This window comes from Coregonus clupeaformis, unplaced genomic scaffold, assembly GCF_020615455.1.
Source record: "Coregonus clupeaformis isolate EN_2021a unplaced genomic scaffold, ASM2061545v1 scaf0717, whole genome shotgun sequence".
Taxonomy (NCBI): Eukaryota; Metazoa; Chordata; class Actinopteri; order Salmoniformes; family Salmonidae; genus Coregonus; species Coregonus clupeaformis.
The window spans coordinates 10,636-82,724 of NW_025534172.1; the positions used below are offsets into that span (position 1 = coordinate 10,636).

At 42.5% G+C, this 72,089-nt stretch overlaps 1 protein-coding gene across 2 annotated transcripts; it reads left to right on the forward strand.

The window, feature by feature from the left end:
* Positions 1-1,992: 1,992 nt before the first annotated feature.
* Positions 1,993-32,091, forward strand: LOC121558397 (RNA-binding protein 20-like). Of its 2 annotated transcripts, XM_045216474.1 has the most exons (22): positions 1,993-2,010; positions 10,535-10,596; positions 11,678-11,707; positions 11,901-12,143; positions 14,278-14,525; positions 14,755-14,952; positions 17,600-17,695; positions 17,901-17,947; positions 18,060-18,109; positions 18,338-18,369; positions 18,614-18,703; positions 18,941-19,060; positions 21,056-21,190; positions 21,426-21,470; positions 21,763-21,903; positions 22,076-23,062; positions 23,111-23,278; positions 23,950-24,342; positions 24,500-24,728; positions 30,869-30,997; positions 31,214-31,335; positions 31,789-32,091. In XM_045216474.1, exons 3-22 carry the CDS (start codon positions 11,698-11,700, stop codon positions 31,822-31,824), a joined length of 3,519 nt encoding a protein of 1,172 aa, XP_045072409.1. In that variant the 5' UTR covers positions 1,993-2,010; positions 10,535-10,596; positions 11,678-11,697; the 3' UTR covers positions 31,825-32,091. The 2 variants fall into 2 exon arrangements, with proteins under 2 accessions (XP_045072409.1, XP_045072410.1); XM_045216475.1 differs by lacking the exon at positions 18,614-18,703 and having other exon boundaries at positions 1,994-2,010.
* Positions 32,092-72,089: the final 39,998 nt, after the last annotated feature.

A 72,089-nucleotide genomic window follows, 5' to 3' on the forward strand; every position in this document is an offset into this window, starting at 1 on the left:
TGAACACTTGTTTATCCATTCAGACAGGTGTTTGAATAATGTGCCTCTCTGTCCAATAAATAATGATTGTCGTGAGGCTGAGGCAGGAGGCTAAGGGTCAATTTAACTCTGCGAACAGGTGCAGTGGCGAGGGTAGGGGCCTTGGGGCGAAGGGAGACAACCCCAGCATGTGTGGAAACTTATACAGCGTGTGGGTGGGGATGGAGAGGAGAGAGAGAGAGAGAGAGAGAGAGAGAGAGAGAGAGAGAGAGAGAGAGAGAGAGAGAGAGAGAGAGAGAGAGAGAGAGAGAGAGAGAGAGAGAGAGAGAGAGAGAGAATTTGCATGATGAAGAAGAAACATATACAATCTGACTCAGAGGTGAGGTGGATAAAGTAATCCTTCTACCCCCTCCCCCCGCAGTGGAGTTCACTCACCACCTTCCGGAGACATTTGAAACCCCACCTCTTTAAGGAATACCTGGGATAAGATAAAGTAATCCTTCTACTACCCCCAAAAAAAAAATTGTAAAGTGGTTATCCCACTGGCTTATTGAATGCATCAATTTGAGTCGCTCTGGACAAGAGCGTCTGCTAAATGACGTAAATGTGCCCTTGAGCAAGGCACTTAACCCTAATTGCTCCTGTAAGTCGCTCTGGATAAGGCGTCTCTAAATGACTAAAATGTAAATGTAAATGGGAGTCAATGGTAGGGGTTGTGTGTTGTCATCCCCCTTACATGTCTCTAAACCTAGTATCGGCTGCCGGGGGTACGTAGCCTTGCTTCACCAGACATTGCCCACTGGTGCACTTTGGTGATGCAACAGCAACCAGTTATGACAGGTTATGATTGAGAGGCAAGTCATTTGACCAACACCACCACCAAACCCCTGGAGAGATGTTGCATAGCTCATACAGTACATAATGTTGTCAGATAGTTCATCCCGCATCGATTACCGGCCGGCATGGATGGATCGTGTTTCTGTGTCTTTTTTAAATGTTTCTGGTATCGAATACAGTGCTTGGATCAGATGTCTGTGGCATGTTTAAATACTCCGGCTCTCATTCCTTCTCTTTCTCATCCTTCCTTCTCTCCATCATTCCCTCCGTCTTTAAACATACAGCTTCTGTCTCTCATAAACACACACACACACACACACACAAAATGCACATTCTAGGACCTAGGCCTGTATCTCACAAACACACTATTTATCTTTCTCAGTACACAGCCTCTGTCTATACTCTCTCTCTCTCAGTGTGTGGATGACAGCAGTTTAATGTGACCGCGAAAGTGGGAATGAGAGGCAGTGCGTTACAAAGTGATAATTAGTCAGGGTGACGAGCTAATGAGAGCGTCATGGGAGCTGGCCACAGACACACCGAATATCAATTCGATACAACTTTATTAATTCCCGACAGGAGTGATTTAAAAATTCAGTTTAGACATGTTTGCATTGTTAAGAGAATGACATAGTAGTGTTGAGGTTGATGCAGTCTCAAATCCTAATTTAGCCTCATCCTGAATTTATGTGCTGTTTTTGAAAAAAATAATGTGTACGTGGTACATGATATGACACTATCATAACAGTAGGTATCTAATACAGAAGAATGTAACAACAGATTCCCATAACAAATGTCTAATATCAAAATATTGACCAAATATGCAATCTGTCTAACTTTACAAAACATTGCAAATAGGAACCTAAATAACTCTGATTTATGCTGGTACTGTGGTGGAAACGTTGTTTGTAGTTTAAATAAATTATATAGTGATGAATAACTATAATTTACACATTTGTATAGAAAATAAGATACTGTATGTGTGATGGTGGATATTTTTGCAGAAAAAACGCAATAGATTGGATTCAATGCCTTCGATATTACCATTGGTTCTGCTCTCGATTAGTCGCCTCTGTTTTCATTGTCGGGCTTTTGGCGCAGGCTGCCATATCCCTCATCACAGGCAAGAGAAGAGCCGATTTCTACAGATCCACGGAAGACAAACAAAGAACCACACCCGGTATTGTATGACAGGTAGCTAGTGTCTAAACAGATTATTTTCAAAAATATCAATTTACGGATATCAATCACCGTTCATTCAGGGAGCAAAATACCATGCATGCTTCCTTGTTCTGCTGGCATCGCGGCAAAAACAAAATGGCTTTTGCAATGCAGCTAGTTAGCTAACCTAGGCCTGGAAAGCTGCAATTTTGTCGGACACTGTACCTAGTCAATGTTGAAACGTTTATCCGCAAACGTAAGTTATAAAATGCGGAATGTATTTGCACTAGTGCACAGCTGGTAGGTAACGTTACTAGCCAATATAATGGCGTTGCAGCAGTTTGCTTAAAAGGCGCGTTAGCTAGCTAGTCTTCTTGTTAACTAGCTAAATAGCATTGTAGCTAACTGTCCTCATTTCAACTGGTCAGCGTCAAAGCGCATCAAGGCGTTTGTAATTAAGCTGCATTTGACATCTGGTGCAGTTTGTATATATATTGTATAGGCTAACTTTACAGAACAGTTAGAGAAAATCGTGTTATATTAGCGATCTAGCTCATATAATTAATAACCGGCCAGCTACAGATATGTATGTTGCCTAGTAGCCGGATAATGGACTAAAGAGCCTACCGTTACTCCTTATAGTCCAAGGGCCTTAATACATGTTATATTTAGAGGCAAGAATTGGCTCTGGCAGCCAAATACTCCACATAAAGCGCTCTACTTTCATATCACATCAAAATAATTTCACGAATGGAAAACATGCAGTTACTGTACACTGTTTTAAAGGTCGACTTTGGGCAAACATTACATTTTAGTCATTTAGCAGACGCTCTTATCCAGAGCGACTTACAGTTAGTGAGTGCATACATTTATTTAAAAAAAAATTCTCATACTGGCTCCCCGTGGGACTCGAACCAACAACCCTGGCGTTGCAAGCGCAATGCTCTACCCATAACGTATTTAAACTGTGTTACTGATCAATGCACCATCATACCAGGTCATTTAATGCTTAAAAACAAAATTGGATTAATAAGATATTTGACCAAAGTGCCATTTCTCCAAAAACAAATCCTGTGAAATGACGTCAACACATGGAGTTACAGTACTTGCTAGGTAAAGTGGCTAGCTTAGCTAACGAACTAGCTATGTCGGTTTCGGTGCGCATGACCAGAATGACGGCACCATTTTCTTCTTCTGTTGCGTTTATGTCAGACGGCACCATTTTCTTCTTCTGTTGCTTTTATGTCAGACTACATCCAAAAGTTGTAACCAACTGGACGGTTTAGAATGACACATTGACTAACCACCAAAGGCACACCCCATTTCTGTTCGAAAATTGAGAAAAGAGGGGTTGGACTGTTTTTTTCTTTCTTGCCAAAGGTCGACCTTTAACCAGGTTTAACACAGTTGCAGCTGACAGTATTTTCAGTGACAACACGTTTGTGGGGTCCATCTTCTGTTTACACCCAGGTGTTAGGAGACGCAGATAGCTAATTAGCACAGATAGTTGACTCTGCCGTTTTCCATAAACAAGCACTGTAACATGCAAATATGGCAGTGTGGGAAACCTAACCCTATAATGGTGTGTAGTAATTTAACCTTTTAGTTTTTGAAAAGTATTTCTTGTTGATATGAAAGATACATTCCTTATGTTTCCAAACATTTTCTGCAAGTGATGCATGTTAAAGTTTAGAAGGCGTCTGGTCTCTTACAGCCAGAAGATATGATCATCCAGTGGAGGCTGGTGGGAGGAGCTTAGGAGGAGGCTCATTGTAATGGCTGGAATTAAATTAATGGAACGTAGTCAAACGTGGTTTCCAGATGTTTGCGTTTGATACTGTTCCATTTATTCCATTCCAGCCTTTACAATGAGCCCGTCCTCCTATAGCTCCATCTCCACTGCTGTCATCAATAGGCGTTAGCTTCTATCAATGGGGTATGTTGCTAGTTACTGCTCCAGTTGTTGTCAATTGATCAGAATCCTATTGACAGTCAGTGCTCTAGCTATAAACTAGTCCTTTCTTATGCATAGAACTTCTGCTCTTCGGAGGCTGGTGTATGATGCCAACCCAGAGTAGCTGCTAACTAACCTATCCTAATATCCACACAACCTTGCTTGATCAGTGACTGAATCTGTGCAGGATACTGTTGGACCTCTCAATAGACTATCATATGAGTCTAATGGCAAAATGGGACGGACGTTTACTCATCGACTCGGTAAGGCGTGGGCGTGCTTCAGTTGGACTGGCACCTAGGCGAACCGAAGGAGTGTTGCTCGCATACTACCTTAAAATACCGTTGCTTGAAAAATGAGAAAAAAGGCAGCAATAGTACTTTGTCTGTTTTGAGACTCACGTAGCCAGTATACACTTCCTCAAAAGTCAGAATTAATCTAAGATAACTCAAGAAATCTGTCATTAATTTTTATGTTTTTGCTGAGGAGATCTTAGTGCCCAATTTTACATCTAACTAAGATGTTTGGTGCCGTGTTGTCAATGAAAAAATGTGCATGACAATGAGTCGTCTCATTGAATGACAACAGACTTAAAAAAAAATCCCTACTGTTGACCAGTCACAGATGAAAGGCGTGAACTCGACTGCGACTTCGGCTTGCCTCGAGAAAAACAGTTGTGTGCCTGAACAGCTGAGGAAACCCTTATCGAAGTCAAAAACGAACAAAAATGTCACAAAAATATCATAATATGCACAAACTGTTCTGAACTGTTTCAGCTGGGAAGCATGCAGACGCCTTTCCGATTGAATCGCTCTGTCATCTGAAATCTGTGTAAAAAAATACTGCTGTTTGGGCGTCTATAGAATTTATGAATAATACTTTTTCCCATAATTTTCCTTGTTTCAGGTCAACATCATATCAAATTGTACATGTATTTGAATACAAGCAAGGAACAGATTATGTAAAACATAACATAAGCAACCCGAAAACAAAAGTGACATAGGGCTGGTCGGTATACCGTATTTTACAATGTACGGTATTGATGCGGACGGTTTGGGTTTTACTTTACCTTCTATAACGGTATTTGAATATTTGCCCGTCAAATCTGATACGACATTTGTAACGTCCATTTTTATAGTTTACGCCGCTACTTGAATCATCTCTTTCGCTCTGTCTCTATGCCGCTTTCCACACAGACCTAGCCCCGCCCCTGTCACTCATGGAGCGCATTTGTTGTTCCTCCACCATGATAGACTTGTGTCAATGCAGCACATGCAGCAATGTTTTCACTTTGCTTCTAATATCAATCCACAAGTGTTCTATAATTACACTATTAGTTTGTGTTTCTTACATCTGCAAATGGCTAGTTTGTCTTTTCGTAGCAAGTTGGGCCTAAATCGTGTTAGCCGCTAATGCTAATTGCCAGTTAGCTGGCTAGCTAGCTAATAAATGTACTGAGTCAGAGCAAGCGTAACTAGCTATGCAGCCTGATAATACAAGTGATGGTGTAGACCTAAATCAGAATGTTTGTGCAACAGTATCTTCTAAATTAAGGAGGGAGACGTGAAGCCTGAATATGTTAGCTACATGATGTAGGTAAGAGAACATTAAATGTACACAAAGATTATAGGGTCCCCCTAGGAAACACTTATCAACTCTTTGGTTGCTACCCTGTCTCCTCCCTGGCATTTTTGTTCATTGTCATGTCAAACAACACTGTATTCAAAGTGTCCACTATTATATTCTAACTATAGAATTAGAATAATAATTTCCATGATGCCAACAGTTCACCCAAGTGATCGTTTGGTTTAGGTCCAGTCCCTTAAGAGGGCAAGGTAAATGCCAATAAATACACAGCCATACTGAGTGAGTGATCACCTTCAACCTATGGTGAAGAATTTCTATCCTGATGGGCGTGGTCTCTTCCAAGATGACAATGTCCCCATCCACAGGGCACGAGTGGTCACTAAATGGTTTGATGAATGGAAACGATGTAAACCATATGCTATATGCCACCACCACCATCAACAAAACACCAACTTATGGAATTTCCTGTGGAAGAATGGTGTTGCATCCTTCCAATAGAGTTCCAGAGACTTGTAGAATCTATGCCAAGGCGCATTGAAGCTGTTCTGCGGCTCGTGGTGGTCCAACGCCCTATTAAGACACTTTATGTTGGCATTTACTTTATTTTGACAGTTACCTGTATATTACATTTTAGTCATTTAGCAGACGCTCTTATCCAGAGCGACTTACAGTTAGTGAGTGCATACATTTTTCATACTGGTCCCCCGTGGGAATCGAACCCACAACCCTGGCGTTGCAAGCGCCATGCTCTACCAACTGAGCCACAGGAGGCCTATTACATAACATTATTACATTTTTATTACATTAACAAAAATATACATTCTTTCTTATTACCCATTACACTTCTCAGGGTATCTGGAGGATTAGGGGAAAGATAGCATATTTCCCCCGTCTTTGTTCTGAAATATGAAATTTGTTTTCTCCAGTGACAGCCTTTTCAATGTCTCATAATACCACTGATTTTTATAGTAGGTTTCTGGTCTTTTATCCAATTCAAAGCAATGCATTTGCAGGCCACAAAGGAGATATGTTTTAGGAGATTGAGTTGTGCTAGGGTAAGTGAAGGCCTGTTTTCTGTGACACCTAATACAAGTAGCCACGGGTCCATCCTTATAGGACATCTAAACATGCCCTTAGCTCAGTTTAGACATTTTCCCAGAAAATTGTTAGTGTGGTGGGTAGGTCTAAAACAAGTGGCCTTGGGTACCTTTCATTGTTGTATTTACACATGTTATTATTTTATTGGCGTTTGTATCAAATTGGCGGTAAGTCTAATGGTGTTGATTAGTTACATAACATTGCTTTGCTTTTCCACCCTGCAAAGAGCATGACTGCAAGACGTTTGAGAGAAGATGAAGATAATGGAATTTTCCCTCCCCTAACCACTCAATTTAAAAGGAAACAAACAGTGAAATCTTAGACATTTCTCATAGGGACCCCTCCTGTAAGAAAATCTAAAAGAAGAAATAATTTAAAAAACAAATCAAATATAAGGAGGCCCAGCATCTGTAATCCTGTTTCTGCTTTCCACCTCTCAGCTTTGCGTTGCTCACAGAAAGTCGATCCCAGCTCCTACCCTCTATCAGCTTGGGCAGAGGGAGCAGCCAGCGCCGGTACCATAGGCCGGGAGCCCTTTCCTCTTTGGACGCGGCTATCCGTCTGGCACAGATCGAAGCCCAGCTAGCCCTGCACCAACTCGCGTCATCGCGCTGCCAGTAACCACGGCACCAGCAACTGGCCCTGCTCAACATTCTCCAGCAAGCAGCTGCCAAGCAACATCGCTCAGCAGCGCACCCCGTCATGTACCAGCCTCAGCAACCGGGGCGCCCTTCAACAGGCCCAGGATCATGCCATACCAACAACCGGGCCGCTCTACGGACGGCAACAATATGGCCCAGATGAACAGCTACCAGGTGGGTCAGTTCCCGCCGCAAACACCGCTACCCGAGGAGCTGGAGTCGGCCATCTCTGTCCGCGTTCAGGCGGGAGGGGACCGAGACCACCGCCTACTCAACCAGAATACCCAGATCTCCCGGCAGCTCGGTGTAGACCTCCGCATGCACGGGTCGGTCAGGGTGAGAGGTCAGAGACTGGCTATTCCAACAGCAACAACCTTGTCTCGCTTTCCTGCGATGACCAGCAGAGTCAGATGCAGGATGTGGACTGGTCCAACTACCAGACTCCCAGTAAACTCTTTGGTCTCAATCAGCAGCAGCACCTCCAGCAGTCCTCCCACTCTCATGCTAACCCTAACAGCGGGCATTCAGGAGGGGGCATGCAAAGCTGGAATGCTCCTGTTTCTGCACAGGGTCGATCCCACAGGGCGGGGACATGCAGGGTCTGTACGTACCGAGAGCGCAGGCAGTATCCTGGCCGGCTTCGGCTTGTCAAGCGGCGACCTGAGGTTCTCAGCCACTACCCTGACGACCAGCTAACACCAGACACACTGCCCCTTCATCCTACGTGACATACAGATACACAAAACAAACAGAAACACAGGCCCTCCTGCGTTCTCTCAAACTCTCCCTCCTATTCCTAACCTGCCACCACCGCCTCGTCTTTCTCCACATCAAGCGGCATCCCGCGCCTTCATGTCGCCGACATCCCGAGTTTTCTGAGTGTGACGCAAACGGCGTGGTAAAGTTATCGACTACGGCCACGCGAGTAGAGGCGGCGGAGGAGGCAGAGACCACTTACAAACGTGAGCTACTGCCTAAGGAGAGAGCGGCTAAACCAGAGTACAAGTCCACCAGCTCGTCTTTGAAACGTAAAGCTGAATCCCCAAAGGCGGCACCACTCAAACGACGACTCCTCCGACTCAAAGAAAGACAAAGACTACAGGAGCGTGCTCCAATCCCCCGACGCTCACAAGCACAAACGAACGCCTGTCAGAGAGCCGCCATCGAGATCTCGGTCGGAGCGCGAAGGGTCCAGAACAAGGCCACAGTTTGAAGCCAGGAGTGAGTCGTCAAAATCAACCAGACCCTCCGGCGCCAAACGCAGCTCTAGTGCCCCCAAGATGCTCCCAACACCCACCATGATAAGTGATTTCTCGGCGGACCCTCCGAAGGTGTATCCCCACACCTGCTCCCTGTGCGACATGCAATGTGAACGGGCTAAGGTGAGTACCGTACCTAGCCAAGCAGAGATTTTGTTTTTGTTAAACGGATACTTCAGGATTTTGGCGATGAAGCCCTTCCCCAGAGTCAGATGAACTCGTGGATACAATTTGTATGTCTCTGCGTCCAGTTAGAAGGAAGTTGCTAACTAGCGTTAGTGTAATTGCTAACTAATGTTAGCGCAATGACTGGAATTCTTTGGCAACTGCTAGCATGCTAGTAGATACCTTAGACTTCCAGTTGTTGCACTAATGCTAGTTGGCTTTGGCTCAAAAGCTACTTCTAACTTCCATCATACTGGATACAGAGATCTAAAAATGGTATCCATGAGTTGATCTGACTCTGGGAAGTAGATAAAGGGCTTCATTGCCAAAATCCCGAAGAAATCCCTTTACGCTTTTAAAGGCCCAATGCAGTTAAAGGAAAAATCCACTCAGACTATCTTTTGGTATTTTTATCATTAGTCCACTGTTGAAACAGTACCAAAATGTTTTGAATGTCAGCAGTCAAGTTTTCAAGATATTGGACTTTCAAGAAGCAAAGTGTCACGTGCCACATCGTCATGATGACGCAAAACCCTTCGCGACTGTATCAATAGTGGACTAAGAAAGGAAAAAAAGCAACTCGTTTTTGGGTGGATTTTTCCATTAAACACCATAACCACTTTTACATACACACCAGGCATAAAACATAGTGAAATACATCACAGAATATTGGATTCTACTTACAAAAACAGACATATTTTAAGCAATGGTTAAACAATTGTGATTCACATAAACAGTTTGTACATTGTAAATTTGGTGAGCTTACGCCGAATAAAACACCTGGTTTTCTGAGCAATCTTTCAAATGATTAGGACATGTAAACACCTTAATCAGCATTCCAGCAGTGTGTTTGATCTGCAGTTGTGCTAGCATCAGCCGAGCAAGCCTCCCTCTTTAGCGAGAGTGAAGTGAGTTCGGAACAACAATGTTTGCGTCTTACAAGTAGTTTTCACATACAAACTTTCTATGTCCGAAATCAGAATCAAATATGCTTCCCAAAAATAACATGGTCGCTGTGGTAGAATGTATATTTTGATTAGCAATTTTCTGCATTTGTCAGCGTGGCATCAGGTAGCCTGATTCCAGATGTGTCCATGTAAACAGCATTATTAGGGAAATCGTTCTTCTTGCAAAGCATGTAAATGTTTTATTAAACTATTATATTAATCTGACTAGCCACAATAATCGCATTATTGTGTGCATGTAATCGTACCCATTATTTTGTAAATCCATGTATGGTTGGTGTTACTTTTGAGTTGTTCAACTTCTTAATTTTTTTACTACAACAAAAAAAAACTAAAGGATAATTACAAATATAAAACATTTGCACCACAAAAAAGTAGCCTAAGCCTAACCCATACTCGGCTGATGAAGAAGATGAAGATTGCAGAAGACATGGATATCTGCAAAAGCTGAATCGTATTTGTGGTGAAGAGGACTAACTTTGCCCAGTATTCGCTCTTCTGCAGTGTACCAAAACATTATCAATGCTGTTTATATACATTTTGTTTCTTTTACAGGTTGTTGCACAGCCAAAATGTATCTTTATTTCATACCTTCAAATTTTTAAACTTTCTTTAATACTTTGCCATTTGACTTGATGCCTCAAACATGATCAAGTAGTATCGATACATATCTTTTGATTAGCTTGTTGAGGAATGCGTTCAAGATATGGAAGACCTATACATGTCGACAAAACCCCTAAATATACATTCAGGAAATAACTCTCCCAATACATACATAAGCATAGGCACTATGGTGGTGTAAATGTGTTCATACCAATCACATCTCTGCTGGACTCTGGTAGATATCTAACCATGATTTCTTTATTTTCTTTTGTTTTTTCCTCACAGGACTGGATCGATCACGTGAACACAGTCAACCACACAGCTAGCTGCAGAGATCTCCGCAACAAGTGAGTGGTTAAAAAAGTATTGTTCAAACCATGCTGGCAGTTAAAATCCTTAAGTCTATTGACGCACCTGTGCATCAGTCTAAGTAACAAAACTTTAAAAAATCCATCAAAATCCATCAGTTTAACTTAGAGATTGGCTGCGTCTCAATCCATCACATCCGTCTATGTCAGCCTTCCACATCTGCGGTGGAAGGTGGCAGAGCTACAGCGGTGTTTGTCAGACCATGAGACATCCTGAAAATCGGTCTTCTCACGTTGAGGTCTGTATCGTCCGAATGGTTTGAAAAGTGTAATGGGACTCGTCTGAAGTCAGTAACGTTGATGTGCCAACTACTGTCTGTAGCATCTGAACCATTTGAGCTAAAAGCTATGACCCCACTATGGAAAGGGGAGACTCACGAACACAATAGTGTTCTCCGTTTTGCTCTACGACCCCTAAAAAAAGGACTCTTCTGTAGGTAACCCATACAAATGAAGGAAGTATGGAGGTAGTTTTGTTCCAACAAAAATAAGGGGTTAAATGTGTCCAAAAAAATTAAATGTTCCTGAGCTTACTTATATCTGCTAGATATAGGACAGAAACTTCAGAACCTTATTCCTTATTATTATTATTATTATTACTGGCTTTTTTGCCATTTATGAATGTGTTATTCAATGCCTTTCTATGGGCTTTAGTAGTAAATGCCTAATTTAATATTTCATTAATTTTTTATAATTTTTTGGGGATACTTAAAGGGGTCCTAAATATGGTATGACCATCTTAAAACGATTCCATATGTTAGTGGCAGGTAGCTTAGTGGTTAAGAGCGTTGTGCCAGTAACCGAAAGGTCGCTGGTTCTACTCCCCAAGCCGACTAGGTGAAAAATCTGTCGATGTGCCCTTGAGCAAGGCACTTAACCCTGATTGCTCCTGTAAGTCGCTCTGGATAAGAGCTTCTGCTAAATGACCAATTTAATTTAATTAGCACCACACCCCAACGGCTTAGACTTCAAAAGTTAACTAACATGTTAAAACCAACAATAACACATGAATAATGTGTAGGATGATGTACTCATGTCTCTTCTTCCCCCCCCCCCAAAGGTATCCAGACTGGAATCCAAATGCCCCAAGGTGAGAGATGTTTCTAAAATGTAGGACTACCTCTTTTTTTGCCCTGATTGTCCAATCGTACCATTTTGAGATTACAACTGTGCAACTGATAAACCTATCATTTTCCTCTGTTGGTGTTGTATGTCACTGGGACTTTGAGTCATGTATAATGTTCTATTGTTCTTCTGACTCTCTCCCCTTTGCCCGAAACCAGGAGGGACCCGTCTCCAGGTCAGGATGCCACCTGGCATCCCCTGGAACGCTCTCCCTCCCGCTCAGTCTCCCATTCCCTGTCCTGGTCCCCCACCCCTCCTCCAGACCGAAGCAGAAGGATCTCTCCGCCCACCCCCCATGGACACGCCCCACACACCTCTGGCCGGCACTGGCCCCTCCCAGTCCCATCGGGGTTCCGCCTCAAGCGCACACAGACCGGAGAAGAGGACCAGCGAATCCTCAGGTAAGCCACTTGGCTAGATGCTAATCTGGGCTAGTGGTTGACACTATGTTTACCAGACCCAGATGAAGCGTGTTCCTGAAGTGCTAGTCTGTTGGCACTGTAATATATCTGCCTTGTGCTGCATTGTCATAACCCAGACATCATCTGTTACCCCTACATCCAGGGATATCTACTGTACTACAGTTGAAGTCGGAAGTTTACATACACTTATGTTGGCGTCATTAAAACTTGTTTTTCAACCACTCCACAAATTTGTTGTTAACAACCTATAGTTTTGGCAAGTCGGTTAGGACATCTACTTTGTGCATGACACAAGTAATTTTTCAAACAATTGTTTACAGACAGATTATTTCACTTATAATTCACTGTATCACAATTCAAGTGGGTCAGAAGTTTACATACACTAAGGTGACTGTGCCTTTAAACAGCTTGGAAAATTCCAGAAAATGATGTCATGGCTTTAGAAGCTTCTAATAGGCTAATTGACATAATCTGAGTCAATTGGAGGTGTACCTGTGGATGTATTTCAAGGCCTACCTTCAAACGCAGTGCCTCTTTGCTTGACATCATGGGAAAATCAAAAGAAATCAGCCAAGACCTCAGGAAAAAAAGTCTGGTTCATCATTGGGAGCAATTTCCAAACGGCTGAAGGTACCACGTTCATCTGTACAAACAATTTTACATTTTAGTAATTTAGCAGACGCTCTTATCCAGAGCGACTTACAGTTAGTGAGTGCATACATTTTTTATATTTTTTTCATACTGGAATCGAACCCACAACCCTGGCGTTGCAAATGCCATGCTCTACCAACTGAGCTACATCCCTGTCGGCCATTCCCTCCCCTACCCTGGACAACGCTGGGCCAATTGTGCGCCGCCCCATGGGTCTCCCGGTCGCGGCCGGCTACGACAGAGCCTGGATTCGAACCAGGATCTCTAGTGGCACAGCTAGCACTGCGATGCAGTGCCTTAGACCACTGCGCCACTCGGGAGGACGCAGCCGCCATACCGCTCAGGAAGGAGACGCGTTCTGTCTCCTAGAGATGAATGTACTTTGGTGCGAAAAGTGCAAATCAATCCCAGAACAACAGCAAAGGTCCTTGTGAAGATGCTCGAGGAAACATGTACAAAAGTATCTATATCCACAGCAAAGCGTGTCCTATATCAACATAACCTGAAAGGCTGCTCAGCAAGGAAGAAGCCACTGCTTCAAAACCGGCATAAAAAAATCCTGACTACGGTTTGCAACTGCACATAGGGACAAAGATCACACTTTTTGGAGAAATGTCCTCTGGTCTGATGAAACAAAAATACAACTGTTTGGCCATAATGACCATCGTTATGTTTGGAGGAAAAAGGGGGACATTTGCAAGCCGAAGAACACCATCCCAACCGTGAAGCATGGGGGTGGCAGCATCATGCTGTGGGGGTGCTTTTGCTGCAGGAGGGACTGGTGCACTTCACAAAATAGATGGCATCATGAGGAAGGAAAATTATGTGGATATATTGAAGCAACATCTCAAGACGTCAGTCAGTTGGTTGCAAATGGGTCTTCCAAATGGACAATGACCCCAAGCATACTTCCAAAGTTTTGGCAAAATGGCTTAAGGACAACAAAGTCAAGGTATTGGAGTGGCCGTCACAAAGGCCTGACCTCAATCCTATTGAAAATGTGTGGGCAGAACTGAAAAAGCGTATGCGAGCAAGGAGGCCTTCAATCCTGACTCAGTTACACCAGCTCTGTCAGGATGAATGGGCCAAAATTCACCCAACTTATTGTGGGAAGCTTGTGGAAGGCTACCCAAAACGTTTGACCCAAGTTAAACAATTTAATAGCAATGCTACCAAATACTTATTGCGTGTATATAAACTTCTGACCCACTGGGAATGTGATGAAAGATTTAAAAGCTGAAATAAATCATTCTCTCTACTATTATTCTGACATGTCACATTCTTAAAATAAAGTGGTGATCCTCACTGACCTAAAACAGGGAATTTTTACTAGGATTAAATGTCAGGAATTGTGGAAAAACTGAGTTTAAATGTATTTGGCTAAGGTGTATATAAACATCTGAATTCAACTGTATATCTACATCATTATAACCCAGACATCGTCTGTTACCCCTACCTCCAGGGATATCTACTGGGAGCTCCTCTCGAGGCCTGAAGCGTTCCAGAAATGACACTGCCAAACTCGGTGGCCACGGCAACAGAGCTGGGGTTTCTGGGAACCGTGAGTCCTCCTTGTCATCCGCCAGCAAGTTTCCGGCGTCCATGTCTGAGAAGCCACATCGTCCACCTTCCTCTGCATCATCCTCTTCTTCTAAGCCCGGTGCCAAGCCAGTGGCTGGGAAGGAGACCACCCCAGGACAGGACTCAGAGGTGTGCCCCTCGCAGAGCTTTTGGTTCTATCTTTTGTTTGATATGCACAGTGTCATTGGGGCTCTTAAGGTTAACTACATTATCAGTAATAATTACTTTCAGTAGTAATATCAGTAGGGAAATATGACAAATTGAAGTGCAACTAACTTATAGGGATAGCAGCTTCTTCACATGCCTATCCAACCCAAGCAGTACCTGTAAACCTTCCTTCCTTGATTTTTTGGTCCAGTCTTCCAACGCACCACAGAAGAAGCCGAATCCAACACTGCAGAAGAAGAGTCATCCAGGTTCCTACCTGCTCTATCTGACGGGCCTCCCTGCAGATGCCAAGTACCAGGAAGTGGTATCACTGGTGCAGGCCTTCGGCAAGGTCACCAACGTCCTCATCATCAGGAACGAGGAGGAGAACCAGCCGCAGTACGCTAAAGTGAGTATAGATAACTGTGTATGAGTGTGTCACGTTAGGCATCATACCCTTTTAATGCTAAGTGTGCTGTCTTTTTGATAAATATGAATACATCTTGTTTAACCCCCTAATCTATTTTCCACTGCCCTGCATAGTAAATAAAAAATCCCCATCAAATTACGTTAGTTTAAGCATTGTTGTGGATTTAACATCCAATTTAGTTGTTTTCCTGTTATAAAAGTGTGATTTTTGAGAGCGAAAACCAGAAAAAACTGGGGGAAACGGAAACCTGAAAAAACTAAACGAAGCAAACAGAATTTTGGGAAAAACTGAATCAGGGAATATTTTTTGGGCTCTATAAATAGGCTGAAGCATTCTATTCTATTGGGCTAGATCCCAGATGTGATCTTTTAACTAGTTAGCTTCCTATTGATGAATTCGATGTTCCAAAAAACTTGCAATAACACAGTGAAATATAATGTAGGCCTACCTTTTAGGTTCACTTGGGGTAAACTGACACACAGGGTAACACGCCCCGTGCCTGTACTTCTCACAGAAACCAATCATGTCACCATTTTTGCCCCAACACTTTCCCTGGTGGCCACTACTCTTGCTCAACGAAGAATGTCATCCCTGGGGGTGAATTTGAAGTAGTGTGGCATTTTAACCCAAGTTACCCTACAATTGACCTGTGTTACATTTAGCCCCTCTCTCCCCTATGAACTCAAGGCACTGCTAAAAACTCCAGGTTTAAAATGGTGCAGCTCGCACATATTTAGGTGTTGACAAATATATAAAGTAGGAATGGGAAGATGGGATCCCCTCTTTTTAACAAAGGCCGTTCAAACTGCTGTTTTCCCCACGATTGCATTAAGAGTTGTTGCTCATAACTTGCATGTGCCTCGAGAGGAATAATTCTCTGGCATAGAACCCACAACAAGCCGACTAGGTAACTATTCCACTGTGGGGTATTCTGGTTCTTCTATTCATTACTCGTTTTGTTTGCAGAAGGAAAGTAAATGTGGACTGTTCTGGGGCGGCAGGTAGCTTAGTGGTTAAGAGCGTTGTGCCAGTAACCGAAAGGTCGCTGGTTCTAATCCCTGAGCCGACTAGGTGAAAAATCGGTTGATGTGCCCTCGAGCAAGGCACTTAACCCTAATTGCTCCTGTAAGTCGCTCTGTATAAGAGCGTTTGCTAAATGACTAAAATGTTAAATGTTCTAGCATCATCAAAGTGCGCCAGGCAGAAATATATTTTTAAATCTTCCAAATGCTTTTGTCGCGATGGCACTGATTTTGCCGTGGCACAGCGCCACATATAAATGACTGCAGCGGAAACACTGATACACTATATATACAAAAGAATGTGGGCACCCTTTCAAATTAGTGGATTTGGCTATTTCAGCCACACCATAGGAAACATTGGCAGTTGAATGGCCTTACTGAAGAGCTCTGTGACTTTCAATGTGGCACCGTCATAGGATGCCACCTTTCCAACAAGTCAGTGCGTCAATGCAACGGCTCAGCCGCAAAGCACGTAGCGCGTAAAAATAGTCTGTCCTCGGTTGTAAAACAAGTTTCAAACTGCCTCTGGAAGCAACGTCGGGAGCTTCATGAAATGGGGTTCCATGGTCGAGCAGCCGCACACAAGCGGATGCCAGGAGAACACTACCTGCCCCAATGCATAGAACTTGTTATCAACTGGTTTACCTGGTTAAATAAAGGTTAAATAAAAATAAAAAATAAAAAAAATAGTGCCAACTGTAAAGTTTGGTGGATGAAGTATAATGGTCTGGGGCTGTTTTTCATGGTTCGGGCTATGACACTTAGTTCCAGTGAAAGGAAATCTTAATGCTACAGCATACAATGACATTCCAGACGATTCTGTGTTTCCAACTTTGTGGCAACAGTTTGGGGAAGGCCCTGTTTCAGCATGATAATGCTCCATACAGAAATGGTTTGTCGAGATCGGTGTAGAAGAACTTGACTGGCCTGCACAGAGCCCTGACCTCAACCCCATCGAACACCTTTGGGTTGAATTGGAACGCTGACTGCGAGCCTTGCCTAATCGCCCAACATCAGTGCCCGACCTCACTAATGCTCTTGTGGCTGAATGGAAGCAAGTCCCCGCAGCAATGTTCCAACATCTAGTGGAAAGCCTTCCCAGAAGAGTGGAGGCTGTTATAGCAGCAAAGGGGCGACCAACTCCATACTAATGCCCATGATTTTGGAATGAAATGTTCGACGAGCAGGTGTCCACATACTTTTAGTGTATGTGGTGTGGCTTGATAAATATGTAATATTTTAATATTGTTAAAAGGACTGGGTTTTGACAGGGCTGAGAATTGCCAGGGACCTCACAATGCGATATTATCATGATACTTAGGCTCTGATACCATATGTATTGCGGTTCGATACTGTTATTTATATGTCTGCTGCAGAGGGACAAGAGTTTTGATCTGTCATGGAAATAAGTGCTAAAAACAAATTGGCTCCCTATTTAAAAAGAAGATGGAGAACAAGCTATGAAGGAAGAATACTGGAGTTTTGGTGCAGGTACAGCCAACTAGCGCAAAAAAATAATATTGCGATATGGAACTGTATCATTCCTTCCCCATCACTACTTTTTGATCCGTCTGTCTAACCTCTGCCCTTCTCTGTTCCTCCAGGCCACTGTGTGCATGCAGAAAGAGCAGGACGCTAAAGCTCTGGCTGAGTGCCTCACTCTCAACATACGGGAACACCCCATCACTGTCTCTGACCAGGTTTGTCCCTCCCTGCTTACCGTACCAAAGCCACCTCAGCTTCCAGCTGGGTATCCATCCACTGAACTTCGTATCATAGAACTGGCTCATGTTTCCCTTGTAGTGAAGAAGCTAATAGAAAGAGAACAGAAAGAGAGAACAGAAAGATGAGAAAATGAGGTGTATAAAATATAAATGTAAATATGTTTATTTCTTTGTTTTACAGAATGGTGAGGAGGATCTTACTTCCTCGATACCTGTCATTATAAAAGGGTAAGTATTATGCATTACCTGTATATACTAGGGTCGTCGTTGACCCCCTGAACTTTGCCACTCGTGTGTTGTTACGGAGGCAGTTATTCACACATTTCATTACTCTCCATAGAGAAGTGGTCGGTGCCCCCAACGAGACCAACACGACCGTCAAAGGCCCAGGTAAAAATACATACAATTAATGTTATTTTAGGGTGAATCCCAAATGGCAGCCTATTCCAGTTATAGTGCACTACTTTTGACCAACGCCTATGTACCCTGCTCAAAAGTAGTGCACTAAATGTGGAATAGGGTGCCAGCCTTAAATGTCTAGATTAATATTCAACTAATTTGATAGACCTGATCAATAAGAGTTGTGGAATTGAACATTATTTTTATTTCTTCCCACAGAAACCAGCGTTGGTCAGAAGAATTTAAATGAGGTACTGTATTATTTGTCTCTGTCGCTTATTTGCCAGTATGTCTATTAATATTTTCTTATTAAGTATTCCAATGTTATATATCTACAAAAATACAAATAAGCTGATGGTTGTGAGCCTGGGTAGTGTTCCAGTTCATCTTTAACACTTTAAAACATTGGAGAACAGATTGCCAGTCAGCCAGCCAGCCAGCCAGTCAGCCAGTCAGCAGTGTCTGAGCTGTAAGATGAAATGGGTTTCCCAACAGATACACAGGGAGCAGGTGAAGAGGAAGAGGAAGAGGGGATGTAGAGCGGGACAGAGCCAGAGACTCAAAAGACTGCTGAGGGAAAACAAGGTGCAGAACTGAACTGATATCTCATAGGCCCAGGCAGGGGGTGCTACATTATGAACATTCAAATAGAATTATATAATGTAGATTAGACTTGATTTAGCCCCGTCAGGACAGGTAGAATAGGAAATTGTCAGCTCTATTCATGATATCTCTGTATACAACGTTCTGACCGTTTTTGTTTTGTTTTTTTACCTCACTGAATACGTGACTGTCTTTGTCTCCTGTGGTTTAACCTTTTAGAGGGGCATGGTCAAGATTACTGGACTTCCTGAAAGCGGCTGCTCCGAGATCGATATCGCCAAGCTGGCCCAGCCCTTCGGAACACCTGTCAAGATCCTCCTCATCACCACGCCCAGTGAGGTAGGCTGGCGACCCACAATACATCACTCACTGTCACATTGATTTTGCATTATGTGGCTTAGGGCAGTGTTTTCCAACCCTGGTCCTCCAGTACCACAACAGTACACATTTTTATTGTAACCCTGGACAAGCACACCTCATTCAACTTGTCAACTAATCATCAAGCCCTCAAAGAGCTGAATCAGGTGTGTTTGTCCAGGGCTACAACGAAAATGTGTACTGTTGGGGTTACTGGAGGACCGTGGTTGGGAAACACTGGCTTGGAGCACGATGCCAGTGACATCAGGTTGATTCCCACTGTCGTGACGTGATTACTTTAATGTATGACTGTTATTTATCGAATCGCCTAACTGTTTAATTGTCCCTCGATTAAATTAATCATGTAACAATTAACTCATTAGGAATTTGGGGCACCACGGAAGAAGTTGTTTAACGAGTTACAAACTCCCGAATTAAACTCTTAGAAGATATATATATGTTATATCGATAACAGTCACTTATTAAATAATGACCTCTTATCAGTCTCATTCTGAACGTCGCATAATCCTTGAACCTGCAAGAACCCTAACCTTATCGATGAATCAGCAATACACAAATTGGCTTAATTATTTATTTACTAACTAAATAATAAAACAATACACACACACACACACATAGGTTATTGATTACTAACGTAATACAATGAAAACAGGTCCCTAGTGGACTGGACTAACAATAGCATGAATGCTTGGGTAGAAGGAGGGTCAGAGTGGAAGGGAGAGACAGAGATTCAAACTATCGTGGTTACTTTGGAAACAACACTCACGGAAATACAAATGTGTAAAATCCCACTAAGCGCACATTCAGATTAAAAATACAACATGTATTTACGTGTAGCTGTCCTCAATAGTTGAGTTGATGATGTAGGACTCTGGTTTGCCCACCAGAGATCCCAATGTCCTTGGTAGAGTTTCTGATCGTAGTGGTGGTTAGATGGATACTTCAGCGCGTACCCTGTTGTTTGTAGAGTTGATCTGTTAGAATAGATACTTCAGATGTACCAGCGGTTGTCGGAGAGGGATTGTCCTTCCCAACTTGTCTTTAGTGAAAGTTCTCTAGACTACTATACATGCCAGCTGCAGACTGAGATGATAAGGTCTAGTGCATTGTCTTCTTCTTCACCTCGTGTAGAAGTTGAGAGTTTCAGAGTTTCTCCATTTCAAGCGTGTGGACTAAAGTCTCACGTTTTCTGGTCTAACCATTTTGTAACGTTTAGCTCACGCTTCACGTCTGCTGGTCTGTAGAGTTAATTTGTTTTTCAAGGCTTTTTATGCACTCGGGGTAAAAGGGGCATTCCATCATGTTTTTGCTCATCTGGGCGTGGCCACTGACTGAGAACAAATCAATATGGAAAACAATCATATCATCTAGAATGCTAAAATCACATTGTTATCTTCACAAAAGTATTATTATACTTAATCATTCATTTTATACAACAATTAGATGCAAACCTCATAACTGGCAACTGTACACCCCCAGAGATACAGTTATGTTGTTCCACCGTCTTTAATGACATCACAACATAGTAACACATTTGACATGATTGTTCTTTAAGTCCCACATTCTTTGAAGTATGAATATTGTTTCATTATCCACTTTTGGATGTTGGAGTTTTGGCGGGAATAATCTCTGTGTTAACAAAGGGATCCTTTCTCCCAATACTTCATGGCAAGGAAGAGAAAGTCTGAACAGTATTTACGACTGGTCATAAAACTGGTCCCCAGGAGAGGGGGTGTTCAAACCTTTGCCATGCCGGCATCTTTGATCCTCAGTCATGACACTACAAAGGACTTGTTGTATACATTGGCACTGTTAATGTTCTGTCAGATGCTTTGGATAAAAGAGTCTGTTTAATGGCAATGTCATATGATTTTCACATTGATTTAAACAATATAGCTTGTATACCCAATGTGACTGACTGTTGGTGACCGTTTGTCTGTCTGTGGTCCTCCCCAGGCTCTGGTCACCATGCAGGATGTGGAGTCAGCCCAGGAGATGGTGAAGGTTTACAACAACATGCCTGTCTGCATCAACGACTCTGTTCTGAATATGAGCCTGCTGCCAAACCTCCAGGTGGACTTCAACAGACCAGTAAGATACTGTGGCTTGACTTACTTGGCTCATTCCTATTAGCTCCTAGTGGAGCACAGGGCCTCAACCGTGCATCTCCAGCAACCTGTTCTGGGCAGTTTTCTTGACTTAGTTTACAGGTGGTTGCTGCAGGGTACCGATAAATGTTTACTATGATAAGTGTTTATGCACAAACTTGTTTTGCACTGATCTAATTCAGTGATGACATAACTTTTCATTCCATTTATTACCACAGGTGGCACTTTTCCATTCATTGATGGGACCAAGGAATCCTGTTAGTGTGAGTATTTCACTGTGGGTTCAGGTAACCTAAAAGGCTCTTAATAATAACGTTGTTTCCACCCCAAGGAAAAGGTAGAAAACACAAACATCCCACCTGATTTAAGACCTAAGTGTTGAAACATTTAACCTAATGAAACGAATCACACCCAAGAGCATATATTATTGCAGTGTCCCTTTTAAAATGTCTAACAACTATTTATAAAGTTGAGCTTCTTGATAATAATTGCTAAAAGTAAAGTTGTTTGTAATTGATGAATAAATGTAAATGTTACCAATACGTCCTGCATAAGGCGGAGGTGGGAGGTGATGATGACTGGAACCGTCTCCTGGTTGTCAGTAACATTCCGGCCACGCCTTCCGGCCCAACAGAGATCCAGAAGCTGGTCCAGCGCTTCGGCACAGTCCAACAGACTCTGGCACTCAAGGACAAGGTGAGGGACCCGTGGGTGGGGAGGTGTGGGGTGTTCAAGTGTCTGTCAAGGAGAGGGACATCTTAGTGAGGAACGTCTGTTTTTGTGTTTGTGTGTGTTCAAGTGTCTTGTCTGCCCTGCCTACAGTAATTCCACACCATCCATCCAATCCTATTTTCTTTACCCCATGCAGATCATCTTTGAGATGGGAACAGCAGAAATGGCCCAGAGTGTCTTCAACCGCTTCCAGAAGTTTCCCTGCATTGTTCAGAACAACAAGCTCGCCTTCTCCTGGAAACCTGATCCCAAGACTGATCTACCTAAAGTCAACATCTCTGCCGGCTCAACAGTGCCAACTGGTGGCAAAGTCTCCCAGACTGAAGAGACTACTACACCCCCTGGTGGACAGGAGGACTCACTGTCTCAGTCAGGATTAAAGGTGGCGAAAGGAACAGGGGTCGATACTAACGTTAAAGGACAGGAGGTTCAGCCAGGTGATGAAGGGATGAAGGTTGAAGGAGAGGTTGAAGCCACAGAGAAGGAGTCTCCAGCATTAGGAGGAAATGAGCAAGAGGATCAGCCTGATGTGGCTTCATTACAGCCAGCAGGAGTGAACCAGAGAGAGGATACAGAACCCAACACAGACCAACCTGGAGGTCAGGGTGGAGAGGAGGTCATGGAGAAAGTTGCAAACATTTCAACAGCGGAGTCCGAAGAGACTGAAGAACCAGTCGCCTCGGATGCTACCGCCGCTCCTCAAGCTGCTAAACCAGAGACAGCCACCTCCGCCCCAGCCCCAAATGTAATGGCGGCGATCATAGAGGCCTTACGACAGGAGAGCAGGAACAGATCCTCTACCAAGGTTACCACTGACCAGGCTGCAGCTGAGAATCCTCCAGGTAAACAACCAACAGATAAGGAGACTCCAGATGTCCAGGCGGCGCCTGCTCTACCCAGAGTGACCCCTGAGATCCTGAAGGTACTGCTGGAGGAGTGCAGGGTCCGGTCCTCCAGTAGGGCCAACGCTGAGCAGGCCAGGAAGGAACAGGACCAGGCGCCCCCTGCAGACCAAAAGGCTGGAGGAGAACAGGTCACCAAGAGGAAGACCCGCGAGGAGGAAAGGGAGGAGAGAGAGAGAGCGAGGAGGGAGAGGGAGAAGAGGCTGAAGGCCCAAGAGGAGGAGAGGGATCAAGGAAGGAGGGACAGGAAGTTAAAGGCCCAGGAAGAGGAGAGGGAGAAAGGAAGGAGGGAGAGAGAGAAGAGGCGCTCCCACAGGGAAGGGTCATCAGGATCACCGGGGTCCAGGTCCTCTATGAGGTACGAGGGGAGCCGGCGCAGTGGGAGGAGCGGCGCCAAGTCTGAGTCCAGGAGAGGAAACGGAGAGGACAAACAGCAGGTAGGAGAGGCGCTAGTGTGTTGGTATTCACTCTATATACACAGAGGACAAAGCATTAGGAACACCTGCACTTTCCATGACATAGACTGACCAGATGAAAGCTATGATCCCTTATTGATGTGACTTGTTAAATCAACTTCAATCAGTGTAGGTGAATGGGAGGAGACAGGTTAAATAAGGATTTTTAAGCCTTGAGACAATTGAGACATGGATTGTGTGTGTGTGCCATTCAGAGGGTGAATGGGCAAGTCAAGAAAGATTTAAGTGCCTTTGAACAGGGTATGGTAGTAGGTGCCAGGCGCACCGGTTTGTGTCAAACCCAGCAGCGTTGCAGTTATTTTCATGCTCAACATTTTCCCCGTGTGTATCAAGAATGGTCCACCACCCAAAGGACATCCAGCCAACTTGACACAGCTGTGGGAAGCATTGTTGTCAACATAGGTCAACACCTTGTAGAGTGTGGGGGGGAACTCAATATTAGGAAGTTGAGACTGTTAGGCATACTCAGTGCATATATAGATAGATCTCCAGTGAACAGTGTCATATCTATACCCATCATGATTATAGAAGAATGCCAACATCAACTTTCCAACCATTTTGGGGAATGACTTGCCATTTTGAGGAAAACTGTGGTTTTAAAGTTAACTGTCCTCTTCCCTGTGTTCTTTCAGGAAGAGGAGGAGTTAGGTGAGAAGCACGTGCCCTTCGACATGGAGGACTTTGTGACTGTGGACGAGGTGGGGGAAGTAGCTGCGGTGCCCCATCCGCCCCCCGAGACAACCACAGAGGTGACTGAGGTTACGGAGTTGACCGGCAACGACCCTGTGACCACACCAGCCTCTGAGGCAGAGCAGCAGGCACCAGCAGACACTACACCGATGGAGGTGGAGGGTGAGCCTGGGACAGCAAAGGTACAGGGGGAAGCGCTGGACAAACGAGGACAGAAGGAGGAGGAGGGGTTGGCCCCAGCAACCACAGAGGAGGGGTCGGTGAAGACTGCAGAGGGAACTGGGGAGGTGACAGAGGAGAAAGTTCCAGACTTTCAGGATGACATCATCAAAGAGGTCAGTGTGTCTTTAGTTGCATTCCTACTTACTTGAATAATCCCTTTCCTAAATGAAAGGCTTCAACACTATAACATTCAACAATGAGAAGATCAGTGATAAGGCTACTTCAACCGAGGAAGGAAAAAATGAAGTGTTTCATTACTCTCTCCTTCAGCCTGTGGTCACCGTGCCGAAGACAACCTGTGATAAGTTCACTGAGGAGTCAGAGGTGAAAGGTCACGATGAGGCCACACCCACAGACGCACCTGCCGCCGCTGGAGAAGAGGAGGTGGAGGAAGAAAAGGAGGATGGAGGCGTGGAGGATTTCAACACGGGGAAGTTTCTGACGGTGGACGAGGTGGGCCAGGTGGAAGATGACGGGAAGAAGAGGTCTGCTGAGACAGGTAAGAAACATACTGTATATCACTTCTATGGTCGTCTCTTGAAAGGCCGTCATTGTAAATTAAAATCTGTTCTGCTGTGCTTGCTTGTATAAATAAATGTTTTGAAAAAGTTGTTGCGATATGGTAGGAAACCGGCCAGTAGAGGTAAGAAACAAACTTAATGTTGTAAAGTCAATCTGCAACATATTTGTCTGAGGAGACTGGGTTGTGTTCAGTAGCGAAAACGTTTTGAAATGGAAAACAAATGAGTGTTTCTTAAGTCCTGGTAGTCCCTACCTGATGCCCTTTATCGTGAGGTAACTAGCCTCTGATGGGTCCTTTATCCTGAGGTAACTAGCCTCTGATGGGTCCTTTATCCTGAGGTAACTAGCCTCTGATGGGTCCTTTATCCTGAGGTACTTAGCCTCTGATGGGTCCTTTATCCTGAGGTAACTAGCCTCTGATGGGTCCTTTATCCTGAGGTAACTAGCCTCTGATGGGTCCTTTATCCTGAGGTAACTAGCCTCTGATGGGTCCTTCATTCTGAGGTAACTAGCCTTGCCACAGGAGGAAAAAGACAACAGGCTAACCAGCTCTAAGGTAGAATAGCGCTTGAGACATGGTAGCCAGCCCACTGCATATGCATAGTAGTGGTTGAGATGGCCATCCGCCTTTTGTTGATAAGTGGTCAATGAATGGTAACCTGGTTTACATAGATTAGTGGTTGTGGTCATTGTATATGAGTGGTTGTGGTGAGGTCAGATAACCAACTGTATCTAGATAACTGCTAGATATGGTAACCGCTAGATTGCTGGATCAAATCAAATTGTATTGTACTAGAAGGCTAGATGTTAAAATGTGGTATCTATGGTAACCACTAGATCAAATAAAATCAAAACTGTTTGTTGTAGGGGTGTAATGGTACACGCAATAGTACCGAACCGTTGTTATGGGGACCTCAGTTCGGTCCGCACTGTGAACCCGAATGAATAGATAAATAAATACAAATATATATATTTAAACGCCTGCGCTGTGTTGTCTGCCTCCTGAGCTGAAAGAAAACATTCAGGCTATTCCGTTAACACAAGCCTATGTGCACCTTGTAGTCAAAATGATTTGAATTGTCACATTTCAAACTGTCCTTTTGTGAGGCGCAGCCGGGAACTAGTTCTGTATGATGGCGAGTGGTGGGGTGGATAAACCAAGAGGATTCGCCATCAATATTTAAATCTCCAGTTTGGGAAATTGTTGGTTTCCCAGTAGATGACAGCGATGGACAAGAGAGTATGTCGCCACTGCTGAACCAGAATAGCCTATGCAGCTGCCAACACCTCAAAACATGTTGACACATTTACTCAGAAATCACACCAGTATTCCTACCATCGGAGTAAGACGGAAACGCAAAAAAACAACGTTGTCTCCCCTCTGCATTCAAGTAGCCCGTCGCAACTGATTCTGACCGGGCAAAATAAATTACAAGAGCGATAGGTATATTTATAACCGTGAATATGAGCCCATTCTCTGTGGTTGAGAAGAATAAGGGGGTTTCAGCACTTCGTCAAAGTGCTCGAGCCACGATACGAACTTCGCCCTCTCGCACCCATTTCAGCAAACGGGTAGGACCCGCTCTATATAAGCAGGCTAAAGCCGAAGTTGTCCATGTATTGGCCAGTGCACCCCTGTGTTGCGCTTCCTGCAGATGGATGGACCTCCAGGGCTACTGAACAGTGGCAGCACATCACATGACCCCGGACTGGGAAATGAGGAGTACCGTGCTACAGACACGCCCCCTTTATGAGAGTCACACAAGTGTGCATATTTTCTCTATATTACAAAACATTATAGCATAGTCCTATGTCTGAGACGACATGTTTACATATTGATTTCACTAGTATATTGCACTTTATTTGAGTGTTGTCGAGTAATCGAAGTGTTATTCCTGATTGAGCGTTATGACTCATTTTACAACGGGTGGGTCTAGTCCTCAATGCTGGTTGGTTAAAAGCGCATTCCAGCCAGTGTCTATTCCACAAGTTACCACCGGCTAAATCTATGATGTTAAAATGCCTATTTACTCTGTTCCATCTGACTGCGCAATCCACTGTCTCATCAACCCAGCCAAGCAATTTATTAACTTGATCTCCACTATAAAAAGCATCTAGACCAGGGGTGTCAAACTCATTTTAGCTCAGGGGCCACATGGAGGAAAATCTATTCCCAAGTGGGCCGGACCGGAAAAATCATGGTGTATATATAACTTAAAAACAACAACTTCAGATTGTTTTCTTTGTTTTAATACGATCAACATACAACATAAAGCTGGAGCCTGAGGACAGTGTGTCCAAAATAGTACAAGCACAACATCACTATTAATCATAAAACACGTCAAGTTTATTTGAAAATTCTAAAGAAAAAGAACACAAACACACAATGCGTCAGTGATTAACAGAAGTATATCACAGATCACAGAACTATATCAGGGGGTCATTTCTCAGGCAGAAATGTAGATAAAAAGAATGAAATCCTGTTCCCCAAACAAGTGCAAGAACCACAGAGTCAAGAATAGGTTAAATATACAAATAAAATAAAATCAATTAAAAACAATGGCACATCAACATAAAAACATATAAACATAAAGCTGGAGCCTGAGGACAGTGTGTCCAGAAGCACAACATCACTATTAATCATAAAACACCTCAAGTTATTTGAAAGTTCTGAGGACAAAGAACACACAAACACACAATGCCTCAGTGATTCACATAAGTATATCACAGATCACAGAACTATATCAGGGTGTCTCATGTAGCACTTTAAGTGGGGTTGCATAGTTTATTTGACTCCTGATACCTGGCATCTTTCAGCTTTCACCAGCGCATCAATATCAGGCGTCACATGCTGAGTGGCAGCCAACTTCAGGATGTGATTCAAGTGCTTGTGCGTGAGCCTTGAGCGCAGCTTTGTTTTATTTATGCTCATTACAGAGAGAACTTGCTCACAAAGATATGTGGTTCCAAACATGCACAACAGTTTTGCAGCGAGGGCTGTCAAGTTGGGGTAACCTGGCAAGAGATTCTGATAAAATGTGTCCAAGCCAGCTGCGGCAAATTTGCCCTTCAAATCCGAGTCACACTGCAAGTCTATTATTTCAAGTTGGATGCTGACGGGCAGATCAGAGGGATTCACGGTGAATGGCGAGCAAAAAACGTTGAAGTCTTTCTCCAGTTCACCAAAAATCTGAATGCGTTGCTCAAACTCACGTAACAGTCCCGTTATTTTATCTTTGAACCGCTTCATGTCTGCCACATGTTGGGTCGCGCACACATTTTTCAGACAGGGGAAGTGAGCTGCATCACCACCGGCAAGTTGCGTCTCCCACAATGACAGCTTCAACTTGAAAGAACGTATGCTGTCATAATACTGCGTGACAACTTTATTGCGCCCTTGTAGCTGTTTGTTCAAGTTATTCAGGTGCTCTGTAACATCCACCATAAATGCAAGGTCCTGCATCCATTCTGCGGAATGGAATTCTAACACTGTTCAATTTCTTCTCGTAAATCAAAGAAACGCCTCAGCACCTCGGCTTAACCATCTTACCTCAGTGTGGTATGGCAGGCCATAGATGTGGTCTTTCTCTCTGAGAAGGCTGTCAAACTGACGGTGATTCAGGCTTCTGGATCGGATGAAATTAACAGTTTGGATGACCACCTTCATGACGTTATCCATCTTTAATGACTTGCAACACAAAGCCTCCTGGTGCAAAATACAGTGAAAAGTCAAAAATCACGTCCTCCATTTGCAGATTGCACTTTCTCTCTGAACTTTGTCACAACGCCTGCTTTTTTCCCGATCATTGAGGGCGCACCATCTGTAGCCAGGCTGACAGCGCGGGACCAGTCCACTCCGACCCTGTCCAGCGCGCCCGGCGAAGTGCGGTAAAAATATCAGCTGCTGTCGTTGTATCTGTCATCGGCACCAACTCCACGAACTCCTCGGTGACGGTCAATGTGTCATCAACTCCGCGGATGAAAATGGCCAGTTGTGCAACATCTGTAATGTCCGTGCTTTCATCAATTGCAACCGAAAACGCAATAAATGACTTTACTTTTTGCTTCAACTGGCAGTCCAAATCCACTGAAAGATTCGTAATCCTGTCTGCAACTGTGTTTCTTGTCAGGCTATTTACAAAAGCCTGGCGCTTTTCAGGGCACACAATCTCAGCTGCCTTCATCATGCATGTTTTTACAAATTCACCCTCACTAAATGGTTTTGAAGCCACTGCGATTTCATTAGCAATGAGCTAGCTAGCTTTCACTGCAGCGTCACTGATGTCTCGGCTGTGAGTAAACACAGACTTGACCTACTTGCTCTGCCCCGGTATAAACAGTTTGCTTGCTTAACACAATTGCTATTGCGCCATCCAGTGGACGCAATTGGAACAGCAGTTTATGTTATTGAAAAATTGCAGCGCATTTTTATACTTTACAAAATCATCTCGCGGGCCGGATTAAACCCGTTTGCGGGCCTGATCCGGCCCGCGGGCCGGACGTTTGACACCCCTGGTCTAGACAGTATCTCATTTCTTTTAGACTAACATTTAGTTTTCAACAGCTGAGATTTGTATAAACCTTGCTGTCTGTCTCTCCGACATTTGCAACATTGTTTCAATATTCAAATTCGATCTCCAACTGTCCCATAGTAATGAACGTGTAGGGGTCGGGAGGAGACAGAGAGGCAGGCAGCGTTTCTCAGCCAGTCGAAATCATGAATCAGCTGGCTTCATTTTTATGGATATATACAAAGAAATGTCAATTGAGAAAAGTTAAAACGAAACGAAGTGCAGCTAGTTTGCAGTCTTTCCAGCTTCAGTTTGAAGTTATTGTGTTAGCTGTGTTGTTGGCTAGCTCCTCTGTCCAACAGTGTCCTGACGAGAGAGCACATTTTCTATGCCAGGTGAAATCACGCCTCATTAGCTCATTGTTATCAATGTATCCAAATAAATGTCACTAGAAAACAGCTTATGCAAATGCAGCTACTTAATGTAGCTGTTATTCTGGTTGCACTTTTTGACGTGGCTGTAATTTAGCCGTAGTTGGCTAGCTAGCAATCAAGGGATAAGAACGTTGCCAGCCAGTATGCAATGGAACATTTAGAACGAACGACTGGGTCACGTCCATAGATACAGAACAAAAAGACTGAACGACTGGGTCCCGTCTCTGGCAACCGAACCAATAGAACGAACAAACAGCCGGCTTGGGTATCAACCCTAGATTTGTGTCGGGACAATATCTTGTGGAAGGATGAAATAGTATGAATAAATTCATCAAAATAACGTTTTTAAAATGTGTCAATCATTATTTGAATATGTTGGTAACCCGTTGTGTAAAAGTGATAATGCCCTAGAAGCCGGTGTTTGGAGGCCAATATATCCTCAACACCGGCTTCTCTGGCATTATCACTTAATTATCATATATGGAATCGGGAATATCAACACTGTATTTTCTTAAATAAACAAAAATTAACTACAGTAACGGTTGGCATTTAATTTTCCCACTGAACCGTGACCCCCAACACCGCAATACATATCTAACGACGGGTTTGGTGAACTGTTACAGTCCTAGTATGTAGCTCAATGGTAGATATTGTAACCACTAGACAGCTAGATGTTAAACTGTGGTAGCTGTGGTAACCACTAGATGGCTAGCTGTTAAACTATGGTAGAGGAGAACTCAGCCAAATCAACGGTGGTAGCAAGCTCATGTTAACCTGGTTACCAGTCTGTTTGTGTTCTTATTCCACTCAATGCCACTCCTCGTCATGCCAAACATGGCATGATGGCACAAAATGCTGGGTTCTTTGAGAGGTTGTAGAAAATGATGGTTGGTTGACAACCTGAAACCACATTTGTTGGATTGTTTCTAAGGTGTCAGTGATTTTATTTTTGTGATTTAATGTTTTAAAGATCTTTCACACAAACCCACATACAAAGCCCTGACTTTTCAACAACAACAAAAAATCCTACCTTTTTGTAAGGACATTCTGGTGACTTGTCAAGTCTGGGAAAACCCACACACCAACAAACAGAACAGAACAAACAGAACAGACACAGCTACGGTGTCAGTGATGACCCTGTTCCTTCCTCCATCTTCTCTTTCATCTCTCAGTGGAGTCGAAGCGAAGGAGGACATCTCAGGAGGAGAGAGAGGAGGAGGCAGCGAGGAGGAAGATGAAGATGGAACCCCTCTTTTCTAAAGACTACAGCATCCCTCCTTTCAACCCTGACAGCCCTGTCGGTGAGACTCAATTGATGCTGCTTTCGACATTCAACCAATTGTTGTAATTGATTAGGGTATTTTTTGATGATAAACTAGCTCATCTATTATCAGAATAGTGTCTTTGTGCTAGGTGTGGTGTGTATATGTTTACATAGGTCCCACAGTATAATCACATCATTTGTCATTTTTATATTTGAAGCTGGTTTTGTTTCTGATCTGTTTGATCACTATCAGGCATGGAGTTTCTGGTCCCCAAGTCAGGCTTCTTCTGCAAGGTGTGTTCTAAGTTCTACAGCGGAACTTACGAGGCCAAGAAGAACCACTGCAGGAGCCTCAAACACCATCAGAACCTGGAGGTGAGAACCCCAGACAACCAATCAGCCACAATACTGACAAATCAACCACCAATCAGCAAGAACATTTTGACAATCGGGTGGGTGGGGCCAATTCCATTTGGTAAAACAAATTGGAATTTCAGTTTGCTTCCTGAATTTAAATGTTGAACGTTTTTTACCTTTTTTGATTTTTATTGGATTCTACTTTACTGATTTAGTTTTACGTGCTTGATTATTAATACATTGACACTCATGAGTGGAGAAGGAGATAAAGGAAGGTGTCCTGTCATGGAAAGCATCCCCAGACAGGCGTAAGATCAGCAGTAGTGGCTCTCTCTCTCTCGTGGAACCTTTATGTTCCACATAGGAATCAACAGGATCTAGAATTTCCCTTTGCTTCCTGAATTGAAATGGAATTGCTAGTAAGTAAGCTACTCATGAGTTTGTTCTTTTTGTCTTTTTATTATTTTTCAGAAATCCCTGGAGAAGTGGAGAGCGAAGAAAGACTGACTCTGCATGAGTTAAATATTGACTCGCTGACTGACTGCGTCCCAACCACTCACTGACTGATTCATTCCTGTCTATTAACTCTTTCCCCCTCTTTCCCCACTTCCTTGTTTTTGTGTTTCTTCCCCATGGGTCCAAACTCTCACTCTCTCTCTTTCTCTCTCATAACTGTTTCATTTTGTTAGTTATTTTCCCATTATATAGAAGAGAAGTGACTCAATAGAGAGAAATTAAAATAGAAACCAATGAAAAATAAAGTGTTTTATTCAATCGGAATGTCTCCGTTTTGTAATTGAAACCGTAATTTAAAGGCAGATATGTTTACCAGAGTTATCTTTTACCCTTATTCAATACAACTTTATTCATCCCCCCCAGGGGCAATTATGTCTATCTGCTTATGCAGCGTCCTTCTGATTTGAATACTGCTAGTTCAGCAGTGTGGTTTCCCCTGGGTGTCCATGCGCACCAAGGGAAATGTACTGATTTCCATGTTCAACTCATGCATGGACCATTAGCTTCCCCCCAGCCATAGCACCGCTAGCCACTGTGCTAAAACAGCTAACCTCCTGTTAACATGGAAAGTAAAAGGCTTGGCTTGAGTTAAGGGGTCTTGCTCTTTTATATACGGTAGCTATTTCAAATGTAATGACTCACTACTTCACTGCAACAGTTAATTTCTGTAATAGGGAATTCTCAGTCAACATAAAAAAAATATGTATTGATAATACATGAGTAGCATTTCATAATAATATATTTAATCTATATAGCGCTTTTCAATACAAGATTCTCAACAACTCAATTTGCCTAAATGATCCCTTGGCCTCTGTGACACAGACTTTCAAATCACAGCTCTCCCTGTAGCTCAGCCACTTTGACTGTCTAATGAGAACACATTTGGAGCAGGGCTGACCTAGGGGATGTCCTAAATGGCACCCTATTCACTATGTAGTGCACTACTTTTGACCAGGGCCCAAAGTGCTCTGGTTTAAAAACTGCACTGTATAGGGAATAGGGTGCCATTTAGGACTTCACTGCTTTTACCTTCAAACAAAGAACTAAACTAATTGTTTTTAACTACACTTGGAGTTTGAAGTTACCCCCTAAATAATGTAATAAATGAAATAATTGAGATATGCCTAACACATTTTCCACAGTGATCATGACTTTGCATAGTGCTCCATCATCCTGATGCTTCAGTCTGACACCACCTTGGTGTGTGTGTGGCCTGTGGCTCTAGAATCACAATCTCAGTCTATGAACCATTCACACAGAGACCAGAGAGAGTTTTCCATCCAGGTATATCATGTTGATTCTTTATGATAGTGGGTTTACATCAAAGATAATGGTGGGGAAATGCATGTCATAAGTTAATGGCAATCTACTGAACTGTAATTGTGAATTACTTTTTACAATGCTTTTGTTATTTAATAATAATTTAAGTTTAGCTGTTTAAATGTAAACTCTGCAAAAAAAGAAACGCCCCTTTTTCAGGACCCTGTCTTTCAAAGATAATTAGTAAAAATCCAAATAACTTCACAGGTCTGTTTACCATCCTTGTTCAATGAACCATAAACAATTGATGAACATGCACCTGTGGAACGGTCGTTAAGACACTAACAGCTTACAGACGGTAGGCAATTAAGGTCACAGTTAAGGTCACAACTTAGGCAATTAAGGTCACAAATTAAGATGCCAAGGGTCCCTGCTCATCTGTGTGAACGTGCCTTAGGCATGCTGCAAGGAGGCATGAGTACTGCAGATGTGGCCAGGGTAATAAATTGCAATGTCTGTACTGTGAGACGCCTAAGACAGCGCTACAGGGAGATAGGATGGACAGCTGATCGTCCTCGCGGTGGCAGACCACGTGTAACAACACCTGCACAGGATCGGTACATCTGAACATCACACCTGCGGGACAGGTACAGGATGGCAACAACAACTGCCCGAGTTACACCAGGAACGCACAATCCCTCCATCAGTGCTCAGACTGTCCGCAATAGGCTGAGAGAGGATAGACTGAGGGCTTGTAGGCCTGTTGTAAGGCAGGTCCTCACCAGACATCACCGGCAACAACGTCGCTGGACCAAACAGGACTGGCAAAAAGTGCTCTTCACTTATGAGTCGCGGTTTTGTCTCACCAGGGGTGATGGTCGGATTTGCGTTTATTGTCGAAGGAATGAGCGTTACACCGAGGCCTGTACTCTGGAGCGGGATCGATTTGGAGGTGGAGTGTCCGTCATCGTCTGGGGCGGTGTGTCACAGCATCATCGGACTGAGCTTGATGTCATTGCAGGCAATCTCAACGCTGTGTGATACAGGGAAGACATCCTCCTCCCTCATGTGGTACCCTTCCTGCAGGCTCATCCTGACATGATCCTCTAGCATGACAATGCCACCAGCCATACTGCTCATTCTGTGCGTGATTTCTTGCAAGACAGGAATGTCCGTGTTCTGCCATGGCTAGCGAAGAGCCCGGATCTCAATCCCATTGAGCACGTCTGGGACTTGTTGGATCGGAGGGTGAGGGCTAGGGCCATTCCCCGCCAGAAATGTCCGGGAACTTGCAGGTGCCTTGGTGGAAGAGTGGGGTAACATCTCACAGCAAGAACTGGCACATCTGGTGCCGTCCATGAGGAGGAGATGCACTGCAGTACTTAATGCAGCTGGTGGCCACACCAGATACTGACTGCTACTTTTGATTTTGACCCCCCCCACTTTGTTCAGGGACACATTATTCAATTTATGTTAGTCACATCTCTGTGGAACTTGTTCAGTTTATGTCTCAGTTGTTGAAACATGTTATGTTCATACAAATATTTACACGTTAAGTTTGCTGAAAATAAACGCAGTTTCTTTTTTTGCTGAGTTTATATCTTTCTTCCCCAATGTTCATTGAATTGCAGAAACCTTGTGCCTGTCACTACGGCTGCTGTTAGGTTCTCTACTCAAGGTACAGACGGACACCTGATAAAAGCTCAAAGTTGATTAAATCACCCAACTGGATGCTTCAGCTGAATAGCACAGTGATAGTCACACAGTATTTTATCTAAAGTACATGGGGTAAAAGTCTCCGTAGGATGACCCAGGCTGGGCCAGATGGCTGTCTCGGTTCTCACTTCTACCTGCGTCCTGTTATTCTCACTCCACTCCCCAACTCCCACGTTGAAAGCCATCTTCACTTCCCACAGAAACTAGACAGTTGGACAGTAACTCAACCTTATCATAACCCAGACAGGTGGTTTCTATTTATTTAACCCCAGACAGATGGCTCCTATCCAACACTTATGGAATCATTGTGGCACTCGGACATGCCCCTTCTGTACTTTCCCTATGCCTAAATACAATGCACATGGATTGAACCTATCAGTAGTCATTCGGTTCAACCTAGTGACTACTGATACACTAATTATACAAGAAAAGGTGATCAGGTCATAACGGTCTCCAATAATACCAATCTCATTCTAGAGTCACAATCTGTCTATGAACCCTTCAAACAGAGACCAGAGTTTTCCATCCAGATTTGTCAACAAACATGAAATCAACAAAAGGTCACCATGTCATTGGATTTAGGTTGGCTAAAAAAAAATATGTTGATGACTTTTAGCAAATCCACTAAGTTTTCGACATTGATTCAGCATCACATTTATTTAGTGTTTTACCCCTTTTTTCGTGATATTGGTAGTTAGTCTATTACCATTGCTGTAACTCCCCTACGGACTTGGGATAGGCAAAGGTCGAGAGCCATGCGTCCTCCGAAACACAACCCTGCCAAGCCGCACTGCTTCTTGACACACTGCTCGCTTAACCCGGACCAATGTGTCGGAGGAAACACCGTCCAGTTGGCGAACGAAGTCAGCTTGCAGGCTCCCGGCCCGCCTCAAGGAGTCGCTATGGCACGATGGGCCAATTGGTCTTCTGGTCACGGCTGGCTGTGACGCAGCCTGGGATCGAACCCAGGTCTGTAGTGACGCCTCAAGCACTGCGATGCAGTGCCTTAGACCGCTGCGCCGTTCGGGAGGCCTACATTTTTTTTGTTGTTGCTTGAAATGACATTTTTTTTGCCCAGTGGGCATGTAGTGGTTGAATACATACTTGCCAAGGCTACTATTTAAACAGTGTGTGGAAGACATAACTATACTAATTTATATGTTGTGAATATATATGATTGGCAGATTTTGTATGGTTACGAAAGGCGGTTACACTAACCCTGATTTGCCTACCCTTAACCTTTAAGCTAACATTAAACCCAAACCGTAGCCCTAAAGTTAACACTAAACCCACCCCCCTAAACCTAACCTTAACCGTGAACTTAACACGTTTCCAATCCCTGTCTCTAATCATCTTCCTAAATTTAACATGGGTACTGTGTGACTCAGTTGGTAGAGCATGGTGCTTGCAACGCCAGGGCTGTGGGTTTAATTGACCTGGCCTCTGTAAATTGGTATAGAATCAGCTTGAGCCCCTCTGTCGAAGACGCTTCAACTTTCTTTTTTGATGTTTTCAGTGGTATTGTTAACAAACACCCCCCCATAAAGAAAATGAGTTAAAAACAGGTTCAGCCCCTGGTTCGACCGTGAAAGGCTCGGCACACGCTTACTCAGGCTGACTGGCAATCATTAAGGCAAATGAGAAATAAGTGCACTCAGGCTATCCGGAAGGCTAAAGCTAGTTACTTTAAGGAGCAGTTCTCTCTCTGTGGGTCTAACCCCCAGAAGTTCTGGAAAATGGTTAACGACCTAGAGAATAAACCCTCCTCCTCACAGCTGCCCATGTCCATTAATGTTGATGATGTGGTTGTTGCTGACAAGGAGCACATGGCTGAGCTCTTTAATCACCACTTCATTAACTCAGGAATTCTATTTGACTCAGCCATGCTTCCTTGCCCGTCCAACATTTCCTCATCTCCCAGTCCTTCTAATGTGACTAGCCCCGATGCTCCTCCCTCTTTTTCCCCTGCCGCGCTACAAAGTTTCAACCTGCAGGCAGTCACGGAGTCCGAGGTGCTAAAGGAGCTCCTTAAAATTGACACCAAAAAACAATCTGGGTCAGATGGTTTAGACCCTTTCTTCTTTAAGGTTGCAGCCCCTATCATCACCAAGCCTGTCTCTGACCTTTTTAACCTGTCTCTCCTCTCTGGGGAGGTTCCCATTGCTTGAAAGGCAGCTACGGTGCGTCCTTTATTTAAAGGGGGAGATCAAGCTGATCCTAACTGTTATAGGCAAATTTCTATTTTTCCCCGTTTATCAAAAGTGTTGGAAAAACGTGTCAATATTCAGCTGACTTCCCCTCAGGTTATGGATGTGTCACTGCAACCTTAAAGGTCCAACATTATGTCACCATTGCCCTTGATTCAAAGCAACATTTTGCTGCTATTTTTATTGACTTGGCCAAAGCTTTTGATACTGTAGACCATTCCATCCTTGTGGGCCGGCTAAGGAGTATTGGTGTCTCTGAGGCGTCTTTGGCCTGGTATGCTAACTACCTCTCTCAAAGAGTGCAGTGTGTAAAGTCAGAACATCTGCTATCTCAGCCACTGCCTGTCACCAAGGGAGTACCCCAAGGCTCGATCCTAGGCCCCAAGCGCTTCTGAATTTACATCAACAATATAGCTCAGAAACTAGGAAGCTCTCTCATCCATTTATATACAGATGGTACAGTCTTTTACTCAGCTGGCCCCTCCCGGATTTTGTGTTAAACACTCTACAACAAAGCTTTCTTAGTGTCCAACACGCTTTCTTTGCCCTTTAAACTTGTTCTGAACACCTCAAAAAAAAAAAAAAAGGTAATTGGGTTTGGTAAGCAGAATGCCCCTCTCCCCACCGGTGTGATTACTACCTCTGAGGGTTTAGAGCTTGAGGTAGTCACCTCATACAAGAACAAATGTTCACCATAAATGCACCTTTATAACCAAGGATTGCATCTTTCATCACATTTGCAGATTTATGTAAAACTACTATTCCTAATGTGATGAGTAGATTGGATAGTCATAATTTAGGCTATTAATGAGCGTGTAGTGGCTATACGTTATCAGAGTCCTTTCTTTCCTTTGCACAGGAAAAATGTGGCCTTCGATCAACATTTCATGCAATTCTATTACACTATATATGACTGGAGACCTTAGCAGAATCATTTTTTATAATATGGTAGCCTAGGCCTACTCTGCTGACACTGACAACAGAGCAATTTCATAACCTTAACCTGCTGAATAAATTCTGCTAATCTGCTACGAAAAGTCAAATATTACGTTAATTTGACAAAAGCTTAATCCCTTCTAGCCATGACCATGAAAAGTGGAGAGACAAATTGTACAATATGATGTCCATATAGCCTGGAGGAGGACATTATTATTGTAAAAAATAAATATAAAAAAACAGTGGCACTCACCCAATGATAATTTGTTGACAACTTTATTTATGAGGGAAAATGAATGGACATTATAGCATAGGACAAAGGCCTCAATGGGATAGGACAACCTGCTGGGCTGGCTGTTGGTTGTTCCATTCCAACAATAGATATAATATTTATACAACACCAAAACACCTGAATGAATTAAACACACCCAAAGAATTAAGAGCCCTGATGGCATAGGTGACCTGAAGAAGGGATATTCTAACATCAGGTGTGATTTTCATTTGTTTATGTACTGCAGGTTCGCCGGCTGACCTCTATCAAGACACTCATGTCGACTGGATTCCCACTGTGAAGATGAGCAATGCTGCTGCAGCATCAGTTTCTACTTCTACTACTTTGTCTTGTTCCAGATGTGAAAGGAGACTGAGTTATACGAGATGGGTGTCATATGCTGTGCTTTGGTCAATCTGAATGATACTGTTGTGCCATTTCAATAGAAAGCACTTTCACCTTAAAGTGCCCCCTTAAACCTTATGAATATATTAAATGTATACTGAACAAAAATATAAATGCAACATGCAACAATTTCAAAGATTTGACTCAGTTAGTTCATATAAGGAAATTGGTCAATTGAAATGAATTTATTGAAATGAATTTATGGCTCTGTCATATCCTCACATGGCCTCTCCTATCATTGCTACGCTGACGATACACAACTAATCTTCTCCTTTCCCCCTTCTGATAACCAGGTGGCGAATCGCATCTCTGCATGTCTGGCAGACATATCAGTATGGATGACGGATCACCACCTCAAGCTGAACCCTGGCAAGACGGAGCTGCTCTTCCTCCCGGGGAAGGACTGCCCGTTCCATGATCTCGCCATCACGGTTGACAACTCCGTTGTGTCCTCCTCCCAGAGTGCGAAGAGCCTTGGCGTGACCCTGGACAACACCCTGTCGTTCTCCGCTAACATCAAGGCGGTGACCCGATCCTGCAGGTTCATGCTCTACAACATTCGGAGAGTACGACCCTGCCTTACACAGGAAGCGGCACAGGTCCTAATCCAGGCACTTGTCATCTCCCGTCTGGATTACTGCAACTCGCTGTTGGCTGGGCTCCCTTCCTGTGCCATTAAACCCCTACAACTCATCCAGAATGCCGCAGCCCGTCTGGTGTTCAACCTTCCCAAGTTCTCTCACGTCACCCCCCTCCTCCGCACACTCCACTGGCTTCCAGTTGAAGCTCGCATCCGTTACAAGACCATGGTGCTTGCCTATGGAGCAGTGAGGGGAACGACACCTCCGTACCTTCAGGCTCTGATCAGTCCCTACACCCAAACGAGGGCATTGCGTTCATCCACCTCTGGCCTGCTGGCTCCCCTTCCTCTGCGGAAGCATAGTTCCCGCTCAGCCCAGTCAAAACTGTTCGCTGCTCTGGCACCCCAATGGTGGAACAAGCTCCCTCACGACGCCAGGACAGCGGAGTCACTCACCACCTTCCGGAGACATTTGAAACCCCACCTCTTTAAGGAATACCTGGGATAGGATAAAGTAACCCCCAAAACAAAAAAAATTGTAAAGTGGTTATCCCACTGGCTATAGGGTGAATGCACCAATTTGTAAGTCGCTCTGGATAAGAGCGTCTGCTAAATGACGTAAATATAAAATGTAATTAGGCCCTAATCTATCGATTTCACATGACTGGGAATACAGATACTGTATGCATCTCTTGGTCACAGATACCTTTACAAAAGTAGGGGTGTGGATCAGAAAACCAGTCAGTATCTGGTGTGACCACCATTTGCCTCATGCAGCGCGACATCTCCTTTGCATAGAATTGATCAGGCTGCTGATTGTGGCCGTTGTCCCGCTCCACTTCAATGGCTGTGTGAAGTTGCTGGATATTGGCGGGAACTGGAACACGCTGTCGTACACGTCTATCCAGAGCATCTCAAACATGCTCATTGGTTGACATTTCTGGTGAGTACGCAGGTCATGGAAGATCTGGGATATTTTCAGCTTCAAGGAATTGTGTACAGATCCTTGTGACATGGGGCCGTGCATTATCATGCAGAAACATGAGTTGATGGCGGCGGATGAATGGCACGACAATGGGCCTCAGGATCTTGTCACAGTATCTCTGTGCATTCAAATGGCCATCTCTAAAATGTAATTGTGTTCGTTGTCCGTAGCTTATGCCTGCCCATACCATAACCCCACTGCCACCATGGTGCACTCTGTTCACAATGTTGACATAAGCAAACTGCTCGCCCACACGACCCAATACACAATCTGCAGTTGTGAGGCCGGTTGGACGTACTGCCAAATTCTATGATGTAAAAAAAAAAATTATATATATATATACACTGCTCAAAAAAATAAAGGGAACACTTAAACAACACATCCTAGATCCGAATTAATGAAATAATCTTATTAAATACTTTTTTCTTTACATAGTTGAATGTGCTGACAACAAAATCACACAAAAATTATCAATGGAAATCAAATGTATCAACCCATGGAGGTCTGGATTTGGAGTCACCCTCAAAATTAAAGTGGAAACCACACTACAGGCTGATCCAACTTTGATGTAATGTCCTTAAAACAAGTCAAAATGAGGCTCAGTAGTGTGTGTGGCCTCCACGTGCCTGTATGACCTCCCTACAATGCCTGGGCATGCTCCTGATGAGGTGGCGGATGGTCTCCTGAGGGATCTCCTCCCAGACCTGGACTAAAGCATCCTCCAACTCCTGGACAGTCTGTGGTGCAACGTGGCGTTGGTGGATGGAGCGAGACATGAAGTCCCAGATGTGCTCAATTGGATTCAGGTCTGGGGAACGGGCGGGCCAGTCCATAGCATCAATGCCTTCCTCTTGCAGGAACTGCTGACACACTCCAGCCACATGAGGTCTAGCATTGTCTTGCATTAGGAGGAACCCAAGGCCAACCGCACCAGCATATGGTCTCACAAGGGGTCTGAGGATCTCATCTCGGTACCTAATGGCAGTCAGGCTACCTCTGGCGAGCACATGGAGGGCTGTGCGGCCCCCAAAGAAATGCCACCCCACACCATGACTGACCCACCGCCAAACCGGTCATGCTGGAGGATGTTGCAGGCAGCAGAACGTTCTCCACGGCGTCTCCAGACTCTGTCACGTCTGTCACGTGCTCAGTGTGAACCTGCTTTCATCTGTGAAGAGCACAGGGCGCCAGTGGCGAATTTGCCAATCTTGGTGTTCTCTGGCAAATGCCAAACGTCCTGCACGGTGTTGGGCTGTAAGCACAACCCCCACCTGTGGACGTCGGGCCCTCATACCACCCTCATGGAGTCTGTTTCTGACCGTTTGAGCAGACACATGCACATTTGTGGCCTGCTGGAGGTCATTTTGCAGGGCTCTGGCAGTGCTCCTCCTGCTCCTCCTTGCACAAAGGCGGAGGTAGCAGTCCTGCTGCTGGGTTGTTGCCCTCCTCCACGTCTCCTGATGTACTGGCCTGTCTCCTGGTAGCGCCTCCATGCTCTGGACACTACGCTGACAGACACAGCAAACCTTCTTGCCACAACTCGCATTGATGTGCCATCCTGGATGAGCTGCACTACCTGAGCCACTTGTGTGGATTGTAGACTCCGTCTCATGCTACCACTAGAGTGAAAGCACCGCCAGCATTCAAAAGTGACCAAAACATCAGCCAGGAAGCATAGGAACTGAGAAGTGGTCTGTGGTCACCACCTGCAAAACCAGTCCTTTATTGGCGGTGTCTTGCTAATTGCCTATAATTTCCACCTGTTGTCTATTCCATTTGCACAACAGCATGTGAAATGTATTGTCAATCAGTGTTGCTTCCTAAGTGGACAGTTTGATTTCACAGAAGTGTGATTGACTTGGAGTTACATTGTGTTGTTTAAGTGTTCCCTTAATTTTTTTGAGCAGTGTAAAATAACAATGTGTGAGTTAAGCGATTCTCTGCTTCAGATGCACAATGTCAATGGGTGCATTGCAAATGCCCATAAGACCAATGCGATCATACTGTAGTGTAGGCCTATGGCGGCGTTGGCGTTGCATACCATTATCAGCTGCTAAATGGGTTCACATGGCTGATATCCTGAAAAAAACGAGTGATAATCAAAAAAACTAATTGGAGAGCTGACGACTGAACGAAAAGGTAATGCTCATTTGAGAATACATCTCAGATACACACAAATTAGACAGATTCCCTTCCCTTCTTTATTGCAGGATTGTGATCTGTGATTAATCAACATTGACACTTGTTCATCTTGAATAATAGTGTTAAGTTAACAATTAAAACTAGAAGAATCAACAGTATATCATATAATTTCAAAGTGTACAAGTAAGTTAACTAATATGTAAAGGATAGACATCTTAGTAACAAGTAGGCTATTATTACACAAGAATAATTTCAGGTGAACAAAAAGTCAATACCAGAGGTGGCCAACCTCGATCCCTGATCTACTGGGTGAGCATACTTCTGTTCTAGCCCAGCAATAGCACACTTGATTATCAACTAATTAGGTTTGATAAATTGAATCAGGTTTGTTACTGCTGAGTTGGAACAGAAGCCTTCACACTCATCAGGGTTGGCCTGCTCAAGTTGTAATAGGTATATACATTGTGTGACTTTTAAACTGTATTTTTGTTTACAGAATGTGCTGACATGGTATACAAGGATGTACTCTTATTCTCTTGGGACATTCATTGGGACCTCTTGATCTGCAGACTTGCTTGTGGGACGAAGCAACTGCAGACGGTTGTAGTATCGCGTCAATGCTGGCAATTATTGCTGATAAACAAAGGAGTCCGCTCATACTGAACCTTGATCATAAGTTTATTCATATCACAAGCTTTCAGCATGAGTTTACGGATGTCATGACCACCCGGAGAACGGCGTCCCAGATTGCAATGGCCGCTCTAACCTCTTCTTCGTTTTTACCCAGTATATATAATCTCCCCGAGATATGGGTGGCTCCCTCTACTGTCCAATCCCCTGTCTACAACACACACTTCCTATATTTTGTATGTGGCGTCACACTAAAACATTCCCTCTGACACTAAATAAACATCCCTTCAGTTCCACTTAAAAAACATTAAATAAGTCATAATCTTAATACACTACAAGGTTTCACGGCTCTCTGTATCTGAGGACAGAAAACATCACAAAGAAACAGGCTTCATTATACTCAAATTAGACAGTACTGAATATTATGTTGCTATATCTCTGTCCTCAGTTTCTCACTAGGGACTAGAACTGGAGAATATTTTCATAATGTCCTCCCACAAAGGTACCTGCCCTATCCAGAGTAGCCTACTCTCCCTTCTCTGACAGCTGGAACTGCTGGCTAATCCTTTCACCCTGAGGGTGACCTTCCAAGGCTGTTAGCTAGCTAGTAACCTACATACAAATGCATCAAGATAGCTAACTAACTAGCAAATATGAAGTTATCTAGCTGGCAATTTTTAATTCACTTGGCTAGCTATACAGATTGAAAAGTTAGCAGCTCCTTTGAGTTAGCCTGCACAAAAAGTTCATGTAGCAAGCAAGCTAGCTAATAACAGCTACATTTTCAAAATATATTTACTTACTTGAAAAACTAAATACTTGACTGCCTTAATTTTGCTGGACCCCAGGAAGAGTAGCTGCTGTTCCGGTGGTAGCAAAACGCAGCCAGCCATGTGGACAATTGGAGGACTTCCGCCAAACTGACTCTGGTCTTCCAACATGGCGCCTGGTGCGGTTGCTAGGTGATTTGTGACGCAACTGCAAGCCCTCTATTGGTGCTGTCACTTAACCCTTGTTTACATTGGCAGTTTGAAGTGAAGTATCTTTTTTTTGCATATCTGATTCAAATCTGTTATTTTTCCTGCAGTCTGAATAGCCTAAATGAACATGGAATCAGATATTTCAAGCCACATTTCAAACGACCTTCGTAGGTGGTTTGAAATCAGATACAAATCTGATTAATGGCCTTGTGAGTTGTGTCTGAACAGTCAAATCGGATTTATTAGTGAATGTGCTAGAAAGTTGACTGTTGTGGCTAGCCAAAAATGAATTGTTTTTCAAGATGGATCATCTTATCCTTTGATAATTTAAAAGTGTTCTTACACAATGATTTTGAACATTCAAAGCAACTGGGAAATGTCCATAGAAGGCGTTGTTGTCACCTTAGTTTGCTACATAACTTCTGAGATATAGGAAGCACCACCACCAATCAGCCTACACAACTGCGCACACACTATTATTACTATGACAACTAGCATGACTGCTGTCTGAACACACACACACAGATCTGATTTGGTCACTTGTAACTTGCTGTTTGGACAGTCAGTATTCCAAAATGGATTTAAATATATATATATAATCATAATAATGATTTGAGCATTAAGGCCTGTAGTGTAAACAAGGCTTTACAAAACCTCAATCAATCATAGACTGTGTATGGACATTAGGTCCTGTCAAACACAATAATTTGCATAGGTGTAATGACCTGCTGCACCTGTTTGTGACTCACAGGTGTTCAAGCTGGGCCTAATAGACCTGACATGGGTTCAGGACACACCAAATGCACAATGTTTTGAATAGGAGTAAAAAACAAAGATGATCATTCTCATTGGATAAGGGTAGGAAGTACCTCCTCCATTTCCATCCGTTTTGCCCCTGCTATGTTGTGTCTGTTGTGTTTGACCCAGCATTCAGTTCTTGATGGACACAGACTTTCCAGGAGAGAGAAGAGCTCCATCAGTCAAGGTTTGACATTTTTATTTTTTCTCTTCAAAATCAGAATTGTTGTTGTAGAATAAGTATTCAGTTCACTTCTGAGGTTTTCCACTGTTCAGGAATTCTGAATTATTTCATAGCATAAAAAATTTCTGAATGCTATAATTGATGCATGTTTTATATGAATATCTTACAGGAATTTGTATTTTCAGTTTGTATTGAGGTAACATCTTAAAAGGCTATTTTAAATCTGGTGTTGACAGTTAATTTTTATGCATTTTACCTCTCTCTCTCTCTCTCTCTCTCTCTCTCTCTCTCTCTCTCTCTCTCTCTCTCTCTCTCTCTCTCTCTCTCTCTCTCTCTCTCTCTCTCCCTTTCTTCCACAGTGATACTTTGGACATCAGAGCTGGTACTTCCAAACTGAGCTTTGTAAAAATAAAAAGATGAACTCTTCCAACCATTCCTCTGTCTTCTCTGGCTATGCAGAGCACACTTCCTCTATCGGCACTGCCTGCTATGCAGTCAATCTCATACTCAGTCTCCCCACCAATGTCTACGTCCTGTGGCTGATAGTGACCGGAGCTGGAGAAACGATGGCCTCAGAGTTCTTCGCTCTCAACCTGGCCGTATCTGAGATCCTCTCCTGCCTGTGTTCTGTCTTCTTCTTTGTCTACATATACCTCCCTATTCCCTCTCTCCTAGCTCTAGTAACATTCTGTGGTGGTTTTCTCATCTTTGGTCGAACCCTGTTTCAGAGCTGTATATGTTTTGAACGCTACCTGGCGGTTGTCCACCCTGTGGTCTTCCTGAAGTACAAACTCCTCAGATACAAGGTGGCATGTTCTGGGTTAGTCTGGTTGGTTGTGATCGGGTTCTGTCTTACTTTTATGCTGGCAAATAGTCTAAATGTTATATATTTTGCGTCTTTGGGTGAAATTCTGGTCTTCATTTCATTCATGTTATTCTGCTGCCTCTCAGTTCTCAGGGCTCTGAAATGTCCAGGGCCGGGGGAAGGGGACAGGGAGAGGGAGGGGACAAATAACATGAAGATGAGGGCGTTTAAGATCATTTTGATTATCATGGTGGCTATGATGGTGAACTACCTCCCATGGGTAATAATTTGTCCTTTTATTGGAATCTTACATTTGAGGCAGTTCCTTTCAGCAATATATGTTTGTGTCTTCATTGGTGTGGTCTGTGGGTTTGTGCAGCCCCTCCTCTACCTCCACAGGGCTGGAAAACTGCCCTGCATTAGAGGTCTTTAAGAGAGTTGATATATAAAGTTTCACCTGTTACAGATTGCCAATTTTAACCTGTTTGTTTACACCTGTTAATTGATTGCTTGTAAAGAGGTTGATAAGATTGTAAAGAGGTTGATAGTTGTTGATGCTCTGCATGAATATGTACAGTTGAAGTCGGAAGTTTACATACACTTACAGTGGGGGAAAAAAGTATTTAGTCAGACACCAATTGTGCAAGTTCTCCCACTTAAAAAGATGAGAGAGGCCTGTAATTTTCATCATAGGTACACGTCAACTATGACAGACAAATTGAGAGAAAAAAAATCCAGAAAATCACATTGTAGGATTTTTTATGAATTTATTTGCAAATTATGGTGGAAAATAAGTATTTGGTCATCTACAAACAAGCACGATTTCTGGCTCTCACAGACCTGTAACTTCTTCTTTAAGAGGCTCCTCTGTCCTCCACTCGTTACCTGTATTAATGGCACCTGTTTGAACTTGTTATCAGTATAAAAGACACCTGTCCACAACCTCAAACAGTCACACTCCAAACTCCACTATGGCCAAGACCAAAAAGCTGTCAAAGGACACCAGAAACAAAATTGTAGACCTGCACCAGGCTGGGAAGACTTAATCTGCAATAGGTAAGCAGCTTGGTTTGAAGAAATCAACTGTGGGAGCAATTATTAGGAAAAGGAAGACATACAAGACCACTGATAATCTCCCTCGATCTGGGGCTCCACGCAAGATCTCACCCCGTGGGGTCAAAATGATCACAAGAACGGTGAGCAGAAATCCCAGAACCACACGGGGGGACCTAGTGAATGACCTGCAGAGAGCTGGGACCAAAGTAACAAAGCCTACCATCAGTAACACACTACGCCGCCAGGGACTCAAATCCTGCAGTGCCAGACGTGTCCCCCTGCTTAAGCCAGTACATGTCCAGGCCCGTCTGAAGTTTGCTAGAGTTCATTTGGATGATCCAGAAGAGGATTGGGAGAATGTCATATGGTCAGATGAGACCAAAATAGAACTTTTTGGTAAAAACTCAACTCGTCGTGTTTGGAGGACAAAGAATGCTGAGTTGCATCCAAAGAACACCATACCTACTGTGAAGCATGGGGGTGGAAACATCATGCTTTGGGGCTGTTTTTCTGCAAAGGGACCAGGACGACTCATCCGTGTAAAGGAAAGAATGAATGGGGCCATGTATCGTGAGAGTTTGAGTGAAAACCTCCTTCCATCAGCAAGGGCATTGAAGATGAAACGTGGCTGGGTCTTTCAGCATGACAATGATCCCAAACACACCGCCCGGGCAACGAAGGAGTGGCTTCGTAAGAAGCATTTCAAGGTCCTGGAGTGGCCTAGCCAGTCTCCAGAACTCAACCCCATAGAAAATCTTTGGAGGGAGTTGAAAGTCCGTGTTGCCCTCAGTGCCTCTTTGCTTGACATCATGGGAAAATCAAAAGAAATCAGCCAAGACCTCAGAATTTTTTTTGTAGACCTCCGCAAGTCTGGTTCATCCTTGGGAGCAATTTCCAGACTACGGTTTGCAACTGCACATGGGGACAAAGATCATACTTTTTGGAGAAATGTCCTCTGGTCTGATGAAACAAAATAATGACCATCGTTATGTTTGGAGGAAAAAGGGGGTGGCTTGCAAGCCGAAGAACACCATCCCAACCGTGAAGCACGGGGGTGGCAGCATCATACTGTGGGGGTGCTTTGCTGCAGGACGGACTGGTGCACTTCACAAAATAGATGGCATCATGAGGAAGGAAAATTATGTGGATGTATTGAAGCAACATCTCAAGACATCAGTCAGGAAGTTAAAGCTTGGTCGGAAATGGGTCTTCAAAATGGACTATGACCCCAAGCATACTTCCAAAGTTGTGGCAAAATGGCTTAAGGACAACAAGGTCAAGGTGTTGGAGTGGCCATCACAAAGCCCTGACCTCAATCCTATAGAACATTTGTGGGCAGAACTGAAAAAGCGTGTGCGAGCAAGGAGGCCTACAAACCTGACTCAGTTACACCAGCTCTGTCAGGAGGAATGGGCCACAATTCACCCAATTTATTGTGGGAAGCTTGTGGAAGGCTACCCGAAACGTTTGACCCAAGTTAAACAATTTGAAGGCAATGTTACCAAATACCAATTGAGTGTATGTAAACTTCTGACCCACTGGGAATGTGATGAAATAAATAAAAGCTGAAATAAATCATTCTCTCTGCTATTATTCTGACATTTCACATTATTAAAATAAAGTGGTGATCCTAACTGACCTAAGACAGTGAATTTATACTAGGATTAAATGTCAGGAATTGTGAAAAACTGAGTTTAAATGTATGTGTTTTGATAAGGGTTGCAAAATTATGGTAATTTCCCCCATATTCCCAGGTTTTCCTGAAATCCTATTGGGAAGATTCCTGGAATGAGGATGGAATAAGCAGGAAATCCATAATTTTACAAGCCTTGGATTGATTTATTCCCTCTGATCTGGGAAGATTATCTATCAATCTTCTTGCTTTAGATTGCACCTTTATGTTACATTTAAGCTATTTAATAGTGAGATGTGACGATAAGACTTTGTACAAGGGTTAAAACTTGTGTATTTCATGTTTACTACATATCTTTCCTTCATTTTGAATAAATATGTGAGCAGAACTACTCATGTAGCAGTCTTTTTCTTTTTGAAGAGCAGAGAAAATCAGCCAATGATACAGTCAGAAAACATAAACAAAATGTACATACACATTTGGGTCTCTTAGATGGGTTTGAGTCTATTCAGAGTAAACAGGCTATTTGCATGCAGTAGCGGTGTGTGGATAAAATCACTGGGGAAGCCAAGACAGAAAAAAAAGCCATATTACAACCAATGTGTTGTGATAATTGCTTTGTTTGCTCTATAACCTGTTAGTTCACATGCCTTGACACTGTGATATATAGGCCTAAAGGCTGAGACAATAAGAAGACACAGTGGCAGAATAAATTCAACCACACCTTTGTTTCATCACAAAACCAGAGAGCAACATCTGTCCGGTGAAGTCCACAAAGCATATTGCATGTAACAAACAGTTACATGACCTAGCGCATGGTCAAGCAAGTTAATGTTTCCGACATTTTCAGACTACTAAACAACTATTGATTAAGAACCACGAAGAGTTACCGCAAGTCGCAAAGAAAACAGGAGCTGCATCCACTATTCCAGCACCATTTCAACATCAACAAATCACCTATGCTTAGTCTAAAACAGTGACAACTTAACGATACTAAAAACTATTTAGTCCAATCAACGTAAACTAAATATGATGTGGCTGTCTATGGTTCTGACTTGTGTGTGTGCGTGTGTGTGTTCGTGCAAGTAGAGAAAACATGTTGACTCACCCTACTTGTAGAAACGGTCTATGACTCCTTCTCACAGTATACTTTAAGTTTTTGTTGTCATAGGCTACCTGGCTAAAATGTTTGCTTGCTAGCCTAACTTCCTTTAATGGGCAACGATGACCCAGCTAGTTAACATTAGCCTACTACATCTAGTTACAGTACATATTGAACTCAGGCAAGGGGCACAGAGTATGAATATATGGTTGGATCAGAATCGCCGTTATGATCATTGGCCGTTATGATCATTGGCCAGTACGGAGAATAAAAAAAAACCCACAAGTCCAAATCCGTATCTCCATTGCTAATTTAGGAATGGGCCAATTTTAGCTAGCTCGCTAGCCAATGGAGGACAACAACACAACGCAACAATTCAAGTTGTTTCTGTCATTTTACTTTTTGCTCAAGATGGGATGTGATTGGTTTGAAGCCAAATCCAAATTGGCTTCCCTTGACACTAGTTTTTGGTGCGCCAGGACCATTCACAGTTGAGCTCACGCTGATTGGCTATTATTTAATCATTTGTTTTTATCAAGGGATGTCAAATGCTTGCTGGCTTGCCTTACATTCAATGCTACGGGATGCAACAATGTCATATTCTTTTGACCAGACAGCATCAAATAGTCTGAGAAGGTCTACACATACAGAGACAGAGGAGCGCTGTTTCGCTCTTTCAGATGCTTTCGCCGGTGTGATACATTCAGCCTCTTGCGAAATGAAGGAACATTATGAAAAACAGAAGAGAACAAAAGATACATTTTTATTTTTATTTTTATTGGTCAGTCTTTTGGGGATGCCTGGCTTCACTTGGCATACAGCACACAGGTGTGCAGGAAGGGGGGCAGACCGTCCTCTTTTTTTATGTTATTGTATTTTTTAAATATAAAAAAAAAAAAGCTTTAGTATTGCAGACAGATTTTAACTTCCATCAATGTAATTGTCTACATCACTTCCAATCCCCCATATGTTTTTTTTTTCTCGCAATATATATATATATATATATATATATATATATATATATATATATATATATATATATATATATATATATATATATATAGACATATAAATACAGATACATACATATACACATAAATACGTATAAATACATATACATATCCTTTTTTTAAATATATTTCCCTTTATTACCTTCAAACCCCACCACCCCTTCGCTAATTGGAGTAAAATAGTGAACAACAACGTTTAGGCCTCTACTTCCAGCTTATACATACTACAGTGGGGAAAAAAGTATTTAGTCAGCCACCAATTGTGCAAGTTCTCCCATTTAAAAAGATGAGAGAGGCCTGTAATTTCCATCATAGGTACACGTCAACTATGACAGACAAAATGAGGAAAAAAAATCCAGAAAATCACATTGTAGGATTTTTAATCAATTTATTTGCAAATTATGGTGGAAAATAAGTATTTGGTCAATAACAAAAGTTTCTCAATACTTTGTTATATACCCTTTGTTGGCAATGACACAGGTCAAACGTTTTCTGTAAGTCTTCACAAGGTTTTCACACACTGTTGCTGGTATTTTGGCCCATTCCTCCATGCAGATCTCCTCTAGAGCAGTGATGTTTTGGGGCTGTCGCTGGGCAACACGGACTTTCAACTCCCTCCAAAGATTTTCTATGGGGTTGAGATCTGGAGACTGGCTAGGCCACTCCAGGACCTTGAAATGCTTCTTACGAAGCCACTCCTTCGTTGCACGGGCGGTGTGTTTGGGATCATTGTCATGCTGAAAGACCCAGCCATGTTTCATCTTCAATGCCCTTGCTGATGGAAGGAGGTTTTCACTCAAAATCTCACGATACATGGCCCCATTCATTCTTTCCTTTACACGGATCAGTCGTCCTGGTCCCTTTGCAGAAAAACAGCCCCATAGCATGATGTTTCCACCCCCATGCTTCACAGTAGGTATGGTGTTCTTTGAAAGCAACTCAGCATTCTTTGTCCTCCAAACACGACGAGTTGAGTTTTTACCAAAAAGTTATATTTTGGTCTCATCTGACCATATGACATTCTCCCAATCTGGATCATCCAAATGCACTCTAGCAAACTTCAGACGGGCCTGGACATGTACTGGCTTAAGCAGGGGGACACGTCTGGCACTGCAGGATTTGAGTCCCTGGCGGCGTAGTGTGTTACTGATGGTAGGCTTTGTTACGTTGGTCCCAGCTCTCTGCAGGTCATTCACTAGGTCCCCCCGTGTGGTTCTGGGATTTTTGCTCACCGTTCTTGTGATCATTTTGACCCCACGGGGTGAGATCTTGCGTGGAGCCCCAGATCGAGGGAGATTATCAGTGGTGTTGTATGTCTTCCATTTCCTAATAATTGCTCCCACAGTTGATTTCTTCAAATCAAGCTGCTTACCTATTGCAGATTCAGTCTTCCCAGCCTGGTGCAGGTCTACAATTTTGTTTCTGGTGTCCTTTGACAGCTCTTTGGTCTTGGCCATAGTGGAGTTTGGAGTGTGACTGTTTGAGGTTGTGGACAGGTGTCTTTTATACTGATAACAAGTTCAAACAGGTGCCATTAATACAGGTAACGAGTGGAGGACAGAGGAGCCTCTTAAAGAAGAAGTTACAGGTCTGTGAGAGCCAGAAATCTTGCTTGTTTGTAGGTGACCAAATACTTATTTTCCACCATAATTTGCAAATAAATTCATAAAAAATCCTACAATGTGATTTTCTGGATTTTTTTTCTCTCAATTTGTCTGTCATAGTTGACGTGTACCTATGATGAAAATTACAGGCCTCTCTCATCTTTTTAAGTGGGAGAACTTGCACAATTGGTGGCTGACTAAATACTTTTTTCCCCTACTGTATATACATTTTATGGACACAGTCAATTGTATAATAATTACATTTTGTTTGTTTTTACTCCTGAACTTCCTCTACCCTCAACCTCTCTGATCATATTCATGATGTCAATCTGGTTTGCTTCTGTATGCCATATCTTTCTAACTGTGCTCTTTCACAAAAGCGCTCAACCTATAACCTATATAATTATTATGGACACAGTATGCTTTACATTAGTTATCCTGTTGTTATTAGTTGTTTTAATTGTTATTAGTCCCATCCTTCAGCTCCATTCAACACCTCCCATCTGTGTCTTTACACCATCCATATTGGATTTATATTTGCCATATATTTTTAAACTGTACTGTTATGTTTCACAAAAGTTCTGAACCCTTCTATTCTCATTGTCTTTTTTGCTAAAAGTATTATTATATTATTGATTGATTGACTGTGACTTTTCAGATCACTCAGTAGTGCTATCTGCAGGGTTAGCTCCAGGTAAATATTGCAATTCTTCAGCATTCCTGGACCTGTGACCAAAAACAAGCTACAAGTGGACAGTACCAAAACAAATGATCTAATGATTCTGTCCTGTTGTTGGTGCTCTGTTCTGCATTCCAAATGGCACCCTAAATCCTTATACACTGAGTTTACAAAACATTAAGAACAGATTCCTAATATTGCTTTTGCCATCAGAACAGCTTCAAATTGTCAAGAAATTGACTCTACAAAGTGTCAGAAGCGTTCCACACCGATGCTGGGCCATGTTGACTCCAAACCTTCCCACAGTTGTGTCAAGTTGGCTGGATGTCATTTGGGTGGTGGACCATTCTTGATACACACGTGAAGCTGTTGAGCGTGAAAAGCCTGGCAGCATTGCAGTTCTTGACACAAACTGGTGCGCCTTACTACCATACCCCGTTCAAAGGCACTTCAATATTTTGCCTTGCCCATTCACCCTCTGAATGGCACACATGCACAATTTGTTTCTCAATTGTCTCAAGGCTTAAAAATCTTTCTTTAACCTGTCTCGTCCCCTTCATCTACAGTACACTGATTGAAGTGGATTTAACAAGTGACATCAGTAAGGGATCATAGCTTTCACCTGGATTCACCTGGTCAGTCAATGTCATGGAAAGAGCAGGTGTTCATAATGTTTGTGAACTCAGTGTATACGGCTCTGGAGAAAAGAAGTGCACTATGTTGGGAATAGGGCAGGGATAACCAACTGTCGGCCGCCGGCCAAATTTGGCCCGCGGGTGATTTTATTTGGCCCCCCAAGCATTCAGAAAAAAAAGTATATATACAGTATATATTGGGATTAAAACACAACCTTGAGATACAGGGTGGGGTGGGCAGCTGATGTTCCCGGCTGTTCCCGGCTGTTTCCCTCCACGCACCTCAGTTCCCCATCCATTGCTTCATCACCTACATCCTGCTCTTCCTATTGGTCGATTCTGCAGCCTCTCCATCCTCCGTGTCCTGAAGTGCCCCCCGCCAGGGCAGGGAGAGATGGAGAGAAGAGGAGGAGGGGAGAGGAAGAAAGAAGGGATGAACTCCATGAAGAAGAGAGCATTCACGATTGTCTCGGTTGTCCTGGCGGTGATAATTAACAACCGTCCGACAGTGGTCATTTACCTGCTGTATAACTCCATCAGAGCTGAAGTGTTCTGCCTGCTCGATGCCCTCAACGTGTTACGTGGGTTGGTGCAGCCCTTCTTCTACCTCCACAGGGCTGGGAAACTACACTGTTGCCTCAGGGACCAGTAAGGGAGAGGTGGCACAACCATCGAAATAGAATTGGGTACACACAAGATGGCCGCCGGTCCACCCATTTCAGAGCATTGACTTGAATTGCAATGTCCGTTCTAGCTATTCCATTTCTTTGGGACACCACTTTGTATATATTAATGTATATTTAAAGGGAAAGTGTGAGATTTTGGCACATAAGTAATTTTTCGACTTTCCCAGAGTCAGATGAACTCATGGATACCATTATTATGTCTCTGCATGTCAGGTAGTTTCGTGAGCTAATGCTAACTAGTGTTAGCGTAATGACTGGATTTCTAACGGAACGGCTAACTCTCGAAGCTACCTCTAATTTCCTTTATATCGGACGCGAAGTTTGAATAAAGAGCTTATTTTCCAGAATATTGAACTGTCCCATTAAGCGCCCAAGATCCAGAACAACAGGATGTGTACCCATGTGTACTGTACATACCTTAACAGTATGTGGAATGAAGAGATAACTAAACTACAGGTAGTGAATATATACGACTGGCAGATTTGTATGGTTCCGAATGGCGGTTACATGAATCCTGCTTTGCCTAACCTTAACCCTTAAACTAACCTTAAACTCAAACCTAATCCTAAATGTAGCCCTAAAGTTAACCCCTTATGCTACACCCATCACCCTAAGGCAAACCTTAACCCCTAACTAAATTTCGATCCCTATGCCTAATCCTAACATTTTGGATCTAAGTGGTTGAATATACACTTCATAAACTATATCTGTTTTTAGTTGTGTTTTTACAGCCATGTCACATGGTTAGGAAGTCTCATGTCCCTAGATGCAGTCAATTACAAAACCTCCTCAATCAATCATAGACTGTATATGGCCATTAGGTCCCTTCAAACAAAATAATTTGCATAGGCGTAATGATCTGCTGCACCTGTTTGTGACTCACAGGTGTACAAGCTGGCACTAATAGACCTGACACACCAAATGGAAAATGTTTTGAATAGGGAAAAAAACTAAGATGAGCATTCTCATTGGATAAGGTTAGGAAGTACCTCCTCCATTCCATATGTTTTGCCTGTATTATGTTGCACCTGTTGTGTTTGACCCAGCATTCAGTTCTTGTAACAGACACAGAGGAGAGGAGAGAAGAGTTCCATTAGTCAAGGTTTGAAATTGTTATTTTTCCTTTTCAAATCTGAGTTGCTGAAGAAGATTTAGTATTCAGTTCACTTTAGAAGGTTTCCCCTGTCCTGGAATTCTGAATGATTTCACAACAGAAAATATGTCTGCATGGTATAATTTATGCATGTTTGATATGAATATCTTACAGGAATTTTATTTTAACTGTTTATTGATGAAACACTTTAAAATACTATTTAAATGTACATGTATATTGTATGATCTGGTTTTGACAGTTAATGCATCTCTCTCACTCTCCCTCTGTCTCTCTCTCTCTCTCCATGTGAAAGATGAATAATTCCAATTCAGCTGCAAACTCTTCCCTGCCTGGGTATCCATTTGCTGCCTACTTGTCCGAAGAACAATCATTCAGCATTGCTTGCTATGCAATCAACTTTATCCTGTGTCTCCCCACCAACATCTACGTCCTGCGGCTGATACTGACCGGAGCGGGAGGGACGATGGCTTCAGAGTTCTTCGCTCTCAATCTGACCGTGTCTGAGATCCTTATCTGCCTGTTTTCTATCTTCTATTTCATCTGGCTAAAGCACCCCACAATCGTTGTCTCGTATATCATGGTATTTCCTAGTGGTTTTATAATGACAGGCCGTCCCCTGTTCCAGTGCTGTATCTGTGTAGAGCGCTACATGGCAGTGGTCCACCCTGTGGTCTTCCTGAAGTACAAACCGCTGAGATACAGGGTGGGGTGTTGTGGTGTTGTCTGGCTGATGGTTCTTGGGTCCTGTCTGTTCTTTATGCTGGTGAATGAAAGATCTGTTGTATTTTATGTTTACTGGGGTGAGTTTCTGATGTTGTTTTTGTTGCAGCTATTCTGCTGCCTCTCAGTTCTCAGGGATCTGAAACGTCCCGGGCCGGGGGAAGGGGAGAGGGAGGGGACAAATAACATGAAGATGAGGGCGTTTAAGATCATTTTGATTATCATGGTGGCTATGATGGTGAATTATCTTCCGTATGAGGTAACTCTACCTATACAAGGTTATTTGACTGTTGGAGAATTTTTGTTAGCCTTAAACATTTGTTTGATCATCAATGTGATTTGTTGTTTGGTGCAGCCCCTCCTCTACCTCCACAGGGCTGGGAAACTTCCCTGTATCAGAGCTCTCTAAGAGATAATACAGGCTAGATAATAGGCTTTATGTAGTCCAGTAGGTCTACCACCTGATTCTAGGGGTGAATTGTTTAATTTATGCTTATATACTGAAGATATGCATAGTGTAATTATTGTTTATTGATGGGTTCATGCAGGGATCATCTGCAAAAAAGACTGTGGTCTCAGCATGACTCCCTGCTTAAATAAAGGTTAAATAAACGAGTTACAACATACACTACCGGTCAAAAGTTTTAGAACACCTACTCATTCAAGGGTTTTGCTTTATTTTTACTATTTTCTTAATTGTAGACAATTGTAAATGTATTAAGAATTCAAGGCCCACTTAACCAGCATTGGTACCACAGCAATCTGCAGCGATACGCCATCCCATCTGGTTTGGGCTTAGAGGGACAATCATTAGTTTTCAACAGGACAATGACCCAACACACCTCCAGGCTGTGTAAGGGCTATTTTACCAAGAAGGAGAGTGATGGAGTGCTGCATCAAATGACCTGACCTTCACAATCCCCCAACCTCAACCAAATTGAGATGGTTTGGGATTCGTCGGAACGCAGAATGAAGGAAAAGCTGCCAACGAGTGCTCAGCATATGTGGGAACTCCTTCAAGACTGTTGGAAAAGCATTCCAGGGGAAGCTGGTTGAGAGAATGCCAAGAATGTGCAAAGCTGTCATCAAGGCAAAGGGTGGCTATTTGAAGAATCTCAAATATAAAATATATTGTGATTTGTTTAACACTTTTTGGGTTGCTACATGATTCCATATGTGTTATTTCATAGTTTTGACATCTTCACTATTATTTTACAATGTAGAAAATAGTAAAAATAAAGAAAAACCCTTGAATGAGTAGGTGTTCTAAGACTTTTGACCGATAGTGTATATGTAGCTGACAGACTATGTTTTGATTAGATACTAGTTATATCTTGGTTAAATGTATTTTTTAATCCCTTCCCACTGAAGTGGAAGAATACCTTTTTAATTGTCTTTCTAGAACTAGAACTATAGATTACTTTCATATCTGTATTTAATAGTTAAATGGGCGATAATATCCACATTGTACAAGGTTTTTTAAAGTGTGTATATTACATGTTTAATTTGTTTTTCTTCTTTGGATACTAAATAAATACTTGTGCTGAACTACACATGTATCCTTCTGTTACTTGTTGTAAAGCAGAGAAAGCATCCAGACCTCATTACTACACTACTATAACATGGGAGGAGGCTACAGCTAACAAAGAGTGACTAAATGTCAGAAGACACTGTCATTAACCTCCGCATATAAATGTTAGTCTCTTTACAAGGTTTTTTCTACCAGTTAGCCTTGTATACAACTTGGTAAATTACTTATATTTATTCTAGCATATAATAGTAAAATGTTTGGCTAGCATGTAGCATTTCCCAACTCTGCGTTTTACATGTAGGCCTTTAGTACCAAAATCCTCACCAATCACATTGGTAGTTGTTGATCCTGTCACACTAAGGCTAATAGGTGCATGTCATAGAATAGAATAGAATAAAACTTTATTGTCCATCCAGGATGTACATTTTTCTTTGGCATCACCTTCCATTAAAAGGATCACATGAACATACAGTACATTCTCACATCATACACATTTAAACCAGTCAGCCCATCATGTTGCATACACTATACATATAGAGGACATTAATACATTTACTCACAACTGACCGCTGTCCCAACTGCACCGGATAGATAAGTATATATACTGATACATTTTACTTTGCGTTTAGTAGTCCAACAGCACAAGGAACAAATTAACGTTTGAATACGTTCTTCTTGGCCATGGGAATTCTGAGGAACTGGCCAGAGGAAAGCCTGTAGGCAGGTGTTTGCTGTAGATGTACGTAGCTCAGTTCTAAGTAGAGGCACAATTGCAAAATGACCAGGAAGAGAGGAGACACCCACCTCTCTCTCTCTCTTTCTTCCAAAGTGATCTATTAGACATCAAAGCTGGTACTCCCAAACTGATATAATAAAAAGTTCAACTCTTCCAACCATTCCTCCTTCCTCTCTGGATAATATGAGCACGCTTCCTCTATCGACACTGCCTGCTATGCAGTCAATTTCATCCTCAATGTCCCCACCAATGTCTACGTCCTGTGACTGATGGTGACCGGAGCAGGAGAAACGATGGCCTCAGAGTTCTTCTCTCTCAACCTGGCCGTGTCTGAGATCCTCTCCTGCCCGTGTTTTGTCTTCTTCTATGTCTCATCTTTGGTCGAACCCTGTTTCAGTGCTGTTTATGTTTTGAACGCTACCTGGCGGTGGTCCACCCTGTGGTCTTCCTGAAGTACAAACTCCTCAGATACAAGGTGGCATGTTCTGGGCTAGTCTGGTTGGTTGTGATCGGGTTCTGTCTTACTTTTATGCTGGCAAATAGTTTAAATGTTATATATTTTGCGTCTTAGGCCAAAGTCTGGTTTTGATAAGGGTTGCAAAATTACGGTAATTTCCCCCAAATTCCCAGGTTTTTCCCGAAATCCTGTTGGGAAGATTCCTGGAATGAGGAAAGAATAAGCAGGAAATGCGATTACCTATCAATCTTCTTGCTTTAGATTGCACCTTTATGTTACCTTTCAGTTATTTAATAGTGAGATGTGACGATAAGACTTTGTACAAGGGTTAAAACTTGTGTATTTCATGTTTACTACATTGTTTTCCTTCATATTGAATAAATATGTGAGCAGAACTACTCATGTAGCTGTCTTTATCTTTTTGAAGAGCAGAGAAAATCAGCCAATGATACAGTCAGAAAACATAAACAAAATGTACATACACATTTGGGTCTCTTAGATGGGTTTGGGTCCAGTCAGAGTAAGCAGGCTATTTGCATGCAGTAGCGGTGCGTGGATAAAATCACTGGGGAAGCCAAGACAGAAAAGAAAGCCATATTACAACCTATGTGTTGTGATAATTGCTTTGTTTGCTCAATAACCTGTTAGTTCATATGCCTTGCGACTGTGATATGTAGGCCTAAAGGCCGAGACAATAAGAAGACACAGTGGCAGAATAAATTCAACCACACCTTTGTTTCATCACAAAACCAGAGAGCAACATCTGTCCGGTGAAGTCCACAAAGCATATTGCATGTAACAAACAGTTACATGACCTAGAGCATGGTCAAGCAAGTTAATGTTTCCGACATTTTCGGACTACTAAACAACTATTGATTAAGAACCACGGAGAGTTACCGCAAGTCGCAAAGAAAACATGAGCTGCATCCACTATTCCAGCACCATTTCAACTTCAACATCAACAAATCACCTATGCTTAGTCTAAAACAGTGACAACTTAACTATTCAAAAAACAATTTAGTCCAATCAACGTGAACTAAATATGATGTGGCTGTCCATGGTTTTGACTTGTGTGTGTGCGTGTTTGTGATCGTGCAAGTAGAGAAAACATGTTGACTCACCCTACTTGTAGAGAAACTGCCATCCTCCTCTCTTTCATGTTGACGAAACGGTCTATGACTCCGTCTTACAGTACACTTTTCGTTTTTGTTGTCATAGGCTACCTGGCTAAAATGTTTGCTCGGAAGCCTAACTTGGAGGACAACAACACAACACAACTCAACAATTCAAGTTGTTTCTGTCATTTGACATTTTGCTCGAGATGTGATGTGATTGGTTTGAAGCCAAATCCAAACTGGCTTCCCTTGACACTTGTTTTGGTGCGCCAGGACCATTCACAGGAGCTCACTTAGTTTAACTCAATGCTGATTGGCTATTATTTAATAATTAGTTTTTTTCAAGGGAGGCCAAATGCTCGCTGGCATCCCTTACATTCAAAGCTACGGGCTGCAACAATGTCATATTCTTTTGACCAGACAGAATCAAATATGCCGAGATGGTCTACACATACAGAGACAGAGGAGCGCTGTTTCGCTCTCTCAGATGCTTTAGCCAGTGTGATACATTCAGCCTCTTGCGAAATGAAGGAAAATAATGAAACACAGAAGAGAACAAAAGATACATGTTTTTTTTTTTTTTATTCGTCAGTCTTTTGGGGAAGCCAGGCTTCCCTTGGCATCCATGAATATATACCAATGTTTGAATGTCAGGTCGAAGGCAATCCGATAAAGCACACAGGTGTTCAGTCAGGGGGGCAGACAGTCCTCTTTTTTTATGTTATTGTATTTTTTAAATATTTATTTTATACATTTTTTTTTTGTGGGGGGGGAGTAGATCAGCTTTAATATTGCAGATATATTGTAACTTCCATCAATGTAATTGTCTGCATCACTTCCAATCCCTCATATGTTGTTTTTTTCTCGCAAATATATATACAGTTGAAGTCGGATGTTTACATACACCTCAGCCAAATACATTTAAACTCAGTTGTTCACAATTCCTGACATTTAATCCTAGTAAAAATTCCCTGTTTTAAGTCAGTTAGGATCAACCACTTTATTTTAAGAATGTGAAATGTCAGAATAATAGTAGAGAGAATGATTTATTTAAGCTTTTATGTCTTTCATCACATTCCCAGTGGGTCAAAAGTTTACATACACTCAATTAGTATTTGGTAACATTGCCTTCAAATTGTTTAACTTGGGTCAAACATTTTGGGTAGCCTTCCACAAGCTTCCCACAATAAGTTGTGTGAATTTTGGCCCATTCCTCCTGACAGAGCTGGTGTAACTGAGTCATGTTTGTTGGCCTCCTTGCTCGCAAATGCCTTTTCAGTTCTGCCCACAAATGTTCTATAGGATTGACGTCAGGGCTTTGTGATGGCCACTCCAATACCTTGACTTTGTTGTCCTTAAGCAATTTTGCCACAACTTTGGAAGTATGCTTGGGGTCATAGTCCATTTGGAAGACCCATTTGCGACCAAGCTTTAACTTCCTGACTGATGTTTTGAGATGTTGCTTCAATATATCCACATAATTTTCCTTCCTCATGATGCCATCTATTTTGTGAAGTGTACCAGTCCCTCCTGCATCAAAGCACCCCCACAACATGATGCTGCCACCCTGTGCTTCATGGTTGGGATGGTGTTCTTCGGCTTGCAAGCTTTCCCCTTTTTCCTCCAAACATAACGATGGTCATTATGGCCAAACAGGTCTATTTTTGTTTCATCAGACCAGAGGACATTTCTCCAAAAAGTATGGTCTTTGTCCCCATGTGCTGTTGCAAACCATAGTCTGACTTTTTTATGGCGGTTTTGGAGCAGTGGCTTCTTCCTTGCTGAGAGGCCTTTCAGGTTATGTCTCTATAGGACTCGTTTTTCTGTGGATGCAGATACTTTTGTACCCGTTTCCTCCAGCATCTCCACAGTATGCTTTACATTAGTTATCCTGTTGTTATTATTTGTTGTTAGTTGTTATTAGTCCCATCCTTCAGCTCCATTCAATACCTCCCATCTTAACACCATCCATATTGGATTTCTATTTGCCATATATTTTTAAACTGCACTGTGATGTATCACAAAAGTTCTGAACCGTTCTATTCTCATTGTTTCTACAGATTGTAAATTGAAAATATTTTTTTTTGCTAAACACATTATTATATTATTGATTGATTGACTGTGACTTTTCAGATCACCCAGTAGTGCTATCTGCAGGGTTAGCTCCAGGTAAATATTGCAATCCTTCAGCCATTCCTGGACCTGTGACCAAAAACAAGCTAAAAATGAACAGTACCAAAACAAATGATCTAATGATTCTGTCCTGTTGTCTGTGCTCTGTTCTGCATTCCAAATGGCACCCTAAATCCTTATACACTGAGTATAGAAAACATTAAGAACACCTTCGTAATATTGCTTTTGCCATCTGAACAGTTTCACATTTTCTGGGAATTGACTCTACAAGGTGTCAAAAGCGTTCCACAAAAATGCCGGGCCATGTAGACTCCAACATTTCCCACAGTTGTGTCAAGTTGGCTGGATATCATTTGGGTGGTGGGCCGTTCTTGATACACACGTGAAACTGTTGAGTGTCAAAAGCCAGGTAGCATTGCAGTTCTTGACACAAACTGAGGCGCCTTACTACCATACCCCGTTCAAAGGCACTTCAATATTTTGCCTTGCCCATTCACCCTCTGAAAGGCACACATACATCATTTGTGTCTCAATTGTCTCAAGGATTAAAAATCTTTCTTTAACCTGTCTCCTCCCCTTCATCTACAGTACACTGATTGAAGAGGATTTAACAAATGACATCAATAAGGGATCATAGCTTTCACCTGGATTCACCTGGTCAGTCAATGTCATGGAAAGAGCAGGTGTTCATAATGTTTTGTGAACTCAGTGTATACGTCTCTGGAGTAAAGAAGTGCACTATGTAGGGAATAGGGCAGGGTTCACCAACTGGCGGCCGCCGGGCAAATTTGGCCCGCGGGTGGTTTTATTTGGCCCCCCAAGTTTTCAGAAAATAAAGTATATATACAGTATATTATTGGGATTAAAACACAACCTTATGGAACTATCCTTGACTAGCTTTTCAGAATTCACCGATAAATTGGTCCATATGAACAAATAAGGGCATAGAAACCATAAATGACTTGATAAAAGGAAACTTCCAGGTAATGGCCTACCCTGTCTCTCTTCTCCTCTTCAGCCGTCCCGTTGCAGTGCAGCATCAGTGTGTAGTGCTACCTGCCAAGACTGAACTTAGACAAGAACTCCTTCAAGACTGTTGGAAAAGCATTCCAGATGAAGCTGGGTGAGAGAATGCCAAGAGTGTGCAAAGCTGTCATCAAGGCAAAGGGTGGCTATTTGAAGAATCTCAAATATAAAATATATTTTGATTTGTTTAATATTTTCTTGTTTACTACATGATTCATATTTGTTATTTTACAGTTTTGATGTCTTCACTATTATTCTACAAGGTAGAAAATAGTACAAATAAAGAAAAACCATGGAATGAGTAGGTGTGTCCAAACTTATGACTGGTACTGTATAAACCCTTGAGATACAGGGTGGGGGGTGGGCAGCTGCGGCCTGGGGGGGGGGGTCACGCTGATGTTCACGGCTGTTCCCGGCTGTTTCCCTCTACGCACCTCAATTCCCCATCCACTGCTTCCTCACCTACATCCTGCTCTTCCTACTGGTCGATCTATTCTGCAGCCTCTCCATCCTCCATGTCCTGAAGTGCCCCCCGCCAGGGCAGGGAGAGATGGAGAGAAGAGGAGGAGGGGAGAGGGAGAAAGAAAGGATGAACTCCATGAAGAAGAGAGCATTCACGATCGTATCTGTCGTCCTGGCGGTGATGTTGATTAACAACCGTCCGACAGCGGCCATTTACCTGCTGTAAGACTCCATCAGAGCTGAAGTGTTCTGCCTGCTCGATGCCTTCAACGTGTTACGTGGGCTGGTGCAGCCCCTCTGCTAACTCCACAGGAGTGGGAAACTGCCCTGCTGCCTCAGGAACCAGTGAGGGAGATGTGGCACAACCATATAAATTGAATTGGGTACACACAAGATGGCTGCCGGTCCATCCATCTCACAGTATTGACTTGAATTGCAATATCCGTTCTAGCAATTATATTTCTTTGGGACACCACTTTGTATATATTAATGGATATTTAAATGTATAGTTTGAAATTTTGGCACATAAGTCATTTTTCGACTTTCCCAGAGTCAGATGAACTCATGGATACGATTTTTATGTCTCTGCATCCAGTATGAAGGAAGTCAGAGGTAGTTTCGTGAGCCAATGCTAACTAGCGTTAGCGCAATGACTGGATTTCTAACGGAACGGCTAACTCTCGAAGCTACCTGTAATTTCCTTCATATCGGACGCAGAGACATAAAAAACAGACATGAAAATGCTATTAATGAGTTCATATGACTAAGGGTTTAAATAAAGGGCTTAATTTCCAGAATATTGCACTCTCCCATTAAGCACCCAAGATCCATAACAACAGGATGTGTACCCATGTGTACTGTACATATCTTAACAGGTAGTGAATATATACGACTGGCAGATTTGTATGATTTTGAATGGTGGTCACACTAATCCTGCTTTGCCTAACCTTAACCCTTAAGCTAACCTTAAACTCAAACCTAATCCTAACCTTAGCCCTAAAGTTAACCCCGTATGCTACACCCATCCCCCTGAGCCAAACCTTAACCCATAACTTTAGCCCTAAATGTAACTAATTTCGATCCCTATGCCTAATCCTAACCTTTGGATCTGTGTGGCTGTGTGGTACTTCATAAACTGTAAATGTTTTTAGATGTGTTTTTACAGCCAAATCACATGGATAGGAAGTCTCCTGTCCCTAGATGCAGTCACTTACAAAACCTCAATCAATCATTGACTGTGTATGAACATTAGGTCCCGTCAAACACAATCATTTGCATAGGTGTAATGACCTGCTGCACCTGTTTGTGACGCATGTGTACGAGCTGGGCCCAATAGACCCGGCTTCAGAACTCACCAAATGGTAAATGTTTTGAATAGGGAAAAAACTAAGATGAGCATTCTCATTGGATAAGGTTAGGAAGTACCTCCTCCATTCCATATGTTTTGCCAGTATTATGTTGCACCTGTTGTATATGACCCAGCATTCAGTTCTTGACGGACACAGACTTTCCAGGAGAGAGAAGAGCTCCATCAGTCAAGGTTTGAAATTGTTATTTTTCCCATTCAGAATCTTTGTTGCTGAAGAAATATTCAGTTACCTTCCGCAGTTTTCCCCTGTTCTGTAATTCTGAATTATTTCATAGCAGAAAAAAATGTCTGCATGGTATAATTTATGCATGTTTGATATGAATATCTTAGAGGAATTTTATTTTAAATGTTTATTGATGAAACACTTTAAAAGGCTATTTAAATGTAAATATATATTGTATGATCTGGTGTTGACAGTTAATGCATCTCTCTCTCTCTCTCTCTCTCTCTCTCTCTCTCTCTCTCTCTCTCTCTCTCTCTCTCTCTCTCTCTCTCTCTCTCTCTCTCTCTCTCTCTCTCTCTCTCTCCTCTCTCTCTCTGCTTCCATCACACATCAGAACTGCACCAAGCGAGGAGATGAATATTTCAACTTCAGTTGCAAACTCTTCCCTGCCTGGATATCCATTTGCTGCCTACTTGTCCCAAGACCAATCATTCAGCATTGCTTGCTATGCAATCAACTTTATCCTGGGTCTCCCCACCAATATCTACGTCCTGTGGCTGATTCTGATCGGAGCGGGACGGACGATGACTTCAGAGTTCTTCGCTCTCAACCTGGCCGTGTCTGAGATCCTCTTCTGCCTATTTTCTGTCTTCTTTTTTATCTGGCTAAAGCACCCCACAATCGTTGTCGTGTACATCATGGTCTTTTCTTACGGTTTTCTAATGACAGGCCGTCCCATGTTCCAGTGCTGTATATGTGTGGAGCGCTACATGGCAGTGGTCCACCCTGTGGTCTACCTGAAGTACAAACCCCTGAGATACAGGTTGGGCTGTTGCAGTGTTGTCTGGCTGATGGTGCTTGGGTCCTGTCTGTTCTTTATGCTGGTGAATGAAAGATCTGTTGTATTTTATGTTTACTGGGGTGAGTTTCTGATGTTGTTTTTGTTGCAGCTATTCTGCTGCCTCTCAGTTCTCAGGGATCTGAAACGTCCCGGGCCGGGGGAGGGGGAGAGGGAGGGGACAAATAACATGAAGATGAAGGCCTTCAGGATCATTTTGATTATCATGGTGGCTATGGTGGTGAATTATCTTCCGTATGAGGTAACTCTACCTTTAAAAGTTAACTTAACTGATGGAGAGTTTTTGTTAGCCTTAAACATTTGTTTGACCATCAATGTGATTACTGGTTTGGTGCAACCCCTCCTCTACCTCCACAGGGCTGGGAAACTTCCCTGTATCAGAGCTCTCTAAGAGATAATACAGGCTAGATAATAGGCTTTATGTAGTCCAGTAGGTCTACCACCTGATTCTAGGGGTGAATTGTTTAGTTGATGTTTATATACTGAAGACATGCATAATGTCATTGTTGTTTATTGATGTGTTCATGCAGGGATCATCTGCAAAAGAGACCGTGGTCTCAGCATGACTCCCTGCTTAAATAAAGGTTAAATAAACGAGTTACAACATACACTACCGGTCAAAACTTTTAGAACACCTACTCATTCAAGGGTTTTTCTTTATTTTTACTATTTTCTTAATTGTAGACAATTGTAAATGTATTAAGAATTCAAGGCCCACTTAACCAGCATTGCTACCACAGCAATCTGCAGCGATACGCCATCCCATCTGGTTTGGGCTTAGAGGGACTATCATTTGTTTTCAACAGGACAATGACCCAACACACCTCCAGGCTGTGTAAGGGCTACTTTACAACGAAGGAGAGTGATGGAGTGGTGCATCAAATGACCTGACCTTCACAATCCCCCAACCTCAACCAAATTGAGATGGTTTGGGATTTGTCGGAACGCAGAGTGAAGGAAAAGCTGCCAACGAGTGCTCAGCATATGTGGGAACTCCTTCAAGACTGTTGGAAAAGCATTCCAGGGGAAGCTGGTTGAGAGAATGCCAAGAATGTGCAAAGCTGTCATCAAGGCAAAGGGTGGCTATTTGAAGAATCTCAAATATAAAATAAATTGTGATTTTTTTTAACACTTTTTGGGTTGCTACATGATTCCATATGTGTTATTTCATAGTTTTGATGTCTTCACTATTATTCTATAATGTAGAAAAGGGTACAAATTAAAAATAAACCTTGATTGAGTAGGTGTTCTAAAACTTTTGACCGATAGTGTATATGTAGCTGACAGACTATGTTTTGATTAGATACTAGTTATATCTTGGTTAAATGTATCTTGTAATCCCTTCCCACTGAAGTGGAAGAATACCTTTTTAATTGTCTTTCTAGAACTAGAACTATAGATTACTTTCATATCTGTATTTAATAGTTAAATGGGCGATAATACCCACATTGTACACGTTTTTTTAAAGTGTGTATATTACATGTTTACTTTTTCTTTTTCTTCTTTGGATACTAAATAAATACTTGTGCTGAACTACACATGTATCCTTCTGTTATTTGTTGTAAAGCAGAGAAAGCATCCAGACCTCATTACTACACTACTATAACATGTGAGGAGGCTACAGCTAACAAAGAGTGACTAAATGTCAGAAGACACTGTCATTAATCTCCGCACACAAATGTTAGTCTCATTACTAGGATTGTTCTACCAGTTAGCCTTGTATACAACTTGGTACATTTCTTCTATTTATTCTAGCATATCATAGAAAAAATATATATTTGGCTAGCATGTAACATTTCCCAACTCTGCGTTTTACATGTAGGCCTTTAGTACCAAAATCCTCAAAAATCACATTGGTAGTTGTTGTTCCTGTCACACTAATGTTAAATGTGCATGTCATGTGGTCCTTTGGTGCGCCTTAGGTATCCCTAATATATCTTCCTATACCTTATTTTCCTTTGTTATCATTTAAATCATGGCCACAGCTCTAATGCAATTGCCAGTCTGCTATTAAATGTATGTAACTGTCCTTTCTGATTAGGCTATAGTTAATAAAACAAACACTTGCTGTAGTTTACAAGCATACATTCAATTCATATTCATATTCAAGTCAATATTCCAAATTACAACCCTATTCACAGTAGTTTAAACTATCAAATCATTAGGCAATGCAAAAAAATGACTCTCGAAATCGTCCCACTATTCCTGTTGAATAAGTGAGTCTTTCAATTTGAAAGAAGCAAGCTGCTAAATCTTCCAGTCTTATATCACAAAATCCAACACTGACTGTTCTATCAATCTAAGCAACCCATAACCATAGTTGAAGTACAATCAGAAAACCTAGATTTTAGTCAGTAATGCAGAACCTGAGCTTTATTGACATTACAAGTAAATCCTCCTTTATTCCAAGGGAATGAATTAGCAGTCAACGAGTAAAATCTTCATTCATTGATTTGGAAACAGATCTAACGCGTTTAATCAAATGGATTATGTTTTTTTCCCCCTACAATATACTAAAATTCCTTTACTATATCACCTATGCTCCGAAACGATAGATATAAATATGATTAAGCATTATAATAACTATCAAATTGTCTATGTACTGTCTCCCACCCCTCACGTACGTCTACGTTTCGGGTGCACAAGTCAGCACCTATACATTATTCCACTTATTATTTTATCCAATCTCTAGTAATCAATTACACACACATAAAATTCATCATATTTTAATATATTCATATCAACCAAACCATTTGTATTTCTAATGATTATTTATGGGCACAAATCAGTTTATCATAATCTAGTCCCAGTGGAACAACAACTTTAACTACCTAGACCCGGCCCCTCAGTCATAAAATCCTCCCAGAATATTTTAGACTGGTCACTTTTCACTGAACTAACATCTCACAATATTCTATGACAGGCAGTGTTCTACAAACCCCAAGATATCATTATATCAAAAAGCTCATTATCCAAACTTATATAAAATTATGATACACACCTCTATATCTTATCATTCAAACTTCAGAGTATGACTCATTTTCCACCTTTATACCACTCTCAATCCAAATTCACAAATGATGTTCTTCAAACATGCTTAATCACTATTTGCATAACCTACAGGAATATTTTATTTTATATGTGTTCCAAATTTGGAATGTTAACCGTATCCCAGTTATTATTTTACTGTGGTCAATTTTACCATAATCCTACATCACCTCAACATTTTCCAAATATAATGTCTGAAACAGACCCTAAAAGATTGGCCGAAATACGATGTGTAGACGTCATACGATCACTCCGGATTTATTCTACCCCTCCTAGTAATGTGCTTTTTCCACACTCAGTTGGTAAATGAATTTCCACATATCATTTATTCTCCTCTTCCTAATGCAAGATTGGGCATGCCCTTTCTCCACCAGCAGTAGAAGCTTCAAGCAACCTCAAATATAGTTCCTTTCCTGACACTCCCTCCACACAGAAAAGGCTATTACTTGCAGGATTTCTTATTATTGTCTGATCACTCACACAGATGTGCAGCCACTCATGCTTAAATGAATCAGACAGAATGACCAGCAGGACGAATAAATGAATCAGACGAATTGAACAAATACATCAGTTGAACAACTGAGTGAATTTGACAGATTGAATGCACGAATTGAGTCAGACCAGTGGACAAAGATGAAAGAGTTGCATTCGCAAACCCAAGCAGGTCCAGCAAACCAGTCTTGTACAAAACGAGTCAGACAGAACAATCGAACCAAACAAATTGATCAAGCTGACCAAATTAGCAACCTGAATGAGACAGATGAAACATACAACTTAATCACAATTGAATGACTCACAGCCGCTCAAGCAAACCATTCACCCACACGAGATGAGCCAACCTACTCTATTTAACTCTTTCTCTATATTTTGAAGCCCTAGTGGCTATTTCACAACTGTTCACCTACTCTAGATGACAGGCACTACTTCCAATTTATGGTGTCACCTACTCAGGATGACCTACTTCTTTTTACTAACTTCCCTATGTATCGCATCCCCTGGGCTGTATCCGCAGGATTTTTTATTTTGTTTTTGCCCACCTACTTTGGACGAGCAAAACTACTTTTTAACTAACTTCTTGTCTACTAGCCTGTATCTCTGCTAGCCTACTCGTCTACTAGCCTGCGTCTCTGCTAGCCTGCTCGTCTACTAGCCTGCGTCTCTGCTAGCCTGCTCGTCTACTAGCCTGCGTCTCTGCTAGCCTGCTCGTCTACTAGCCTGCGTCTCTGCTAGCCTGCTCATCTACTAGTGTCGTAGAAATATTTGACTAAAAAATTGTCAACTCAAAAATATCTCTCAAGAGACTGGAGCTTGTGAATCCAGAAATTAGACTTTATTATTGCGTAACAAAGCCGAGCCACTCCATGGAACGGCTGTCTCTCTTTGGCTTAGAGATCTCTTAGGTTGGTTATGTAGGCTTCTTCTAACCAATCGATTTCTATTGTGGGCCTCTGTAGCTCAGCTGGTAGAGCATGGCACTTGTAACGCCAGGGTAGTGGGTTCGATCCCCGGGACCACCCATACACAAAAAAAAATTATGCACGCATGACTGTAAGTTGCTTTGGATAAAAGCGTCTGCTAAGTGGCATATTACTACATATAATAAAACGATTAAATTATACCCTTTGATCTTCAAGAACAATACTTGGAAATATGGAAGTATAGATTAGCCAAATTGTTTTATCTGAGCATAACCCCAAAACTAAGGACTTATTAGCCCTCCTCTGTTGTTTGTGATTTTGTTGTCATGTAGGACTGATTGGGCTCATTGATTCAAGTTGAAAAATAATTGCTGTGCTCAAGGAATGGCATGCTTTGGGCACTACTGAAAAGTGCTATTTACATGTGAAAGATGAATGCCATATGCTTCATTTACTATCGGCCTATAAACTATTGTTTACCTTTTTGTTGGTGACACTTTGATATCTTGATAATATGCAGCTGTTTAAAGGGCAAATCCACAGATGAAACAATAACAAAACGGTCGCCCCGCCTCTGTTTTGGACTGACCATCCATACACAAAAAAATAAAATAATGTATGCACGCATGACTGTAAGTCGCTTTGGATAAAAGCGTCTGCTAAATGGCTTATTATTATTATGATATATTATTATATCAAAATGATTGCTTTAACAATGTTATGAGGCTATACAGTGTTTGTTTACATTTACCATGTTAACAAACATTGGAGAAAAACACGCTTATATTTTGGGTTCTAATGGAGTGTGACAGCTGAACTAAGCTCATGAGGCATTTATAAGTTATATTCCTCAAGAATCAAGGGATATACATACATACAGTGGGGAAAAAAAGTATTTAGTCAGCCACCAATTGTGCAAGTTCTCCCACTTCAAAAGATGAGAGAGGCCTGTAATTTTCATCATAGGTACACGTCAACTATGACAGACAAAATGAGAAAAAAAAATCCAGAAAATCACATTGTAGGATTTTTAATGAATTTATTGGCATATGATGGTGGAAAATAAGTATTTGGTCAATAACAAAAGTTTCTCAATACTTTGTTATATACCCTTTGTTGGCAATGACACAGGTCAAACGTTTTCTGTAAGTCTTCACAAGGTTTTCACACACACTGTTGCTGGTATTTTGGCCCATTCCTCCATGCAGATCTCCTCTAGAGCAGTGATGTTTTGGGGCTGTCGCTGGGCAACACGGACTTTCAACTCCCTCCAAAGATTTTCTATGGGGTTGAGATCTGGAGACTGGCTAGGCCACTCCAGGACCTTGAAATGCTTCTTACGAAGCCACTCCTTCGTTGCCCGGGCGGTGTGTTTGGGATCACTGTTATGCTGAAAGACCCTGCCACGTTTCATCTTCAATGCCCTTGCTGATGGAGGGAGGGTTTCACTCAAAATCTCACGATACATGGCCCCATTCATTCTTTCCTTTACACGGATCAGTCGTCCTGGTCCCTTTGCAGAAAAACAGCCCCAAAGCATGATGTTTCCAACCCCATGCTTCACAGTAGGTATGGTGTTCTTTGGATGCAACTCAGCATTCTTTGTCCTCCAAACATGACGAGTTGAGTTTTTACCAAAAAAGTTATATTTTGGTTTCATCTGACCATATGACATTCTCCCAATCCTCTTCTGGATCATCCAAATGCACTTCAGACGGGCCTGGACATGTACTGGCTTAAGCAGGGGGACACGTCTCGCACTGCAAGATTTGAGTCCCTGGCGGCGTAGTGTGTTACTGAT

Bases quoted from the DNA above. Each gene is read 5' to 3' on its own strand.
- LOC121558397 (XM_045216474.1), top strand. The intron at 18,370-18,613 runs GTACTGTATTAT...GTTTCCCAACAG, and splicing joins GTCAGAAGAATTTAAATGAG to ATACACAGGGAGCAGGTGAA. The intron at 21,471-21,762 runs GTGAGTATTTCA...GTCCTGCATAAG, and splicing joins GACCAAGGAATCCTGTTAGT to GCGGAGGTGGGAGGTGATGA.